This window comes from Rhinolophus ferrumequinum, chromosome 10 (assembly GCF_004115265.2).
Source record: "Rhinolophus ferrumequinum isolate MPI-CBG mRhiFer1 chromosome 10, mRhiFer1_v1.p, whole genome shotgun sequence".
NCBI lineage: Eukaryota > Metazoa > Chordata > Mammalia > Chiroptera > Rhinolophidae > Rhinolophus > Rhinolophus ferrumequinum.
Genome location: NC_046293.1, coordinates 24,654,058 through 24,725,856, shown reverse-complemented (window position 1 = coordinate 24,725,856; position 71,799 = coordinate 24,654,058). Strand labels below are relative to the sequence as shown.

Here is a 71,799-nt window from a genome sequence, read left to right as displayed (position 1 = left end):
AAATCTGGGGGCTGATGATAAATTGCTATTCAAGAAAAAAGAGCCATCCCACCAATTCTGTAAAAATCCTTATTCTCAGGCTATAGAGAGAAAACCCTCCTTAGTGGAGGGGAGATGAGGATGGCAGGGAAGAAAGCTACTCGAATGAAGGAAAGCTCTTGCTACTTAACCAGTGTTGACTCTGCAAGCAAGATGTGGTTTGTGTGTTACGTGCCATTGAGTCGGCTCTGACTCCTGGTAGCACTATGAATGAGTGATATCCACATATCCTGCTCTCAAGAGCCGCTCAGCTCCTTTAGACTCATGCTTGTGGCGTCTTTTATGGAACCAATCCATTTCATATTTGGTCTTCCTCTTTCCTGCTGCCTTCTATTTTCCCAGCATTACGTCTTTTCCAAAGGACACTGCCTTCTCATGATGTACCTGAAGTACGATAGCTTCAGTTTTGTCATTTTTGCCTCCCTCAGTGTTTCAGGCTTAATTTATTCTAGGACCCACTTGTTCATGTTTCTGGTCGTCAGGGTATCCACAAAGCTCTCCTCCAACACCATATTTCAAGTGAATCATTTTTTTTTTCCTATCAGCTATCATCACTGTCCAACTTTCACATCAAAATACCAATGGGAAAAAAGGAAGCATCTCCTTCAGAAATGATGTGGAGTGCCCAATGCCTATTTTTTATATCACCCATAAACTACAAATAGCTTGTACATTTTTAAGTGGTTGGGGAAAAATCAAAATAATAATAATTCATTACGTGTAAAGATTACATGAAATTCAAATTTTAGTGACCATAAGGAAAATTTTATTGGCACACAGCCATGATCATTCATTTACATATTGTCCATGGATGTTTTGCACTACAATGGCAGAGTTGTATAGTTATGACAGAGACTATATGGCCCACAAAGCCTAAAATATTTAGTATCTGCCCCTTTCAAGTTTGCCAATTCCTGAGTTAGACAGTAGGTGGAGCAAATGAAATCGGGTCATAAAGTTGTGAAAACGCATAGTATACTTTTATACTAGGCCCAAATCAGGGGAAGGAATGAAATGGGGCAGGGCAATAGTAGTAGTTGGTAAGAGAGAAAGAAAGGAACACATTTGGGTGAGATACAGACATCCTGAGGAGTAAAAATCTCTAAGTGTTTCTTGTTAGGGAATGCAAAAAAGTGGGTTTACCAAGATGGAGATGCAAAATGACAGAGGCTAGAAAATACGAATTTGTTCTCCAAATTTCTCTCACTCCATGTAACAGGGAATGGGAGAAAACCTTACCAGTGTTGAGACCCTCTCAAACTGATTCCCTAGATTCATGGAGGGCTGATAGGTTCACCTGGTTGTTTTTACTTATCTAGAAACACAGTGTAGATATTATAACACCTTAATCCCTAGCGGCCACCTTCAAGATATTGCTGCTCTCCAAATTATTAGGGAGAGGAAAATTGAAGACTGGATTAGAGAAGTGGCTAATGAAAGATGGGCTGATGGCTTCAAGTCCAGTCTCCCCATCTTCCTTAGCTCCATGGTTATTTTCTGTGACTCCGAAAAAGTGGCAGACACACTGCATTTTATATAAACACCAAAGATGATATAGACAGGAGGGCCGAAAGGATGGCTGAAGTATCCGGTAATGCACTGATAGCAGTCAGTTAGGCTGTTGCCAGAAATTTCCCCATGTTTTAACTTTCCCGTTTCCGGTTGGAGAAGTAGAAGTCTCAAAAGTTGGGAATGGAAATTGGAGCCATCCCCCGTCTATAAAACAAAGTGATGAATGAAGAAATGGGATGTAGAGAATAGCAGAGGGAAAAGAACCTTAGTGGAATTAGGTGTCTGAGTAAATCATTATAAACAGAATACCTTATTAAACACAGGTAATTAATTTGTTTATTCTACACTTACTGATTTCTATTACTGCTAGATGCTGTCATATTTTTAAATATACTATGGGAGATTGTTATAAAAAATAAAGTCAAACTCTACATAAGTTTTAAAAGCCCTGCATAATTTTATAATGTAAATGATTGTTCTAATTAATTTATTTGCAAAGTCAGATTTTAATGTGGCACAATAGGTGTGTTGTGGAGTAGAACATGCTTGAATTTTCTAATAATTGGCTTTCTACAATATGTTGAATACAGCTTTGAAAACACATATACTGAATATGTCTACTCAGGGTCTTAAAAAGTTTATACTAAGCGGTAAGAAGAGGCACTACCAAGTGTATAATTAAAATATAACACACAAATAGAATGTCATCATATATAAATCACCTTGTTTTAAAAGTGAGGCTCTTTTTTTTTTTTTTTTCACCATAGCATGAAAAGGGAAAGATAAACACTAACAGAGGAACTCATTTACATCTGAACAGTAAGGAAAATGAGGCAGAAAAGGAGTCTTTGATTTAGATCCCCCCACCTCCTTTCCTGGTTTCCACTAGTTTCTCCTTTTAGGCACCAATTTTGCCGCGGCAAGCAGCGTGCAAAACAACTCTCCAGGTGCCAGCAACTTACTTTTTCTCCATTTCCCTATACAAGTTTATTCTCGTCTTTAACGCCTCCATTACTAGGTTCTTACTGCTCTTCCATTCCCAGTCTTGCTGCCTCTTTTTCAGCCTCTTGATTAGTTCAACATTACCGCTTTTCTCAGTACCGGCTCTATCCATCCCTAACCGCGCTTTCTCCCTCTGTTTTTCGCACACAATCCTCTATCCAGTTTTCCACGTCACCTCTTTCAATGCTCTCCTGCACTCGACTCAGTCTTTTTCTTGTAGGCCCTCCCAACCCCTTTCCATTTTCATTCTTTTCTTTTGCATCAATCCCTCCGTGGCTACAACTGGTCCAAGGTAGAGACCGAGAGCAGATACGGAAGAAAAAAATTATGTGCACGTGAGAATGTGGGGCCGGGATTAAGTTGTGAGAATTCAGCCAGCCCTCTCAGCGTCTCCCCCCGGGATTCCTAGGTCGGGGCGGGGACAGGGTGTGAGCGCGCCGCGGACGCCGTGCGACCCAGCACGTCCTCAACAGTGACGGAAAGACATTGCTCAGGCTTCCAGCCCGCCGTCCGCCCCGCCTCCCCGCCTCCGCTGGGGCCAGATGCTGAGAAGAGCCTGCCGGAGCGCCCACCCAGTTGGCCAGAGAAAGTCGTTTAATTTCCAGGAATCCGAGACATCTCTACGGAGATGCAAAAAGTTATACTAGGGTTTTGCCTCAAGGGCATATGTTTTTGTTCTAGGCAACTTAATCCCCAAACATCCCTTTTAGCACCACTTAGCTGTGTCAGTCTGCAAGCACCACTTCTACCCAGACATCCAGGCCTGCCTCACCGCAGGTCTTGCCTTCTCCTCTTTTCTTCTCCCGTCTTCTCTTTTCTGTGTACGTTCCAATTTCACACTACCATATGACCTCGGATGTTTACAAAATCTTCCCCTTCTTTATGCTCCTGCAGCACCTGATTCTATTTTTTAAAGTCAATTTGTTTTTGTATAAAATACATACAATAAAATTCATACATTTTGTGTACAGGTCGATGACTTTTGACAGCTAGATACCCGGTGCAACCACCACCCCATAGATTTGCATCTTCTCAGAAAGTTCCCTCATTCTTCCCTCAATCAGTCAGCACCCTGATTCTTGCCGACTTTGTCATTTTTCTATCACACATTATAGTTTTAGTCCCATGCAGTCTCATGCAGTCTCAAGCACCCTGATTTCTTGCTGACTTTGTCTTTTTCAATCACACATTATAGTTTTAGTCTCATGCAGTCACCTTTTTCATATATTGGCAACTATTTACTAAGTACCTTCTATGAAATAGATGTTACAGAAATAAATAAGAAATTAGAGCCACTCAGTTTAAAAGGTAGGCACATAAATGTGACTCCTGTTTTCTGCTCTGCCTCCACCTATATATTTCTGATAATTCCACTTTAGTAGTCCCTCAGACTACTTGGTCAGCTGACTAATCTTTCCTGAGAAGTAAATGCTTTGTTTTCTTAAGGAAGCCTACGAGTGACAAAAACACAGTAGACTCAAAATAGCCAACGAGGAGAAAGCTGGGTAGGAAAATACTGAAACAGGGGGAATTGCCTGGAGGCCTGGGAGGGAGGCATGCCCTAATGAGTTTGGGAATGTCACAGGCATTGTTTCAAAAACAAGTAGATAAAAGTCTGAGAATGCAGCTGTAAAGGCTCCTGGGGCAGGGGACAGGATGTTGAGTCCCTGGAAAAGACTCATAAGAGAAAATTTCAGCATGAACCATTGAATTTAATGAGACGCATTAGAAAAGATGGCAAAGTAGGCAACTAAGGAGAAAATGTGAAGGCCCCCCTCCTTTAACGGTATGTTGTATGAGGGGAGGGTGAAAAATCTAAGAAAAGGAGGCATAAGAACACAAAGATGAAAAATCAGAAGAAAAGGAAGAGGGGAAAAAAAAAAAGCTTTGTTGCAATGTTGATGTAAACCTGGCCCTCTTCCTGAACCAGTGACACAGGGTTTCCATTTCCCCTTACATGTTGCTCAAGTCTAGAAACCTGAGCTATCTGACCACCAACAATGAAATGAGGAGATAATCTTTAGATTCACATTAGATGTTCAAATTACAAAACTGAGCCTCTTCAATAGTGCTGGGACTGTTAGAATCGAAACATTTTAAGAAAAAGAATTTGTCTTCTAGTGGTGTTAGAACTGAAGGGAGGTCTTTCTTCCTTTTATGTCTTTTTTCTTTTTCACTGAAGTATAATATATATATATATCCAGTAAAGCAAGTAAAAATGCACTAATGTTAAGTGTATACCTGGATGAACAGTTACAGCTGTATTCACTTGTATAACCACTACGCAGGTTAAGATGTTGATTCTAGAACACTTCTAGCTCCCTAGAAGGTTTCCTTGTGCCTATTCCAGTCTATGTATACCCTCCCTCCCCAGAGGTAATCACTATACTGACTTCTATCACCATCAATTAATTTTATTGTTCTTGAGCTATATATATATAGAATCATATAGTATGTACTCTTGTGCTATGATTTTTTTCATTCAACATAGTGTCTATGAGTATTCTGTCATGTGTATCAGTAGTTCATTCCTTGTTATTAGCTGAGTAGTATTCTATTTATGGATGCATCAAAATTTATTTATCCATTGTCCTGTTGATGCTGACATTATTGTTTCCAGTTTTGAGCTATTATAAACATTTTTGTCATTTGCTATATGTATGAATTCTTTTCTCTTGAGTATACACTTAGGAATGGAATTGCTGGCTTGATTTTTTGGGGCAATAAATTCTAAATAAAAACAAGTGTCTTTGACTTAATACATGTATGGTATTTTAATAAAAATCTTGTATATGCATCGTTTCAATTGATCTTCAAACATTTTGTGACGTAAGTAGAGTAGGTCATTTTACAGGTATAGAAACTGAAATGGAGAATTTAAATGCCCAATTTAAAACCATAAAATTAATAAGTTGTGAATTAGGAGTAGGAACCACCCTTTCTGATTCCTAATCAAGTTCATTTTTCCATTTATATTCCTCTCAACTCACTGGCCTCCTGAGAATAGAGTGGTCACCCTCATGTCCAGTTTGCCTTGGACTGTCCTAGTTTTGGCACTAAAAGGCCCTGGGCAAACTGGGATGGTTGTTCACTCTACAGAACAAAGAAAGGAGTCAAGTGACTATCAAGGCTTCTCAATGGGCAGAGAAACACAAAATCTGTCTGATTTAGCTCATTCATGCTCTTCCATTCCCAAAGAAAAAGATATTTTTAATTAAAGAACAATGGAATGGCCACACATTTATGTACCACGTATGACAATGTATTCCTTGACTTTGGAAATCCTCTAGACTAGTGTTACTCAAACTGTGGTCTTGAACCAACAGCATCAGCATCTCCAGGGAGGCTGCTAGAAATAGAAATGCAAATTCATTTTCTGTTGGGCATTTTAAAGAAGCTGCAGTGGTAGCAGCTGCTCTTCCAAATTCTCTAGGCAGCCCAAGGACAATAAGAAGCAAGATGACGGTAAGTCAGCTAGGAAAGGCAGAGACCCAGTTAACAAATCTGGACGCAAGGCCAAAAAGAAGTGGTCCAAAGGCAAAGTTTAAGACAAGCTCAATAACCTAGTTTTGTCTGACAAAGCCACAAATGACAAACTCCGTAAGGAAGTTCCCAGCTATAAGTTTATAGTCCCAGCTCTTGTCTCCAAGAGACTGAAGATCCGCGGTTCCCTGGCCAGGACAGCCCTTCAGGAATTCCCCAGTAAAGAACTTATTAAACTGGTTTCAAAACACAGAGCTCAGGTAATTTACACCAGAAACACCAAGGGTACAAAGTCATAGCGCCTCCACCCTACCCCACAATCCCCAACCCCAGACAGACAGAATCAGAATCTCTAAGGGAGGAGCACAGGAATTTTTTAAAAAGCTCTTCAGGTTGGGGCTCATGGGAAGCAGTGGAAAAAGGAGCTCAAGTTTGAGAAGCACTGATCTTTAAAGCCAAATTCCTTTGCAGATACGTGTTTACCTATGGGTTTTAAAGACCTTGGGGGCAAAATGATTCCATTACCTCCCTGAGTAAACTTTCCCTAGGTAAAACAAATTCCATTGTTGGTAAAATCTTCTTTCTTGCTCATTGACTCTCTTGTCCTAAATAAGAGTGCACAATATTATTTCTAAGTTGATTTTTAAAATTCTTTTCTAAGGCCATTCCAAGTGTTTATTATCACTTAAATTATGGTGTCCAGAACAAATCCTAGTGAAATACTCTAGCACGTCAAAAGACAGCTCCTGTGATTCCAATGTGAATATTCATGAGTCTTTAAGAAAATCACTTTTCAAGGTACAATACCTCAGAAACCATACATGTATAAGAATTATGAAGCCTAGAAACATAACAAAAAAAGTTAATCTGGATTACAAGAAAGAAAAACAGACGACAGATTGGCATAAAACATAAGGGATTTGCTGAATGAGTTTTGCTAGCAAGGGCTGGATTTGGGCCCAATTAGTGTTTCCTTAGGGTTTTGTGTAACTTGGCTGGCAACTTCCTATGTAGTTTGTCCATTCTCTGTTCCAGAACTCAATCCCAAAGGTTGCTCTCCAACTCTAATCCAGCTTTTCACTGACCATCTATTCTAGGCTCTCTCTTCCTTCTGCTTCCCCTCATTCTTCCCCAGAGAGGTGTTGCCATGGGGATGAAATCATACTAAACCAGCTGGTAAAGAAAAGCAGTGACAGAAACAGAATGGGAGAGAGTGCAGAGAGAAAAATAAAAGACTAAAGCAAAAGGAAAAGGCACAGATATATGAGACTTGAGACAGTCAAAAGAGAAACTGTGCAAGTGATAAATGCCATAAACAACTTATAGAAATGGGTGGAGACATACTGCCTACAGGAATAGAGTAGAGGTAATAAGGCAACAGATACAAACAAACCCAGGGATTTGAAATATATGTAGAGAAGCTGGAGGGGAGAGACACAGTCAGGTATTGAACCAGATCATACAGGATTCTGGAGAAAGCAGCTGCAGAGAGAAACCTTGCTAAGAACAGTGTTTATCCTCCTATGCCTCCTGAGTCATTCCTATTTCCAAGGAAAAGACCAGTGGGAGTTTAAAAAGAGGATACCATTATTTCAGCATTGTTTTCCACTTCCTTTTCTTGCCTATGAACTTCTGAAGTATAAGAAAAGGAACCTCTCAAAGACAACCAAAGGAACCTGCCTTAGATATAACCCTTTTAACCTCTAGACTCTCTTTCCATCTCTTCAATATTCATATTTTAAAATTTCTACAATTCCTTCTTTCTTGCTCCTTTTGCTTTCCATTTTCACCATCTTAATATTAATACTTCCTTCTGTCTACCCCATTCTCTTTTCCAATATCTGCCTTTACTTAGTCATACTTGTCCCCACATCCTAGCCAGAAACTTTGTTTCTTACAACTCCATTCTCTATTTTTGCCCATTCGCTGCATTCTTACTTAAATCTCTCAATCTTTGGAAAAGATAACCTCTAATAAAAGCAATAAAAAAACAACAGTTTTCTAAATGCAGGAAGATTTTAATGAGTTGTTTTTTTAAAGGCAATGTTGAGAACACTTAAAATACATCTAGAGAGGCTACAAAATCCATAGCACTTTGTAGAACCCAAAGTGCCTGCTCTTGAGTTGATTATAAAGTGCTGAGGGAAGCCAAAGAATAAAGAGATTTTATTCATGTGGAAACAATCCAGAAAGGCTTCATGAAGTTAGAATTTGGAATGGATCTTGAAAGATGGGTAGGAAGAAAAATAGGCAGAGATTAGAGAAGGGCATTTGAGAACGAGGAGTGGCCTGGTCAAAGGTGTGGTGGTAGGAAGTTTGTGCACAAGGTTGAGGGATAGTGCTTTGTCCAATTTAGATGAAAAGTAGGGTACTCACAGGAATCTAGTAAGAGCTAATGCTGGAAAAGCAAATTTGGGCCATATTGCAGAGTCTTTGAACACCAGATCTGCTATTTGAAGATGGGGAATAAAACAAAACCTTATTGCACTTTTTTCTTTTTTACAGCACCAATATACCACCTGTACTCCAGAGATGCCAAATGCATCACTTTTTACCTTACATGCTTTGCCCTAATGAAAATGTTCTTGTTCTGTGCTTTTTCTAAAGTTCCCTTTCCACAGCTTCCCTTAGCCCCAACCCTGAACCCCAATCTCCATTGCTTCATTTCACTATTCTGCACATTGTTTCCAGAACGTCAGAAGGCTTTCTGATAGAAAATAGTGTACCTACCAACTGGGTACACTGTTGGAAAGTATTTTCTGCAAACAATCTTCTCACACTTCTATGTTTAGAACAAAGGCATGGCTAAAAGTTAGAAAACTCAGGTATCACCTCAGCGTACGGTGCTGACTTGCTGGGCTACATACACACTATGCTAACAATTAAGTCACTAAACATGTCTCAGTTCTTTAATTCTAAAAGGTGGTCTTATGACTGAAGGAGAAAGACCCTAGCTGTTTTAGTCTCTGCAATCTCTAGGGATACCCCTACTCCAGTCAAATACTCTGCCTATACAAATACTTAGTGATTCATGCACGTAAAGCAATCATTACTCCATGGAAACAAGGTGATAAATTATATAAATATTTGCCTACCAATTAGGTATTCACTTATAATTCCTCTTTCAAATACACACTTGAAATTTGCAATTTTTTAGAATCTTTCTCTGGTTCATTTATCCACCTAATACATAAATAATTATTTGAATGAGTGACTGAATCTCTAACTCTGAACATAAAGGTTTTGGGGAAGGATTATTTTTGCCACTAGATTCTGTGTAACTATTTGGAATGTGAAAAATCAGAAGCATCTGACAAGACCTACCTAGTTGTTTCTGGGTATGGTTGAGGAAAGAATTTGCTTTTCCCCTTTTACTTTAATCCCCATCAGAATTTGCTTCTTTCAGGTACTCTGAGAATGAAGCTATTTACTCCTGTCTCATTATTTCCTCTTTGATCTTGACAGCTGCAGTCAATACCAAGAAGAGAAACAGCCCCAGGTAAAGACTCACAGGTTCCCACCGTGGAGAACGTGCAGTCAACAACATTCTTCTTTGTCCCCCACACCTCCACCTCTAAGTACAACCAGTGACAGGGCGGTGACTTCTGCCTCCACCTATCTCACTAATAACAAGCTAGAGAACGTTATTAGGATAGCCACATCCCAAAATAGCTGCATGCTATTCCCTGAGGCACCTGCAAGATAAGAACAGTGTCTAGTCAAGTTGTATTGTATTTATCTACTATTAAGAGATGACAGAAGAAGAGCAGCATTATTCCTCTTCTCAAGGAAGACGAACTTTCAGTGGAAAGAATGAACGAAGTCTGGGGAAGGGAAACTAAAGGCCAGACAGGACAATGAGATCAGTGAGAGTATATATATATATGTTTTAAATTTTAGTGACAGTATAATTTTGCTTTCAGTAAAAGCATATGAAAATAATGTCCAAATTTGATCGCTGAATATTGTTAATATTCTAAAAATTATGGCGATGAGGAGAGGTGACAGAAAATTAGAGCCATTATAACATTTTCGTATTGAAAAAATTAGTGCTTCATAATTGTCCCATTAACTTCTAGAATGATTATTAACAGATGGTTGGCATGCTATAAAAGGAGAGGGAAGTGATTAGTTGGAAGCAGAATTAATTCACTAAGTTTAAATCATGTCAATCTTTTCATATAAGCTTATACTAACTGTCTTCAATAAGAGTAGTAAACAAAATCATGGAGATACCATGCCCCAGGGTTTCTAATCCAGGTACTATTGAGATTTTGGGACAGATTATTCTTTCTTATTGGGGCTTGTCCTGTACACTGCAGGATGTTTAACAGCATCCCTGGGCTCTACCCACCGATGCCAGCAGCATTCTCTTTGCCACAAGTCACGGCAACCAAATATGTCTGCAGAAAAAGCCAAATGTCCCTGGGGAGCAAAATCACTGCTGGTTGAGAGCCATTGCCGTAGACTGAAAATCTCTAATGAGATCCTTGTGTAAAAGACTGAAATACCTCACCCATCTGGAACACAACTATTTGAAAAAGTCACGTATTTTGAATATACATTAGAAAAACAAAGTAAGGAAAAAAGATTTTCTCGCTAGAGTTCAAAGCTCCTTTGGCCCCTCTCTGAAAGCATATACTCTCGCTCTCTTTTTAAATTAGTATAAAATATTCCAAACATAGAAAGCAAAATGTTTATATCTGACACAGAGAATAAGTTGGTTAATTTGACTTCCAAATCAACAACAGATTAGATAAAAATTATAAGAGATGTATGCCACGGGCAAGCACATTAACACACTAGTGACAGCAAGAAAAAAACAACAACAAACGAATTATAAAAAGTGAATATATTTCTGAAAGAATAATAAATCAGAGGGATAATAGGCCTACATTTAGGATGTGTTACTCAGGTCACTTTGGTCCTTGGCATCCAGGATGATGAAGTATCTGGCAACAAGGGCATGAAAGGCAGCTGGGGAAATAGAGGTATTTAGCTTATCGAAGAAAAGACATTGGAGAACATGATAACTTTTTTCAAATATTTAATGTGCTTCCAAAAATATGTATTTTTCAGTAACCCAGATGGAAATGGGCATCACATTTATATTTGCAAACATTTCAATGTAATGGAAAAGAACTTCCTGGTAATTAGATATATCCAAAATATAATGGGCTGCCTTGTAAGGTAAAAAGTTTCTTACTGCTGACTTATCTCCTGATTTCCAGAGTCATATATCTATAGCCTGTGTGATAGCTCCACTTGAGTGGCCAAAAAACATCTCAAACTAAGCACAGCCAAAATAGACGTACCAATTTCTCTTTCAAACCCTCAAATCTTTTCCTTCCTTAGTCTTCACCCTCTCAATAAACATTATGACTATTCACCCTTTTGCAAAAGCCAAAATGCTAGAAGCTGTTTAGGTAGGATTTCTCTCTTTCCCACATCTTCCGCATCTAATCCAAAAGCAGGTCCTGTTAGCTTTACCTTCAAAATACACCCAGATTCCTTCCACTCTCCCGTTTCCACTGCACCACTAAATTAGGTTTCCAGACTCAATTCCACCATGTGCTGGGGTAGGGGGGGGGGTAAAGGAGGGAGGAACTCCCCCACACCAACAAACAATTCTCAGCTCCCAGGCTATTGGAGAATTCAACTCAATCCTGACACTATCTACCAGAGATAGCATCAGATTCCATAGGTTAAGGGTTCAGTCCTACAAGACTGCCCCACCTCAACATACTTCAGATGCCAAATGCAAGCCCAGGTTACTTGTGCTTCTGATCAATTGGCCACAGATTAGAGGTTCCAACCACCACCTCTATCTCAGAGAGTCAATCACAAATCCAGGTTGTCACCTGTACTACTAAATGACTAGCTATAAATCAGAGGTTCCCACAAGCCCCTCCTTGGGTTTCATTTGCTAGAATGGTTTAAAGAATTCAGAGAAACATGTTACTTACTAGATCACTGGTTTATTGTAAAAGAATATAACTTGGGAATAGCTAGATGGAGGAGATGCATAGAGCAAAGCATGTGGGAAGGGGCCCGGAACTTCTACTCTCTCCACATGTGCCATTCTCTCTCAGAACCCCATACTTAGGTGTTTTCAAAAAGTCCCCTTATTAGCATAACAAAAGACATCTTGTTTTCACTCCAAGAATTCAGGAAGCTGTGAGTCAGGAATTGTGGATGAAGACCAAATACTTATGAGAGGTAAGGGCTGTGAGTCCACAGAGTCCACACTGTTCCCAGTTTTCTGAATCTTTTCTGGCCTCTGAGGTAAGGGCTGTGCACCCCCATTCTACAAATGAGGAAACTGAGGATAGGAAGCTACGGAACCGGAGCAAGTTTTCATATATTTGAAGGAAAGGGCTGGAAGTCAAGGGTCTTCTCCAGAATCCCCCAAAGGGCTTATCCCTCCTGGGCCCCTCCAATCCCACTTTCCCCATCAGCGACCCCAAGCAGCCAAGTGAGGGGCTTAGGGGTCCATGGCAGTACACGCCTGGGCTCCATGACACTGGCCCCAAGGTGCCAGAGTGCTATTTTTTTTTTGATGTTGAGTTGTATAAGTTCTTTATATATTTTGGATATTAATCCCATATCAGAGCATTTGCAAATATCTTCACCCATTCAGTAGGCTGACTTTTCATTTTGTTGATGGTTTCCTTTGCAGTGCAAAAGCTTTTTAGTTTGATGTAGTGCCATTTGTTTATTTTTGCTTTTGTTGCCTTTGCCTTGGGAGACATATCCAAAAAAAAATATTGTTAAGACTGACATCAAAGATTAATGCTTATTTTATTCTAAGAGTTTAATGGTATCTGGTCTTACCTGTAAGTCTTTAAACCATTTCAAGTTTATTTTTGTATGTGGTGTAAGAAAATGGTCCAGTTTCATTTTTTTGCAAGTAGCTGTCTAGTTTTCCCAATACCATTTATTGAAGAGATTGTTTTTATTCAATTGTATATTCTTGACTCATTTGTTGTAGATTAATTGATCATATAAGTGTGGGTTTATTTCTGGCCTTTCTAATCTGTTCCATTGATCTATGTGTCTGTTTTTCGTGACAGTACCATACTGTTTTGATTACTATAGCTTTGCAGTATAGTTTGAAATCCAGGAGTGTAAAACCTTCAACTCTGTTCTTCTTTTCTAGATTTCTTTGGCTATTTGTGGTCTTTTGTGGTTCCATATAAATTTTAGGATTATTTTTTTCTAGTTCTGTGAAAAATGTCATTGGTATTTTGATAGGGATTACATTAAATTTCTACATTGCTTTGGGTAGTACGGGTATTTCAATGATATTAACTCTTCCAATTCATAAGCATGGTATATTTCTCCATTTATTTGTGTCTTGTTCAATTTCTTTCATCAGTGTCTTATAGTTTTCAGAGTACATGTCTTTCATCTCTTTGGGTAAATTTATTCCTAGGTATTTTATTCTTTTTGATGCAATTGGAAATGGGATTTTCTTAATTTCTCTTTCTGATAGTTTGTCATTAGTGTATAGAAATACAACAGATTTCTGATTATTAATTTTGCATCCTGCAACCTTGCTGAATTCATTTGTTACTTCTAATAGTTTTGTTTTTTTTTGGTGGAATCTTTAGGGTTTTCTATATACAGAATCATGTCATCTGCAAATAGTGAAAGTTTTACTTCTTTTCCAATGTGGATGCCTTTTATCTCTTTTTCTTGTCTGATTTCTGTGGCTAGGACTTCCAATACTATGTTGAATAAAAGTAGTGAGTGGGCATCCTTGTCTTGCTCCTGATCTTAAAAAGCTTTCAGTTTTTCACCACTGAGTGGCACATTGGCTGTGGGTTTGTCATAAATGGCCTTTATAACGTTGAGGTATATTCCCTCTATACCTACCGTTGACAGATTTTATCAGATATGGATGTTGAATTTATCAAATGCTTTTTCTGCATCTATTGAGATGATCATGATTTTTATCTTTTATTTTGTTTATATGGTATACACACATTGATTCGTGAATATTGATGTGTCCTTGCATCCCTGGAGTAAATATGACTGGAATTCTTATTTATTTTATTAAACTAATGGCCACATCCTTGTGAGAAGATATATGCACAGGAAAAGATATGGATGGAGCATTATACCAAACGGTTAACTCTAGTGAGTGGGATTATAGAGAACTTTCACTTTATCTGATATATATTTTTCTGGAACAAACTTTAAAAAAAAAAGAATAGCATGTTTTGTTTTATAGTAAAAAATATTTTAAAAAACAGATCTGATTGTAACACTGTTGTGCTCAAAACTCTTCAATGATTTTCTGCCTACAGAATAAAATTCATATTGATTAATGAAACAGTCAAGGCATTACACAATTTACCTTAATTTCCATTCTCATCATTCACTTCTATCTAATCTGGTCACACAGACGACCTCTATTTTTATTGGGATTTCCTCTATTTGAAATGTGGTTATTTATCTTTTCTGTGTGTTGCCATACCTTCAAGGACCAGCTCAAATATCTCTGCACTTACCTTCTTTCCAGTCCTCAGAAACAACTATGTTCTCCTGAGTGCTTATACGGTAACTTTTTTTTTTTTTTTTTTTACAATTCTATTATAGGAGGACTAACCATAATTTTGTTATGTGTTATTGTTGAGCACAAACATTAATTCCTTTAGTTTCCGTTTGTTTTATTTCCAGCACTCAGTACAGGGCCTAGAATTGTAAAGTTTTCAGTTATATAGGGGAGAATGATAATAGGCAATGTCACTAGAGTATTAGTCTTATGAGAGACAGAAGCATAGGAGACTTATGAGACTCATAAATTCCAGTGTGGATACCACATAACATTGTGCAGATTGCGTCTGCACACCCCAGATTAACATTCATATCAGAGTTTATGTGAATGGTGCTCCCTGGTAACCTGGTCGTGCACAACTTCCTGTTATGCATAAGTTGGGGGTTAGGGAGGGACTTGGGGGAAAGATGCAAAAGTCAGGCAGGAGGAAGGGGTGTAGTAATGTCCGGGAAGCCTTCCTCTGTGAGAAAGTAAGTTGAGAAAGAACTGAAGGCTTCATAGTAGTCGCCCTGACAAAGTAGGAGGGAGGGAGAGAATCGGAGAAAATAGTCTTCAAGGTTGTGTGAGAAAGGGCTTGATCTTGCAAAATATTCCGCATGGCTAAAGTGTACAGGTGAGAAGAAGCCAGGAAGTAAGCAGGGATTATATCATAAATGGCTTAAAATGCCACGTTAAGGAGTTTGAACTTTATTCTGAGTACAACAGAAAACAAGTAGGTTCAGTATATTAATAAGAGAAGTCGATTGGAATTTTAGAAAGATTACTGACTGTACTAAAACTAGGCAGGGGCTTTATACTAATAGGTGGTGATGACTTGAAGTGAGGTAATGGCAACGGGCTCAGAATGTCTGGTATCAAAAAGACTTAAAAAATACACCTAATGCAAGTTTTCAAGTAAATTTCCTTGAGAGGCAGATGTTATGATTTCTAGTTTGATTTTGTTTTTCCTAAACTACGGATGGGAAAAACAAGACATAGCAATAGTTGTGACAAAGCAGGAAAAATAATACAGAACCTAACTTTGGAGAACTCACTCAATAAACATTTATTTACCAAATATATAGTATAAGGCCCTCTTGGCACAATTCTCTGTATATCCACAGAGAGATATCATGCTGGTGTGGGTTAAAGCTACTGCTAAGTTTCTAGATATGTGCTATTTGATCATGGATAAGTGACTTTCCGTAAGCTGGTGGCCCTCCTGGTAAGAAAGTCATTTAGAAATATTTCAGCTAATCTGTTTCTCTAGAACAGAAGCAAGGTTATATATTCATTGGAAGATCAGGTGCTAACTAACTTGGCATTTGCTCCTCTTTAGCATTCTTGACCTTGGATTCTATTGATTAGGAGAATAACCTTATGTTTATCCACTGCAAGAAGACTGTGTGGGTTGACCTTTTCCTCTCTTTCTTCCATATTGGAATGAACTATTCTTCCTCAGGCTTGTCACAATGTTAACTTAAGGGACTTTCCCTATGTCTGGGGATGGTTTATTGCCATCTCTAATTGTTCCGTATCACTTTCCTCACCTGCTTGGCTTTTATTGTCACCACTTTGGAGCCATAAATAACACTTTATAACCTAAGAACAAAAGATATATGGAATGTCAGGTACTCAGAAAAGGAGAGGTTTTCTGGGAGGCAGCATAGGCAAGAAAAGGGGAAAGGTGAGGGAGTTTCACCCCCCTACCCCGACTCTACCCTTGCAGTGGTTACAGGAATCCTCATTTACATTGCCTGGGGACATCCGTTCTTGGTTAAGATTCAGTTAGATTCTGGAAACTCTAAAAATAAGATACTCTCTAAGGCCCCTTATGGTTTTAAAATTTTATAATTTTTGTTGTAAGATTTCACCAACGTATCTATTCACAAGGTTGATTTGTAAAGAAAACTAAGTAATTCTTGGAGCATATCCTGCCTTGAGTAAGGGGGTACTGTTTGCAATGTTTGAGACATACTTATACCAAAAACCTATTTTATCTGGCAACCCTAAAAAGAGAGAGCTAAAGTTCTGTCTCATCTCATCAGTTGTTAGGAGTGTTAAATCAGATAAAGTGGAGAAGTACCTAATACAATATCAATAAATAAAAGTTCTTTTTGCCTTCTTCCTAGGTTAAGGAATATGATGTTGATAATTTTCAATTATCCATATGTAGATTGTCCATAAAAACGTTAAATCTGTCACTCAACACACTTCTGGTTCATTTTTCCCTGCTGTCCACGTCTTAGCTACAGAAATGAAAAAAGACTTAGTATTGGAAGAAACATAATTAGAAAAGAAATCTAGTGGATACTGAAATAGTCATAAATTTTTGTGGTTTAGTCCTACAGTAGCTTCCATTAGCACAAAGAACTGGCTTTATCGTAGGTAGCTTCAGATTTTAGAAAGAATGTATTATATAAAGTAAAAGGCCTATTATAAAATGTATGACTTTGAGTGAGTTGTGCTTCAAGGTTCAGATCCGTGCAAAGTTGAGTCGTAGAGTTACTGGGAAGATTAAATAATACATGTTCAAGTTCTTTGGAAATTATGAAGTATTAAGTTTTTACTGCACTGAGACCCACACAACATAGAAAGTTAGGATTCCTTGAACCAGAGGTCATGCAATAGCTCACCCTACAGGCAGATTTTCTTCAAAGGCATTTCTCTTATGTGTAGCTTGGAAAATCAATGTGTGTCATTGCTCAGTAAAATGACTTTATCACTTCCTGGGGTAACCCCTAAACTCCCAATCTGGACATTAGGCAACCTATATTTACATCCTCTTAAGATAGTTATGTCAATTTCAGCTCCATTTTGTTTTCTGAAAACTGGTGCCTCTTGTTCCCCAAATGGCTACATCAGCAATGTTGGGAACAGAAATCTAGATAGGTCATGTAATACATTGACAGCTTCATATTCTCCTTCATCAGGCTGTGATGCCTTCCTTACCCTAAATATTTACCATTGTCCCATCCAATCCACAAATGTTCCTCCTTAATGCACCAATCTAATAACATGAAGTAGATTTTTCAAACAATTATATTAGCCATACCATTTTCCACACAATTTTACGTTTTTAGTGTAAAATCTGACATGCAAAATTTGACAACTTTGGCCACATGTTTTTTAATCTAATAGCCTACAAACAGTTTTTTAAGATCCTCTACCAACATCCCCACCAGAGTGAGCAGTACAGTTGTTACAGTTGATGAACCTACATTGACACATCATTATCACCCAAAGTCCATAGTTTACATTAGGGTTCACTCCTGTTGTTGTACATTTTATGGGTTTGGACAAACATAATGACTTGTATCTAACATTACAGTGTCATTCACGGCACTTAAAATCCTCTATACTCTACCTAGTCAGCCCTGCTGCTCCTTCCACTCATTTTTAATGAAGGAATTTTTCAGATCTTAAACTTTTCATGTGTTTTCTTTCCTAAAATTGTTTTCGTAAAGGTTGTGCCTGGTTTGCTCCTTTTTCTTTCCCACCTTTCTTTTTACTACTATCTCCTACTTCACAAAAGAAAAGCTAATCTCTAACCCACTTTACATTTTTCCTATGGTTCAATAGCCACAATTTGAGAGTGCATAGCTCTGGAGGGAGAGTGCTGTGACAGCATATGGCACTGACGCACAATAGTAAAGGGGCGGGGCCATATTTTATCCCGTGTTACTCAAAGTGTGCTCATCCATAGATGAGTTGCACCTCCTGGGAGCCTGTTAGACGTGCAAATTTTCAGCTCCACCCCATACCTGCTGAGTCACAATCTCTGTAGGGTGGGACCAAGAAATCTTTATTAACAAGCTTCCAACTGACTTTTAAGTGTATCAAAGTTTTGGAAGCATTAACTGGCAAAGAAATCAAAAAGCAAAGTTCCATAGCATCTGCATATCTTAGAATTCAGAAGTAAGATGGTTGGCACAGGGACATATATTAACATTTTTATTTGAAATAAAAACGGAAGTCAGACTTTTTCTGACAGAAAGGAAGTCTGACTAGTTTATTGGTTTGATGAACAATGGCTTTGTCATTTCATTTATATTTCCACAAATTGAAAGAGTTCTGTCTGAATTAAAAGGTTTTTACAATACAATACAATACAATACAATAAAATAAAATAAAATAAAATAAAATAAAATAAAATAAAATAAAATAAAAAAGTCTACAAGAGCTTTGTGTGTGGTTGTGAAGTTTAGGGGGCAAGTGTAGGCTGAAACCTAGTTGTGCAGTCTCTTGGGTTAAGTAGAGGCTGAAATACAGCCTGCAATCCACTAGTCAGGCCCTGCTCCTCAGCTAGGAGGGGCACCATTTTTTTTGCACAAGCGTACTTGAAGGGAAGCAGAGTTTGCTAGCTCAAAATATGCTTTTGGGGGATATTGATTATTTTAAGCTAGCTATTTTTAAGAAACAAAAGACTCAGAGAAAAACCTTTGACTTTCCCCCTAACTGCCTAAAATAATTTAGGGTCTCTTCCTTTCTCTGTAGTTCTTTCTTTCGGCTTTTCCTTAATAACCCATCAGACCCCCATTCTGACAGCTTCCTTTCCCTTTCCCTTCTTCCTTGTCTTTTGCCTAAATGTTCTCTTCTCTTGAGGACTTTGCTACTTTATTGCTAGGACCATGACAACACTTTCAGGCCTAATGAGATACACCAATCCACAGGTCACTTGCCTCACCTCAGCTATAGCTGTGGTTGTTTCATTTCCAGTTGCCACAAACCAATACCAGGAAGGGTGCCTCAAAGATATAGACTGCCACCTGGTGGCCTACTGTGAAAGAGATCTGGCAACGTCAACAGGCCTGAAGGTGGATTTGCAAAAGCATTAGATGTGGGCGGAACCAACAGTGTTAACTGCCTTTTCTTTGGTGATAGCTTTTTCTCTGACTGAAAATTTCTTCCCAAATCTACTTCTCTCGAAATTCTGTTTATCTTTCAGAGTCTAGCATAAATGCCACTTTTTCCATGATCCCCTTTCTGATCTTCCAATTTAAGAGTATCTTGCTTCTTTAAAAGTACCAATGAATAGGTTCAATATTTCATTTGTACCTCTTATGAAGCTTCTTATTGCCTTTTCCAAACTATTTCTCTCCTCTAGTCCCTCAAAAACTCAGCTCCTTTGAAGTACTTGGCATCAGGATACTACAATCATCTACTGATCTCCTAGGGCACTTCCCCTCATTCTCTGGAAATTAAAAAACCTGATTCATTCTCTTGGTTACACCACTCCTACTGTTATCATTGGTGACTCATCATCCATGGAAATAATTTGTCCCACACGCGGGCCTCTGTTTCGTGTCCATTTATTTCAAATCATTTTGTTTTCCTCAGTCACTTATTCCTATGGTGACACCCTCGCTCTGGTCATTAATAATAAATGCACTCCTTCCAAAACCTGTATTTCTTGCATCTCACACTGATCATCACCTCCTTTCTAACAATTTGATAGAAGCAGGATCTCTAAACTATTAATTTTGTAGGATTTCTAAACTATTAATACCAATTTTTCACTGCCCATCACTCTCCTTCAACTTTCCACATCACCCAACTTAATTTTTTTTTTAAGATTTTCATTGGGGAAGGGGAACAGGACTTTATTGGGAAACAGTGTGTACTTCCAGGACTTTTTCCAAGTCAAGTTGTTATCCTTTCAATCTTAGTTGTGGAGGGCGCAGCTCAGCTCCAGGTCCAGTCGCCGTTGTTAGTTGCAGGGGGCACAGCCCACCATCGCTTGTGAGAGTTGAACCAGCAACCTTGTTGTAGAGAGGTCGCACTCCAACCAACTGAGCTATCTGGGAGCTCAGTGGCAGCTCAGATCAAGGTGCCGTGTTCAATCTTAGTTGCAGGGGGCGCTGCCCACCATCCCTTGCGGGACTCACGGGGTTGAACCGGCAACCTTGTGGTTGAGAGTCCACTGGCCCATGTGGGAATCGAACCAGCAGCTTTCGGAGTTAGGAACATAGAGCTCCAACTGCCTGAGCCACAGGGCTGGCCCCTCTTTTCACTTTCTTGCTAGTGTCTTTTGAAACAAAAATTTTTAATCTTAAATCCAACATACCTATTTTGTCATTTGTTGCTCACACTTTTGGTGTCATATCTAAGAAACCACTGCCGCATTTGATATCACAAATGTTTACATCTATGTTTTCTTCTAAGAGTTTTATGGTTTTAGCTCTTACATTTAGGTCTTCTATCTATTTTGAGTTAATTTTTCTATATGGTGTGAGGTAGGGGTCTATCTTCACTCTTTTGCATATGGCTATCCAGTTGTCTCTGCACCATTTATTGAAAAGACTGTTCTTTTGCATTGTCTTGGCATCCTTGTTGAAAATCAGTTGAGCATAGACACATGGTGTTTATTTCTAGACTCTCAATTCTATTCCATTGATCTGTATGTCTAACTTTGTCAATATGTGGTTTGTAAATATTTTTTTTGCAGCCTGTCTTTTGCAGAGTAAAAGTTTTTAATTTTGGTAAAGACCAATTTATTTATTTTTCTTTTCTTTCTTTCTTTTTTGTTCTTATTTTTCTTTTTGTGATTTTGATTTGAAGCCTCTGCGCCTCTTTTTGTATTAGGTTGGTGCAAAAGTAATTGCGGTTTAAAAAGTTAAAAATAATTGCAAAAACCGCAATTACTTTTGCACCAACCTAATAAATAAAGTTTCACTGTAGCACAACTATGCCCATTTTTGTTTATAATGTCTGTGGCTACTTTAACTTATAAAAGCTGACTTGAATAGTTGAACAGAGACCACATGGTCCACAAAGCTTAAATTATTTATTATCTGGCTCTTTACAGAAGAGTTTGTTAACCACTTGCGCTAATTTGATGAGCCTTTATACTCCAGGGCCTTTACATATACTGTTCCCTCTGTCTGAGACACTTTTTATTCAGATCATCTTCTTATGGCTGGCTTCTTATTGTCATTCAGCTTAGAGAGGCCTTCCCTGACCACATTATTTAGAATATTCAAACCTCCCCCAAATTCTACAATCAATGTGTTTACCTTGCTTTATTTTTCTTCATAGAAATTATTACATCCTTCACTAGAATATAAGCTCCATGAGGGCATTCCCTGGACCAATAGTGCCTGTCATCTAATAGTACTCAAGAAATATTTGAATATATAAATGCATCATAGAGAACTATCTTTCCAGATAAAATAATTCTACTTATTACCCCATAAGTTATTTTGTTAGAGGAACAATACTTGAATAAAAGAACAATATGTCTGATCCCCATCATGATTTGTGTAAGTGATGTTTATGTTTATGTGTTATTTATCTTTATGGTATTCTCTAACATATCAAGCTGAGGTGTGACATAGGGCTAAAGAGCAAGGATTTTTGAAAGTCTTTAGATTTGTTTTCTAACTCTGTATTCCTTTCTGATCTCTTAAATCTGAACTGAAATCCAATGGGTGGATAATAATGCAGGTTATCTTTTTCACACTATAATCAAATTCTTTCGATCCCTTGAATTTTGAAGTTCTTGATGTGTGTACTAGGGGAACAATGTAGAACAGAGGAAAGGAGAGTTTTGGTATAAAAATATTGGTCATAGGTCAGCTCTAGCATTCACTAGTCGTGTGACCTTAATAACTTAAAATCTTAAAACTTCAATTTCAGATAATAATATCTGCTTCACAAACCAATATATGTAAATAATAATAAATTCTCAGTTATTTAACATCTTCTATGTGCCAATGTGAGGTAACAGAAAATAGATATATTAGTCTCTGCCCAGTTCCTGGCTGAGAGCTCCTAAAACCCTTGTAAATTCCTAAGTGATGAGAGCACTAGGAGCATCTTTTGTTACCATGAGGTGACTCTGGGTGGGTTCCTGGATGGCTCCTAGAGGGGCCTGGTCACCAGAAAGGCCAAGCAATGATCAGAAGCTTGGAATTTTCGACCCTGCCACCCATCCTCCACATGATCATGCCTACATAAGGAAGCTTACATAATATCCCAATAGTATGGGGTCAGAGAGCTTCCAGTCCAGTGAATACATCCACACTGGGACAGCGACATACCTCAGCTCCATGGGGACAGAAGCTCCTGCTCCTGGGACCCTTCCAGACCTTGCCTTATTTATCTCTTCATCTGTATCCTTTATCATATCCTTTAATATACTAGTAAACATACATGTTTCCCTTAGTTCTGTGAGCTGCTCTCACAAATTAAGGAGGCGGGTCATTGGAGCCTCCAATCTTTAGCCAGTTGTTCAGGAAGAAACGGAGGTGATAACATGGGCTTGTGACTGGCCTCTGATGTGTGTGTGTGGGTGAGTGTGTGTGTGTGTGTGTGTGTGTGGTGGGAGGAAGAAGTCTTGTGGGGCTGAGCATTTCACCTATGAGAGCTGATGCTATCTCTAGATAGGTAGCGTCAGAATTGAATTAAACTCTAAAACACCCAGCTGGTGTCACAGGAAATTGCTTGGTGTGGAGAAAACCTCCATACAATTGGTGACCAGTAGTGAAGTGTTTTGTGTGAGTAGTAAAAGAGATTCACAGGATAGAAAAAAGTAGAGAAGCACTGGGTTTTTCCTACATAGGGAGGGAAAAAACAGCTTTTTCCTTTACACCAAATACCTTGCTGAGTGCTTAGAATATATTATCTAATTCAATTGTCACAATAATCAGCAAAGATAAATGTCATCCAAAGAGCTAATTATAGTGCCTGGCTAACAAGTATGAAATAGGACAAACTTTCACAGACGTTTGTACATGGCTGTGTCAAAATGGCCTTGTCAAAAGTAAATTCACTGCTTTTAATGCCAGTAAAAACAGTAACAACCATCTTAACTTACACTTAAACTTGATTCCCACCAAAAGTAAGGGGACTCTGTCCTTTAATTTCTGTGTTATTCAGATTTTCGCAGGGTTTTAAAATAAAACAATAACAATGATATCTGATATCTTAATAATGATCAGGTTGGCATAATTAGGAAACCCACTAATTACAGAAGTAGAATATCCTATAATTTTTGAAATGGAAAACAACTCTAGTCTTAAGTTGTCAAATCTAATTATTAACTTAAATAAATATGCAGCAGCGGGAGCTTGGTGGGGAGCTGGCGTGGGCAGGAAGCGCAGCGGCTTTGGTCTTGACTGGTAGAGGAATGAACACATTTTAATAAAGGATCACTCTGACTAATTTCTGTTTCGTATCTTGCTCTTTCAGTGGTTCCCCTAAACGCCTTTTCAAAATAGTCTTAACAATTGTCATGTAAAGGTATCATCTTTAAAACTGTGACTTTTTAGATTTTCCAAAAGATGGAACTTTTGCAAAACGTGCTAGCTAAGGAAGAGCAATTGTACCATCTGCTCTTCCTCCAGCTCTGCTTCCCTTAGTAAGGACCGTCAAAAGGTGCAGGAAAAAATCTGTCAGTCTGAGAAGACAGCCATTCAAGATACCAGTGAATTCCCACAGAACAAGCTTATTTAAAGTCTTGCTAGATGTGATCATGTGTAGGCAAACCCCTGACTTCTGGCAACATGTGATTCAGCCACCAGATGATGCCTACCCTACCCCTATCCCATTCCAAGGCTCACACATTAGTTAATACCTTTCTGTGGATCTTTCGCACAATGCTTTGCAAGTTGTATGACTCAGTTATACTCCAGTGTTTGCTCTGTAAGAACAGTTCTTTTTCCCCCCTTTCTTCCAGAACAGTTCTTATTATTGTGCACATTCATGTATTACTCAATATTACTCTTCACATCTATACGCCAAGGAGATTCCCTGAAAAGCAGTTGTGTATGATTTTACTGAGGCCTGTTTCCAATTATAATGCTGAACATGGATATTTTGTCATTCTTATTATTCTTCATAATATTAAAGCACAAAATACCACAAATAGCAAGTACTAATTCATTGTGAATAGAATGTGGGGATGTACATAGTCTATTGGTTGTAATAGTTTCTCCCACCATCATTTATGTATGTATGTAACACATTATCAAGACAACAAAAGTTGAGGAAGATGATAGGTATTGTGATTAACACAACTATGACAAAAACAATTTGATACCGATCTGACATACATTCTTAATACTCACATCCTGTTTGTTGCTCTCCATCTCTCTGCAATACTAAGAATTGACTCTCCCTTCAATTCCTCTTCAAGGTACTGCTTCCTGTAAATTGTAATTGGCTAGTTATTTATGTGCTCTATCTACTTAAGCTCCTTAAGAGGTTGTGACTTAGCCTCCTAACCAATGGGCACACCAATAAATACTCGTGAAAGAAGGTGAAACCTCATATAACTCTAATGATGTCTTAGATTAATGCATTTCTGGGGTCCTCAACAAAGCTCTTTCCATTTCTTTAGTAGCCAGTGTAAAGAATTCTATCAAGTTACGGGTTCTGGGGAAAGAAAAGGAAAAGAGCTGAATATGTTGAAAACAGAACCTCTATATTTTGATTCATTGCTCTATCACCAACTAACACAGTCTCCCCATCAGCAAAATGAGCAGGGATTGGATTAGGTGATCATGCCATTATAAAATTCTGTGACTTAATGTGGCTTATTTTGCCATATAAAATTTAAAACATTTGAAATAACCCACCGCCTCATAGCTTTACCTTAGCCTAAATGCCTTCAGTGGAATGGGAACTCATGATTCTGCTTAACCAGTTATCAAGTCTGAGTCTGTTTCCTCCTCTACCAGCTCTCCTGACTTGGTTGGACAGTTCTGAGGATTAGCTGAGATGCTGTATGTTGAAGCACTAGTATTATTTCCCAAGTTTCCTTGGTGGAGAATTAGAACAGATCATTCCTCTGAATATCCCACAGCCTCCTTAATACTTTGTCCTTTGCATTTCTCTCTACAACGTTCCTATTCCCAGTTTCATCTCTCTTCTTTCGTTTGTCTGCTTTTTGTCTTCTAGGTCATCCTCTTTGGGGAAAACAAAAAAACTCCACAACTCTTTCAACTCAAATAAATATACTTTTCTTAAAAAGTGATATGCTACTTACTTATTTGTAAAATTAACTGATCTGAACTATTCTTGAAAACCAAGTTAAATTCTAAATTTAGCCAATGTATTAAACTGGGACAAAATTAGTAATATTTTGCCAAGGGCACTTGGGCTTACTCCCCTTCTCTCATACTGCAGGAATAAAGCACCAAATGAATTCAACACTGACCGATAACTTTCTAAGAAAATCGCAATTTTCATCTTGCAAAAACCTTTACAAAGCTAATTTCATCCGCATAATACTTAAATTTCTGGTACACATCTTTCAAGGCCAAAAGTTTCCTCTTCTTTAGTCCAGTTTCCTCTGCCTGGATCACTCTTCTATATGACTCCCTCACTTCCTTTTGACCAGGTCTCTGGTCAAAATACACTTCCTCAGAAAGGACTTCTCAGACTCACCCCTTCTCCTTTCCCGGATTTAATATACCGGTCTCTTCCCCATTCCCTACTACATATGTATTTCTTTCATAAGATATATCACTGTCTGGCATTTTATGATATATCTATGCATTTTCTTGTCTGTCCCTTTCTTAGAATATAAGCTCTAGGGAGGCAGGGACATTGTCTACCTCGTTCACTGTGGGATCCACAGCACCTAGAGCATGGCTTGGGACACAGTAGGTGCTCAGGAAGTAACAAATATTCTCCCCAATACCCTGATGCTACTTGTTAATTTCTCCAGAGCCACAGGACTCCTCCCTTAGCTCCACCCAACTCTGAGTCACCACACCTCTACCTGAGCCCAGCTCGGATGCTCTTCCTCCCACCTGCCGGCCACAGGGACAGCGCTGCGCACCCACCACCCGGACCTGGCAACTGCGGTTGGTCCCTGAGGCTCCGCTCAACCGCCCATCTCCGGGGCCACCCACACCTTTCTGATGGTTCCCGGCCGCCGCCCCCGGGAGTGACAGTGACCGCGCCACTGCGCATCCGCCTGCCGCTGAGCAGCCGTTAAGATCCCCGCGCTGCTCTGAAAAGCCAAGGATTCTGTTTGGAATGATCCGTTGACGTAGTAGGAAAACGTGACTCGATTTATCCGGCTCCCTCCGTAAGCAAGACGCATGCGCCGCGGGCGGTATGAGCGAGGGTGCGGCTCGCAAGTAGCGGCCCCCGGAGGGTCCGCCGGACTTCTCACTTTCACACCCAAATGACCTGGCCCTGCCGCAGCCGGTTGTCCCACCCAGGGCCCCCTCAGGCGTCTTCCCGCGAAGAGACTGGAGAACCCAGTTCCGGGAACCAGTTCTGGGCCCCATCATCCTTAACATCGCCCTTAAGAGGATGCTGTCATCTCTACTTTAAGAGATACCCATTCCCCCACACAGCCCTTCGCCCCCCATCCCCTCTCCCTTCCAGCCTCCCTGCCCTGAGATCCCGAGATAGTGCCTCCAGATATCACAGCATGGCGAGCCAGAGTCAGGGCTGAGAGGCCAAAGGCAATGTCTGGTGGTCCTTTCGAACCCAGTATCTCTTTTATGATGAAAAAAACCCAATGCCTTTCCATCCACCTCCTGGAAAGGACTCTTTAAGGTGTTGGGGTTAAGAGGACTCTTTAAGGTGTCCTCTGCTGCCTCCTTGGTGCTGTCCAGATGAGGGAAGGGTCCCAAGAGACAGAACACAAAGGTATTTTGGAGGGATTGTTCTCCCTTGAACCTAATTATTGGGAACCTCACCATGATAGCATGGCTTTTAGTAAAAAGTTGAGTCAATAGTGACAGGGTTTTAAAAAAGGTCTACATTGCACTTCCCAAAAGAGACTATTCCAGGGCAGCCCGGTGGCTCAGGCGGTTAGAGCTCCATGTTCCTAACTCCAAAGGCTGCAGGTTCGATTCCCACATGGGCCAGTAGGCTCTCAACCACAAGGTTGCCAGTTTGATTCCTCGAGTCCCGCAAGGGATGGTGGGCTTCGCCCCCTACAACTAAGATTGAACAAGGCACCTTGAGCAGAGCTGCCTCCCAGATGGCTCAGTTGGTTGTAGCGCATCCTCTCAACCACAAGGTTGCCGGTTTCGACTCCCACAAGGGATGGTGGGCTGCGCCCCCCTGCAACTAGCAACGGCAACTAGAGCTGAGCTGCGCCCTCCACAACTAAGACTGAAAGGACAACAACTTGAAGCTGAACAGCACCTTCCACAACTAAGATTGAAAGGACAACAACTTGACTTGGAAAAAAGTCCTGGAAGTACACACTGTTCCCCAATAAAGTCCTGTTCCCCTTCCCCAATAAAATCTTTAAAAACAAACAAACAAAAAAGGTGACCAGTGACCAATACACACATGAAAAGGTGTGCAACTTGTCATCAGGGAACTCCACATTAAAATGAGATTCCACTGCACACCCACCAGAATGGTTCAAACACAAGATGAGGAAAAGAAAGAGAATGCCAAACAGGGGAGGGAATGGGGAACATCCCACACTCTCCCACACTGTTAATGGGAGTGTAAACTGATAAATTGGTGCAATCACTTTGGAAAACTACTTAGCAATATTTATTAAAACAGAACATATGCCTACCTTATGACCTAACAATTCCACTCCAAGGTATATACTCAACAGAAATGCACACATATGTTCATCAAAAAAATAGGTACTGGAATATTCATCTCAGCAATATACATAATAGCATCAAACTGGAAACAATCCAAATGTTCATTAAGAGAAGAATGGATAAATACATTATGGTATATTCACACAATGGAATACTGTACAACAACATGGTGAATATAGTACAGTGACATGCAACTATATGGATGAATTTCACAAAATTGAGTGAAAGGGACCAGGTATAAAAGAGACGATACTGAATTATTCCATTTCTATAAAGGTCAAAAACAGGCAAAACTTATCTGTGATGTCATAAATCTAGATTGTGGTTACTCTTTGGGCTGTTGTGACTGGAAAGGAACATGGAGCTTCTATGGTATGTTCTGTGAATTGGTCTGGGTGCTGTTAACTTCGTAAAAACAATCATCCAACTGAACATTTTCCATACGTGTTTTACTTTAAGATTTTAAGGGGAAAAAAAGCCTGAAGTATTAATTTGTTCAAGTTCTCTACTATTCAACATAACATTCATTTTATAATCACAATACACAACTCATTAGTAGGCACTATGGAGTCCTGGAAGGATAGTTCTGCTTCCAGGAGTTCACAATTTAGGAGGTAGCACAAACATAAAAGTGATTTCTTGGGAATCGTCTTTGATACTATGCTAACTGCTGGGAAGTCCAAAATAGTTACTTTGGAAGAACGTTGGAGTAAAGAATATGCATCTGGGCAGAGTTTCTGAGTTAGAAGGGATCTTAAGATCCGCATAATTACTTGTGGGCAGGGGCTAGGGTGATCAACTGTCTTAATTTCCCAGGACTGAGGGGCTTCTTTTTATGCTAAATCCAAGATAGTCCTAGGCAACCTAGAATGGGCGGTCACTCTAGCAGGAGCTGCACCTGATTCAATCTTTGAACTTGTTGAATTATCTAACACAATGTCTGGCACACAGAAGATGCTCAATAAGCTCAATGAATATTTGTTGAAATGAAATTGGGGAAACGACAATAGAAGGGCACCTACTCAAGTGATGCCAGTTGTTTTTAGGAGGGGCAGAAAATTGTGATAAATGTGGGTTAGGACCAGGTTGAGGAGGGTCTTTTATGAAATGAAAGTTATGGTAGACAGTAGTAATGTCTTTATCTGACAATATAAAAAGTTCTCTGCTCTCCCCTTATGTCCCTATTGGTTTATAAAATGAAAAAGTCTGAAATAGACTTTTGCTTCATTCTTGTGCTGCTTCTGGCTGAGAGTCCATTCATTCTACTTATTACCAAGAAAAATTTTCAAATGTAGTACGTATACACTTGTGATGGATATGGCTGACCCACATTCTATATCCTTTTTATGTGCCTTCCTGTACTGCAGAGGCTGGAAACCCAAAAATTATATTTCCCAGACTTTTCTTGCAGCTAGGATTATTTATAAATTTTGATCTATCAATAATTTGCACACTCAAGAAACTTGAAAAATAGAAGTGAGGCAGGGGCCACCTCCTGGCTGCTTTGGTTGTGGCTGGCCAGCATGGTCATGGGATGTTGAGTTTTTCTGCAGCAGTCTTCCAGCATCCCTTCACATGGCCACTGAAGGATGTTGAGGTGGTGACAGCAACAGTAGCTTCCGGATTCCTGGATCACAACTAGGGCACTGTGTTCTTGAACTCAACAGTTTCAGCAATAGTCTTCATTCCTCCCCTTTATGAAACTTCCCTGGTGGGAGAGTTTTAGTAGTCTCATTCTTGGAGCCATTTCTGAGATCAGCAATGACCATGCTCCTCCAGTCCTTCCCATGATTTTTTTTTTTAAAGCATCCATGTCTCTGTATTAAGGTGTTTTCTGTTTAAAACAAAGTGGTTTCTGTTTATTGCAATCAACCCTGACAGGATACCTGACTGGGCAATAGTAAGTACATTGTCCCTTCTATGCCTCTACCAGCCCCTCCTATACCTCTGCCCTGCCTTCTCCTCTTCTTTCCATAAATGCAAAATGCAGTATGATCTGGTACTTTCATCTCTGGTTTTCTGAGGCCTTGTAGCTGTTCCTTGGGGTTCTAGAGAGGAAAGAAATGCTTGATTGCTGTTTCACAAGAGGGTGTTAGGGGAGGGGAGAGAGCAGCTGGGCTCCAAGAAAATTCTTTTAAGGTCTAAGAATCTAGTATCTGACTCAGTGTCTCATAAGTTTTGCAGCTTCTTTTATGCATTTGAGATTAAGGATGAAACTAAGGAACATTACATGGTAGGAGAAAGTAAGGCGGGATTGGATTACAGGATAGTTAACAAGATTATGTGGTCTCTTGAGGGTGGTTATAACTTATTTCAAAGGTGTATTAACCTCGATGCACACATGCTGGAGGGTTGGGATCTGTGATTAGGAACAATGACAGTTTTTTTTTTTTCCTTCCTTAGATTTGGAGCTGGGGTTTAACTTCCCTCAGAGACAATTTCTGCTTTGGCTTATTGGGCATCATCAAAGGGAAAGTGACTGCTATCTGTGCATGAATTATTAACCTAAAAATCATTTTGTATGTTTCCACATAATTCATGTAACAGTAGGAATGTGGATGAAAAATGGGGTTCTGTGGAAAATAACTTCACAGGGTAATTTCATCATAAATTGCTAAGTGGGCGGTCATGGTGGGTAGTCATGCACCCCGCATATAACTTCTTTAATAAAAGGTTTCTTTCTGCCTAGGTTAATACACCTTTGAAATGCCTCTTTTCAGACCCATCCTTCTAAAGCAGGACCACCCTCAAGAGATCTTAACTTATAATCGGATCCCTGCCTTGCTTTCTCCCACACTCATGATAATCTTCCTTACATTCCCTCCCTAATTTCAAATGCATAAAAGAAACTGCCGACTGTTATTCTCTGGAGTATTTGATATCTTACTCCCAGGCATATGGCATCAGTTTGGCTCAAATAAACTTATAAAAATTCTCTACATGTTTGGACATTTTTTACATTGACAGGAACAAAATGCACTTCTCTCTCATGAACACAATCCTTAAAAATTTTCTCAACAGCTCTGTCTCTCCCCACCTCTGCCCTTTGGCATAAGCAACATATACCTTATTATGCAGAATTATTTGTAGCCTACTAATAATTTTCCCATGGTACTTTCATTATTGCAAATATAGCTGCCTCATATTCCTCCCCTTATTTCTAAACAATTGTCAAAATGATACTGAAGAGCAAGGATGATATATTCTCTTGTAAAGGATCTGGCTTAGAAGATCATAAAAAGATGGGATCGCTTCGGGTAAACACAAGACATCTGTTACTGAATCTTGACCCATCGCTCTTGCAGGGTCCTGTAGTGGGGATAGTTATTATGCTAATGGGAAGTTCTTTCACTGTTCACTCAGTTTCAGAGCACAACTTTTATACCATGTTAAAGCATTAATGAAGTCTAGCTATAAGACAAAATCTAGATTTGGAAAACAAGTGTACACCTATGCTGGGAAAAAAGTGATTCCATAATTTATAGTATAGATGGTATTTCTCAACACTCAAATAGTACGTCCTTCCTACCTTTTAATCTCAGATTGAAGGTTAAACACGCTATTTTCCATTCATTGCTTGTAGAGGACATCTTTTCATCTAATCCCAACTGTCTTTTCAATCTTTCTAGGTAGGCAAGTTGAGGGGAAATCCGTTTTCAAATTTTAAAGGCCTTGGGTTTTCAAATTTTAAAGAGAAAATGGTAGCATTTTCACAGGTAGGCAGCTTCCCAGGTATATCTACAGCACAATTTCTGGCTGGATTAACCCAGGTGGTGAGTGTGAAACATTTCTCCAGGATCATAAAATTGGCACAGATACCTTTAAAAACATATTCTAAAGGTCTGGCATCTTTAAAATTTGTCCAGTGTATTTTATAAAAGTCTTCTCATTCTGGTTTGGTTCAGATCACCTACTATGTACCCCACACTGCCAGGCACCAGATATACCATGAATAAAATACACTGTTAAGCCATATTTAGGCCAGGAGCAGAAACCTTATCTTAAAAGCCATCGTGTCTTGATCCTGTTATGCTTTATATCCTACAAGCCTGTGATCAGCGGGTCTGGGTGGTTCTGACGGCAATCTGGGGCCAGGGTGTGGAGCTGGAGGGCTAGGTCATGCCCTGAAACCCTTTGTCAACAAAAACCCCCTGAAACATTGAAGAGGGAACAGCCTGGTTTACCCCCTCCTATAAAACTCCATAGCCCTCTTTGCTTGGGGAAGTTATGGTCTTTTCTAGCCTGACTTCCCACAGTTCAAACACGCCAAATAAATTCTAATAGACCAATTTTGGTCTCCCGCAACTCCTTCCTCTGGCCTTGCCTAACACACTTTCTATCAAAGGAAGTTTTTGTATGTGATTAATGCCCGTCCTTCAGACAAATTTTTACAGTTCCTTTACCTCACCCACCCTCTCCAGTTATTTTACGAGGTTTCTTTAGGAACCCACCTGCTTGGATCCTGTGATCCAGGGTCGTCATCCTTAGCTTTCCATCAGAGGGCCTCAGTTTCCCTAACCTTTCCTAAAGGCAGGGTTAAACCCCGTGCTTTCCCTCTCCTCCGTCTCATTCATTCTTTTAGGTAACAAGTAACTAGAAGTCTGGGACCAAAGGCTCATAAGAATTTATCATGTATATTCCAGAAAGCAGGGTATACGCAGACTTCTTTGAGTAAACAGGAAACTATCAATCCCATGCAGGAAATGACCTTGTTTGAGGGCAACGAAGGTGCCGCCGGTTTTCCTTTTTCCTTCAGTTTCCTTCTAAACTCATTTCCGGGTTTCAATCAATTTGGTCCTCACTACAATAAGAGTCCAGCTGGCTTTTCCAAGTCCCACCCTAGATAACGTCCCTCCCTTGTTTTACATCGCTGCAAAGCTCAACCAATCAGTAGTTGGGGTAGGAGGTACCAAAATAATCTTCACTTCCTCCCCAAATAGCCACTCCCCACTCTTGCGTCATTCTGATAGATTACTGAGGTAGCCAATCAACAAGCAACCTTGGGCCCAGCCTACCTTAAACCCAATCAATTAAAATGAAGAAGGGGAATTGGGGCGGAGAATGAAAAACTTGCCCCTCTTTTGGAAATGGTTTGAAGAGGTGCGTCCGCACCTCGTGAACTTAGATTTTTCGACTAGCGATCATAGCTTACTATACATCTTAAATGCCCCAGTTCTGTCCCTCTTCGACCCCACCCCAAGATGAGCCCCACCCCTCACACCCTTCCCCTCCCCCAATTCAGTGGAACACATCCCTATCCTGAATCCTCCGGAAAAGAACCAAACCCCATTGCCACGGGCTTTACACGCTCCTCCCCGACTCCGTAGAGTAAGGAAAGGGAGAGACCCTACAGCCCCTGGCGACAGTCTTTCCATTCAGTGCGTCTCTCCCTTCCCCACGTTCCCGAGTAGAAGCTGACACGGGAGTGGGAGGAGCTGAGTGCTGGCTCTACTAGGGGAGCGGCTAAAGCTTCTTAAGGTGGAACGGAACGGTGAAGTGGCTGGGCCTCAAAACAACCAGGGTGTGACGTCCTCCTGCCTCTCAATCTCGCTTCCCACAGTTTCTCATCTCTGTTCCCTCGCCTTAGTTCTAGTCTTATTTGTTATGAAGAATAAACAGGTTAGATAGAGGATATAAAGTTAAATTAATAAAACAAAATAATAAACAAGTAAAGGAAATACAAACCACAGAGAACTTTTCCTTTATCATTTAATTTCTTCTGCTGTGTTCTACTTTTTTCCCCGAGATTGCTTTCTAAAGTAGCTAGCTAGAATTTCTCTGATGTGCAAATGTAAGCTCAAATTTTGTCTGATAAATCTAAGTGAATCGTTTTGTATACTGTTTATTCTCTCCCCAGTGAATCTGACTACAGTCAAGGAAGCGAGGACCTTGCGTGTAGTGGCTGGAGGTATCTTTTATCCTTTTACCACCGGTCCCTATAGCTGAAAGAGTGGAGGTGGCCTTGGCAGTGTTGGCTCTGGCTCTGTGTTCTCATTTGTAAAATGGGGATAATAATACTTACCTCCTAGGTTTAGTGTGAGTACCAAAACACATAGTGTAAATGAAAATACGGTGTGATCTGAAAGGTGTAAATAAACATTAGATGATATAAATACAAATCATATAATAATAAACATTTACATTGTTCTTGCTATGTTCCCGCACTTTTTGAACAGTATTTTAAAAAACTTTATTTTGTAAAACTTCAGACATACAAAAGTAGAGAGAATAGTATTATATTTTGTAAAATGTTGAAATAAGCAACACTTGGCCAAGCTTTCATCATCTATGCCTTTCTCCCCCATCACTTGATTAATTTGAAATAAATTTCTGGCATTTCATGACTGACTACGCCTGAACGCAACTTTAAAATATAAAGATTCTTAAATAATCACACAATTCCATTAGCACATCTAAAATATAACAATATTCTGTGATATCACAAAAATCAGGACTGAAATTTCACCAATTGCTTCATATTTGTTCCAGCTGCTTTGTTCAAGTCAGGATTCCCCCCCCCAACTGTCTACATATTGCATTTGATGGATATGTCTCTTGATCTGTATATATTACATTTGCTTTATGTGTGTTTTAAGCCTCTTTTAATCTCTAGGTTCCCCTTTTCTGGTGCACTTATCTAAATGCATCACATGCATGAAGTCACACAAACCCTCCACAACACTATGAAGTAGGTACTATTATTATCCTCATTTTACTAATGAGATGTTGAGTAACAAAGCAGTTAAATGACTTAAATTCTCAGTTATTGAATGCCAAAACTGGGATTTGGATACATGAATCTTATGCACTATACTATGTTTCATATAATACACTGGTCTTTAAAAAATGCTAACAAAATGTATATTGTGGCATATTCACCAATATTATGAAGAAGCATTTTGCTCAAGGTCGGCTGACACTCATGTAGAATTATATAATATGTTCTGTTATAGAGAAGGGTGGATCCTTACATTTTGATTCCTTGCATGTTTCAGTGACTATATTTTTGTTCTGCTTCATTTCACCCTCCTTAATAGAAAGTAAAGGGAGAATGAATGCTAGTGGTTCCCCGTCTTAGGGCAAAACCAAAACCAAACCAACCTTATAGTTTTTTTTTTTAATTTAAAAAATTACATGAGCAAAAACCATACAAACACTAATTACAGATATAGTAGAAAATGAGGTATAAATTAAAATAATCTTGAGGCTCACATCTTTGGTGTCTATCCATCTATATATGTATATACACAAATACATACATATACATATACATATTTTAAAGAGCAACTGTGTGATCGTATTATACAAACTTTTAAAACATTATTTTCTCACTGGAATATATTCAGATAAATGAAAAATAATTGGTTCTTTAAAATAACACGTGCCTATCGCAAAATATCTAAACGGTGAAGAAGATAGAAAAAGAAAAGCGAACTCCTCACTAATTCTACTTTCCAAAGTTAAATACAATTACTACTCTTTTAAAAGCCAAGTAGTATTCTACTATATAGATATACCATAGTTTATTTAACAGTTACCCTATTATGGACATTTGTTTCTAAATTTTTACAGTTGCAAATAATGCTGCAGCAAATATCTTGTATATATCAAATAAGTTTTTGAGGTTTTTATTTTTCTAAATTTCCAGAAAAAGAGATTCTAATCCTTCCCTAGCTTTCCCATTTTTTTTAGTACTTCCACCTCTCTACTCTTGCCCCCCAAATTCCATATACATACATAGAAAATGTCAAAAAGCGTTGAGAAAAGAAGCAAAACATCTAAACGTATACTAGCAAGAAACATTTGATGCCGAATTATCTGTGCGTGTGGGAGGAATATGTTGATGTTTCAAAGAAGGGGGAAAATACAGCTTTAAAACCTGATATTGGAAGGGTAGGGAGAAAGAAAACGCTTGACTGGGATTCACTTCTTTTCAGTTTAAGGATGACTTTATCCCCCTTTTTTTTTTTTATTAGTTTCAAATGTACAATACAATGTAATAGACATTTATCATTTATATCCCTCACACAGTGATAACCCCCCTAAGGATGACTTTTGATTCTGACAGCTAAGGACAATGGCACAGAAGTGAAGAGCTGGGTCTTTAGGGTCGTTTGGATTTGTTAGTTTAAGTCCTGACTTTGCTACTTACTAATCATGTTATTTAGACATAGTCAATATCTCTAAGTTATAATTTTCTCATTTATGAAATAGGTATAATAGTGCCTTATTGGACTTCCAGAAGAATTAAATGTAGTAATACATGCAGAGTGCTTAGCTCAATGCCTGGCATATTGTAAATATAATGTAATTTTATGTATGTATAATTTAAGTAAAATATAATATCATATTTAGCCAGAAGACAAAATACTTTATCTAAATGTGAAATGTAGTCAAGCTGTAATCTCGAATATGCAGACTTTTTTTGAGCAATTCAAATATTTAACGCATAGTATTTTTGCTGTCATATTATTTTATGTGATAGAAAATACAGGAGAGTGAGAAAAGTTGAATAGGCCAGAGGATGCAATATAAAAGTTTGCAGAGGAATAATGTGACTCCAAGAGGAAAAGTATAGGTGGAGTCCGCTCCCTGGTGGCATTTTCTGTCTTGGGTGGGGACTATTCTGTAAGGGGCAGAGAATGAGAACATTCTACACTCTGTGACCAGAATAAGATATGTTATAGGGTCATCAAGCGAAATGAACGAGTCTTATTTTGTATCCTATACAGTTAAAAAGCATTTTCACATAAACTATTTTCTTTGCAACACCCGTTAGTAGACACGGCGAGTATCAAGGTCTTTCTTCTCTTTGCTGACCAAGATTCTAACAAGGGCCTTGCACAACTTTACAAAGCTAGATTTTATGTTTAGTTCAGAGTTATCTCCGTTACACACTCACTTGTCTCTTTATACATTCATTTATTCAACAGTATTGATTGAATTCAAGGATGATATGAGGGTAACTTCACCCCAACCCTCATAACCCTTTATAAACTATCTCAGGGGAAAGAGAAGCCCACCAAAAATATTTCTGTGAAAAAAGGAGATATTTATCTGTACACAGACTACAACAGAATGAAAAAAGAGGTGAGCGAACCAGGATTAGTGTTAACTTGGAATTGATAGTTCGTGTACAGTGTGAACGAGACAATCTCCGGATACAGAGCAGTGGGTCGTCTTGGGTGGATGGCAAGCTGCATGGAGGGAAGTGGACAGGTAGCGGCTGGAGAGCAGCGAGCGGCGCCGCGCGTTTCCCGGGAGCCAGAGTACCTCGGCGCGGCTTTCCTGGCGCAGCGCCCCCGGGCGGCGCAGCCCGCCGCTCGGCGCCTCCCGCTCCTCCTTAACCCGCGCAGGGAGGCTGCGGCGGCGGCGGCCGGGCGGGCGGGGGAGGGGGAGGGGCGCGGAGCGCGGCGCGGAGGCCGGGGAGGAGCCGGGGCCTGCAGCGGAGCCGAGCCGAGCCCGAGCCGAGCCCTGACACTGTCCGTCCGCCTTCTGGCTCCTCGGGAGCCCGGACTGGCCGGAGCCCGAGAGGTGGCAGTGCGGGGAGCCCCACGCGCGAAGGGAGCGGACTGGACGGGACCGGACTAGAGGAGGCGCTGCCGCCACAGTAGCCACTGACGGGAGTCCGGAGCCGCGGCCTCTCGGACCCGGTTGCCCAGGCCGGCCCAGGGAGAGCGGGGAGTACGAAAACCCCACCCTCTGGGGCACCCCAGGAGCGGAGGCAGGAGCGGGGACGGGAGCCGCCTCGCCCTGTGGAAGAGAAGACCCTTACCATCCGGGCGAGGGAAAGAAGAGACCCTTATAGGGGACGAGTCTCTCCTTCCTGGAGACAAGAAAAATCCCCACACTGGCCCGGGAATAGATCTCTAGAAGTAGAAGGGGGCGATCCTTACTAAAGGAAGCAGAGTGAGACCGCCCCGGCGTGCCTCCACCCCTCCAAACACACTCTCAACACTTCGGGACTTTTGAGGCAAAGAGAAAGGGGGTATGCCTATGGAGTAGGCACTCTCCATCCTCTCCAGTAATCACGGGAGAGGAGTCTTACATTCAGAAGCAGAGGACACTCCAGGGAAAGAAGAGGAATCGGCTTTCAGCTTTTCGGGAGAGGGGAAGAACTCCCCCCTCAACTTCCTTGTACCTAGACAGTGGAACAGGGCAGAACCCCTGCGCTTAGATCTCCGTCGGGCAGAAAGAGCTCTCCGCTCCCGAAAGATCCACTTTGGGGGGGAGGGGGACTCCCCCAAGGGGGAGGAGACAGCTCCTGGTTGGGAGAGGCTCCTCCCCTCCTCCCCAGGGTATCAGGCGGAGTGTGGGGGGTGTGCCACCTTCCCCAGGTAGGACCTCCTTCTCCGCCTCCCCCCGCTCCACCTCCCTCTGCTCCTCATCCTCAGGGGACCCAGTTCCCCTCCCCAGCTTGGGAGGCTCAGCCAAGTACAGCAAGAGCCACTGAGGATGAGACTCTTCATCTGCCTTTGAAGAGGGGAATCCCTCCAACCCCTAACTGCAGTACCAGGGGGTTCCCTCCGTTTGCTGGGGGATCCTTGGAGACAGGTTAGTGCATTCTCTCATCTTCTCTCTGTCATCTTTAGGTACTAGTGGGTGTAGGGGAATGAGATGGTGGCTCTTGGGTTCATTACTGGGGAAAGTAGAGTGATAACTCAGAGAATCTCTGGGAAATGTATTCTGAGGAAGCTGCTGGATTGGAACCCACATCTTGCTGAAGAGGCTCTGAGGTTTTTTAGTGTTTGGGACTAATAGGATGGGATTCATCTGAGGTCCCTAGGGAAGTGTATGTTGCCATGCTCACAGCAAAGGGATATCAGAGAATGCCTGCGTTTTCAGAACTCCATTCATACTGTATAGCAATGATTGACATATCCCAACCAGACTCCCATACCACCCTCCATCCTTGGGCCCTCTCACTCCGAGAGTGGGCCCTCACTAAAGTCATGATGGCATTTCATGGCCTGGCCTTGTTTAGGGCTTCCATTGGTATTATATTTTCTTATCTGCAACCCTAGGTCGGCTCCACCAGAGCTGCTCTCTCCAACCCACTGTGATTGCTGCTCTCTTGACAAAAAAAGCAGTCTGTCCCCACTCCCCATAGCTCAGATACCGAGAGGCCTCCTTTCGTGATATTCCCATGTCTGGCTGGAAGCATGTCTCTACCAATAGAATCCAAAGGGATATGGGAGTCCCACATGTCCCGAGACAAGAAGTAAGGGCATAGGGGAATGCCAACTCCTGGGTTGAAGTTCTTCCTTAATGCTGACCCAGTACCACTGCCCCAGTTCCCTACCCGCCTCCTGTCCTTTGCTGATAGTTCCTTAAAATAAAATAAAATAACATAAAATAAAATAAAATAAAGTAAAATAAAATATCAGATCCTGCATAGGAAGAGAGGAGTGAGGAGTGTTCTGCTCAGTCTCCTTCCAGTCTTCCATCTAAATAAGGTGGCCACCAGGGAGATTTGACCTCTGAGGAGTTTCCTTTCATAAAAGCACCTAATAATCATCTCCCTTCCTGTTTCTTGTTCAGTTCTGGGTCTCTGGAACTTTGTATTTAAGTTTTCCTTCATAAGATAGGAGTCCAGAATCTTCAGAAAATGCAGGGGAAAAGTGCCAGGAAATCCTTCTCTCTGAGTCTGGGCTATGTGTTTGGTAGAGCTCTGCCTTTCAACCTGGCATCACTAACTGGGTGCCTGCCTCCCTGCTCTGCCATTAGGAAATATCTTCTGTGAGGGGTATTACATCCCACAGCAAAGCCAAGTAAGAGGCTTCATCTTGCTTGGGATTTTATGTTTTCTCCTCTCCTGTCTGGGCCATGGATGGACTACTTAAGTCCCTAAGTATATCCACTTGGTCCTGGAAGCTACCTGTTAGTAGTGGTATAGGAGTTTAGGAGACAGGGCGGGAACCCAGGTTTGTATGGATGTTTCTTAATTTAGATGAATGTGGCTCTGTATCTGTGTTTCGAGTAGGTATGTAGCTCGAGACAGGTTCATGTGTGCTTTTCAGACTAAGCCTCCAATTACCTAGAGTTACGTGTTTCTGGCAGGACTCTAAAAGCAGGTGCCCCTGTGCAAGGACCTGGGGAGGGTGCTGGTTAGGATACCCAGCTGGGAGGAAAGGTGGCCTCCCCTGGCCAGTGGGAGCCCTCATGAATGGCTCTGTAAAAGTCATCCCAAGCAGCAGGACAGCCCAGTCTCAGGTTGGGACCCCCTCTTCTAGGACTAATAAGAGAGCTTCTTTCTGATATCTTTGATCTCAAAAGCATGAGGATCCTTGGCTCTTAACCCTAGAACTCCCTCCCCAACTTTTTGAAGAGCTGGCTTTGGTGTAACAGCGGTCTGTTTCTTACAAAGTACTTCACCAGCTGCTGGAATGCAACTTGTTGAATGGCTCAGAGTGAAGAGCATCACACCTGCAGGTGTACCACCACCACACAGCTTCCCTGCTTGCTCTGAGGTTCCCTAATTCTCCTTGCCCTTGTGGAATCATTTAGAAGCACATGGCTATGGGGCTGAATGAACTGTGATTTAGAGATACTTAGGTGATATTCCCCCGTTCCTTCATCTTTGGAGTTTACTTTGGAGTTTACTTGGTCCTGGCATTGGTCAGCAATGGGGTGATATGATCCCCAAAAAGAAAGACTTGAGATTCTGACATCCCGAAAACTATTGCAAAGTCAGTATTGCAAGGTAAACCATTGCAGGCTTTCTGCTTCCAGTCTAACCTATATGATCGGTGAGTTTTCTAATTTTTAATTTCAAATATTTTCTTTTATCCCCATTCAAAAATAATCATAGCTACACTTTCTAAGTGCTTTAAAAATATTAACTGAAGGTAATCTAAACAACAACCCTATGTAGGTACAGTTATCATCTCTATTTTGTAGATGAAGAAACTATAACACACAGAGGTTAAGTAACTTGCCTGAGGTTGCACAGCCAGTAGGTAGTAGAGTGAGGACTGAAACTGAGGCAGCCTGAAATGTGGTTAACTTCGCCACTGCTCTATTGATTTTTTTTTTGTTTTAAGATTTTATTGGGGAAGGGGAACAGTGTGTACTTCCAGGACTTTTTTTCCAAGTCATTGTCCTTTCAATCTTAGTTGTGGAGGGTGCCGTTCAGCTTCAAGTTGTGGTCCTTTCAGTCTTAGTTGTGGAGGGCGCAGCTCAGCTCCAGGTCCAGTTGCTGTTGCTAGTTGCACGGGGCGCAGCCCACCATCCCTTGCGGGAGTCGAACCGTCAACCTTCTGGCAGCCTTGTGGTTGAGAGGATGCACTCCAACCAACTGAGCCATCCGGGAACTCAGCGGCAGCTCAGCTCAAGGTGCCGTGTTCCATCTTAGTTGCAGGGGACGGAGCCCACCATCCTTTGTGGGACTCAAGGAGTTGAACTGGCAACCTTGTGGTTGAGAGCCCACTGGCCCATGTGGGAATCGAACCAGCAGCCTTCGGAGTTAGGAGCATGGAGCTCCAACAGCCTGAACCACCGGGCCGCCCTGCTCTATTGATTTTGGCATTATATACAAAGCAGGAAGTTATCACTCCTTAATACCTGACCTTGGTACCATATAGAGAACAATTACTGGCCCTTCAGATAAAATGGGAAGAAAACTGGCTATAATTTTGGCTCTAACACATCTCATCCAGGATCAGTTTTACACTCCAACAGAATGTTTTTTTGTTTTTCTCTGCCTTTCTCCCAGTACTACAGTCTTCATTAGATGTCCTGTGGATGTGATGGAGCCTGTCCTTTGGCTGCCTTTCCCAGTTTCTATGGGTATTTCCTTTCAGTCTTCCAGCACGCAGAGAAGAATGTGGCCTGACTCAGGTTCTGCCCAAGCCCAGTGGCACGAGGCCCACCTGGAGAGGTCTGGGTAACTAGGTTGGTTAGACTGAGAAATGGAAGTATCTCTTATTTGCCTTTCTAATAATAGCCTGAACATTAGCCTCATGCCATTATTTTGGGGAGCATGGAATGTGTGGCCGCCACAAGCTCATTACACTTCATTCACTTCCCTGCAGGGATGAAGCTTTGGCAGTGTTTATGACTTCATCCCTTTTATTGAAGGGGGAAACTGAGGCATCAAGACTTCAGGGAGCAAGGGGTGGCTAGGGACACTTAGTGTATCAGCGTCAAGGTTGGGAATAGAATGGAGGAACCTCAATCTCTGAGGTTCTTCGCACTGGGCTACCCTTGAAGAATGGGGAAGTGACGGGCGTGAGGAAGTGGGATGGGTTAAAGAAGAATGGTGCTGAAAGATCAGAAGGATCTTTTGCTGCAATCTTCTTGTAGCTGGTAAGACGAATATATTTTGAGTGCTGGGGCGGTATCTGGAGGGCTGACTGGGAGGGTGCTGGAGAAAGGTTAAATTTAACCTCAGTGTCCTAACCTGGTGCTGTGGTAAGGATAGGGAAGGACAGAACAACTAGCAAAAGGCTGAGAGTGCTTCCCTTTCGGGAAGTCACAGTTGGCATGTGCCAAATGGGTTCCCTAAGCCCTCTCACTACTTGAAATCCACTCTCACGCCCCTGTCCAATGTTGGGTGAGTTTCTAATGAAATATCCACTAAAGGCTTCTGTGTTCTTTTTTTTTTTTTTTTTTTTTTAAGATTTTATTGGGGAAGGGGAACAGGACTTTATTGGGGAACAGTGTGTACTTCCAGGACCTCCCTTCAAGTCAAGTTGCTGTCCTTTCAATTCTAGCTGTGGAGGGTGCCCTTCGGCCTCAAGCCGTTGTCCCCTCAGTCCCAGTTGTGGAGGGCGCAGCTCAGCTCCAGGTCCAGTTGCCTGTTGCCAGCTACAGGGGACAGGGGGCACAGCCCACCATCCCCTGCAGGACTCGGAGCCATGGGGAGGCAGCCCAGCCCAAGGTGCCGTGTTCAATCCCAGTTGCAGGGGGCGGAGCCCACCATCCCTGCAGGACTGGAGGAATAGAACTGGCAACCCTGTGGTCGAGAGCCCACTGGCCCATGTGGGAACCGAACCGGCAGCCCTCAGGAGTTAGGAGCACGGAGCTCTAACCGCCTGAGCCACCCGGTCGGCCCGGCTTCTGTGTTCTTAAGCTGAGCTTTCCTAGAGAATCTTTAGCAGGATATTATAGGAAATAGGGTAAAACTTCTTTACAGTCTTCCCCTTGTGGGGAGGGCCCAGGAGAACCCTGGTCATTGAAAACCTGCTTGTTGTCATGTTATTGTCCAACTGGGGTAACCCAACTATGGGACCTGGTTACTGCCCAAAGTGCCTGCTTTACCCCAGAGGCTGTGGTGTTTTGATTTAGTACAATGCTAGGAGGTCTGAGGTTTCCTGGAATGATTAAATGCCCCTATTAGTTTCTAAGCTTCCATGGTGGTGGGATGAAAAGGAGGGTGGTGAGGAGAGAAGAAGATAAGGATAAAGGGGAAACCCCTTCCTGAAGCTATTTATAAACATGGATTTTTTTTTCCCCCTTCTTCTATTAAGCAGTTCTTGGGTTGCAGTTGGGTCTCTGATGGCCCAGGCCCCTGAGGCACTAAAGGTGTTTCCTTCAGCCCTATTGAGTGGGCGTGTTGCTGGTGAGGAGCAGGGCAGGGTACTTGTGTGTACCTGCAAAGATTGCATGGGTGGGGACCTTGAGGGAGAGGGCAATGAGCATGAATGCTGACCCTTAGGAGAAAGGGATAAGCGTCAAGGGGAGAAGTCACTTACTAGAAGAGTGACTGATAGCCTGAAAGATGTGTTGGAGTCAGGAGAGGGGTAGGCAGCCATAGCTAGGATGAGCTTTGAAAGGCAAAGTGTGTGGATTTGTGTATAGTTGTATGTATATGCTTGTGCATAGTAATAGTATCTGGGTGTGGATTTAGAGATTACATAGGTGATATGTTTAGGTTCAGGATTCTGAACTCTGAGGCATGCTAGAGAAATGCCCTGTGGAGGGACTGTCCACAGGGATAGGAGGAAGAAAGACTAGTTGGAATCTGGAGGCTGTGCAGGCACAAACCTGTTAGGCAGCAAATGCTTAGGGGGTTGCTGGCATCAGCTCTAGGGGAGTGCCAAATGGCTACCAAGGGGTTCCTGCCAGTCTTTCTAGACCCAGCAATACAAATGTCACCCATCGTTCTTCTCCTTCCCCCACCGAGACCTCACTCCAGCTATAGCTCTCTGCCAGTAAGAGTGCCCAGGCTGTGTGGGTGGAAGCAGGGCGTGCAAACATCAGGCGTGGGCGGTTTGGCAGCACCAGGAGTTTGCATGGAGGTGCAGCGAGCTTGCGTGCGTGCATGGCTGGGAAGGAAGGAGAGAGGAGGAGGGCGGGAGAAGGGGAGCCAGCTCCTAGCCCCAGAGTTGCTATTTTTAGCCAGGCTATCTGATTGTTACCGGTGCGCACTCAGCTGGGTGTCTCCCTGGCTCAGTGAAGCCCAGCAGGCTCAGAGGTGGGAGGTCCTTGTTGATGACTTCTTCCTGGTGTAGGTGTCTGTGGGCGGGAGCTTGCAAAAGGGTAGCTTTCAAGGTGTGAGGGCAGCTGTACTCAAGATCTGTTACCTCTGTGTGTGACTTTGTGCTCTGTTGGTAATGTGTACTGTATAGCTAATTGTGATCTCTGTGTTTGTGGGGTACTGTTTATGTGTTTGTCTCACATCTGTTCTTTGGTGGTTGTCAATGATTGGGATATATCTAATATGCTTCACATGCACGTGTGTGCCAAAAAGGGCAAGTTCTCAAATATATCAAATATGGAATATCTTTAAAAGTGCCAAATATCTTTAAAAGAGCCAAATATCTTTAAAAGTGTGTTTCATTAGTGTGTATTTCTGTTTACTTAGACTTCTTTTTAACATGTTCACTTGTTTTTCTGTAGATGTATGTAAATTATCATGTGTCACATAATTGGAGAATAGACTGACTGATTTTGTCTGCTAAGTGTTTTTTAAAAATTATTTTTAGTTTTAAAATGTTATGTTGTAGAGCTTTAAGTAAGGAGAACAGAGAGAATAGCTGAGTTTGGTGGGTGGTTTGATCTCTCTTTTAGTCCTGCATGAAGGTGGAGGCCTCTTGGCTATATTCCACATTAAGATGTAGAATAAGTATCAGTCTATCATCTGGTAGATGATTGGTGATACCATGTTTTCCCGAAAATAAGACCTAGCAGGACCATCAGCTCTAATGCGTCTTTTGGAGCAAAAATTAATATAAGACCCAGTCTTATTTTAATATAAGACCAGGTATAATATAATATAATATAATATAATATAATATAATATAATATAATATAATAGCAGGTATAGTATAATACAATATAATATAATACAATATAATACCTGGTCTTATATAATATAATATAATATCCGGTGTTATTTAATTTTTGCTCCAAAAGACGCACTAGATCTTATGGTCTGGCTAGGTCTTATTTTTGGGGAAACACGGTATATGCGTTTCCGGGTTCTGGGAATACCTAGTTGAAGGCTGTCCCATGAGTGGAATCTTCTATGGGAATTATAGCTGGAAGAAACTCTACTACCTATTAAGAACTAGGATTTTGGTATTATTTGCTGCCAGTAACCAGAGGTAACTCTCATCTATTCTGTTTTCTTCTCCCCTTTGTCCTCTTCTCTGCAGAACCCAGAAGAACTATGGCTTCTGACCTAGAGAGTAGCCTCACCTCCATAGACTGGCTCCCCCAGCTGACCCTCCGAGCTACCATTGAAAAGCTGGGGAGTGCTTCCCAGGCTGGGCCGCCAGGGGGCAGCCGCAAGTGTCCCCCAGGCTCACCCACAGATCCTAATGCCACCCTGAGCAAAGATGAGGCAGCAGTCCACCAGGATGGCAAACCAAGATACAGCTATGCCACCCTCATCACCTATGCCATCAATTCCTCTCCAGCCAAGAAGATGACCCTCAGTGAGATTTACCGTTGGATTTGTGATAACTTCCCCTATTACAAGAATGCTGGCATTGGTTGGAAGGTGCGATGGTTTCTATAATCAGGGATTATTTTCAGCCTCTGACAACCTTTTTCTCTACTTTTGTTTCTTTCCATAGCCTTGTCCAGTTCACTCTTAACCTGTCTCAGAGATGTGGTAAATGCTTTCATAAGGTATATCAGGGAAAAAGCTCCAGAGATCCCGAGCCTCTAAGTAGAGTTATGTGGATGGTAGGATGCTGTTGCTGATTATCTCCTTTTGTCTTCTGATTTCTTAAAAAGGAGAGTCATTTATTTCACAAATACTTGTTGCCACTCTGCTATGTTCAAGTCACTATGCAAGGCATGACATTGTTCCTTCCTACCTGGTGGTAGGAATCTCATCAGATTTCCAAAACTTCATTGCACATAGTCATCATCTTTTTAAAATATTGTTTACCAAGAAAAAAATAATTAGGTCTTTCACCAACAGCATCACAAGCAAGTAATGAGAGGATAAGTTGTTTGGCTAGAGATAGGAAGAAGGGGACTCCTATTTTAAGCAAAGGAGGAAGACTGATATTCTCAAATCTTTTGGAGCAGCAATTCATTTGCTAATTGCTGAGTAGAATGGGGATTTAATGTAGTTCTGTCACTCTGTGAGTCATCAGTTGACATACAAACCAGATGATGAGCTGGAGACTGTTGAAATCATTCAGTTTTTTCCTTTATAAATGTGTCGCTGCAAGCTACCACAACACCCAGCACATTTATACAACAATATTTCTTTCCTCCAAATGTGATCGTGCTATGAGCTGTTGACAAACATGAACTGTGCCTTTGTTTCACTCGTAATTTATATGTGTTATCATTTGTATAAACAGTTTTAAAATAGTGTGCCTTTACTACAGATAGAATGATATAGGAACTGGGCAGATGTTATTTTGAGGAATTTATGTACCTGCCTGTTAGTTGGGTGGAAAGATTGAAAATCAGCTTTCCAGAAGCACTTAGTAGTCAAATTTATAGCCATTACTGCTCATCAATATAATTTCTGCATTTTTCTTATCTCATTTATTTTGCTATGTGATATGCAATCTCCTCCATTCGTAGAGTTGAGAGGTGATAAGTTTACCCTGGTATTTGAACTTTATTGTGTATTATGTCCTATTGTGTTCTTCTGTGTCCTATTGGAAAATTTTCTGCGTTGTACAATGCTCAAACCTAACTTGTTTCTGTGCTTCCCCAGAATTCAATTCGGCATAACCTTTCTCTCAACAAATGTTTCCGGAAGGTGCCCAGACCTCGGGATGACCCTGGGAAGGTGAGATACTGCTGTAAGCATTGAAGGGAGGAGCAGGAAGGGGAGAGAAGTAGTTGACAGCCTAGAGTCTTGTGGTGGTTTTAATTACCCAGAAGAGGAAATCATGTTAATTAGAGAAGCAGCTTTATTTTTTCCTCAGAGGAAGAGCTTGGTAATCAAGCTTATGGGCTCCCACTAGAATGAATGACTAAGGAAGATTGTGAAATCTTTTTTTTTTTTAACAGAAATATTTTTGATAAAGTTGACTTTGTTGCCCATTTTTGTGTGTGTCACTCTTTCTAGATGTAAAAGGTGGACCTAATAACATTTGTAGGAATGTTTCTATAAAAAATCCCATGATTTTTATCTTCAGAGGAAAGAAGGGCTAGATCATTTTCTTCATTTGACAAATGTGGATGCTAAAGGCCAAGAGAGTCTCGCCTCAGATCACATGGAAGGGAAGGGTTGTGTTTGGCATTTCCAGCACTTTGAACTAGATACCATTGTTCTGCCCCTCCAGAACAATCGGAGCCTGTGTTTGCACCCCAAGAGGTATCTCTGAACATACTCTCAGCATTTAGGATAAATTTACTCCTCACAAATTGCCAGTACCCTCAGGATTCTGTGTGAATCCCCAGTCGTTTCTCTTAATGTAACTTATTTTATGTGAAAATCCTCCCAAATGTCTGCTTTTCCAAAGGTGGGAATGTCCATATATAATGATTTTGTTCTCTGTGGTGGTGGTTCTCCTAGGGCTCATACTGGACAATTGACACCTGTCCTGACATCTCCCGAAAGAGAAGACACCCTCCAGATGATGATGTAAGTCCCCACCTCATGGAGAGATGCCGTTTCTGAGCCAGCTACTCCTTCTACATTCTTTTGTGTGTTTTTAGTCCTTTCTTATATTTGGGGCAAAGGACGAATACCAGCAGAGGTGAAAACATGGGTCTTGGGAGGAAGTTTAGCTTCTGCTTATGGATTTCTATTCTTTCACAACCCTCAGCTATCCCAAGACTCACCAGAACAGGAGGCAAGCAAGAGCCCCCGGGGAGGCGTTCCAGGGAGTGGAGAAGCCTCACTGCCTCCTGAGGGGAATCCTCAGATGTCACTTCAGAGCCCCACATCTATCACCAGCTACAGCCAGGTAGGAAGTAGAGGTGGCAGGGGGCAGAGGGGCGGCAGATAGATGGATGGATGGATGGATGGATGGATGGATGGATGGATGGTAGAAGAGATGCATACATCTGTCGGTTCAAAATAATGTATTGAATATCTGTGATATAGTAGTCAGATAAAATGGGAAAGAAGGAGAAAGCAAAAGAGGGAAGCTGAGACAGAGAGTGGGTGAGGGAGAGAGATAGATAATAGAACTTTGAGAAATATCAGGTAAAAGAAGAGAGGAAAGGGAGCCAAAAAGGTTATGAGAAGGCAGTGTAGGACGTGGATGTAACATAGGAAAAGGGCAAGAGCCTACATCAAGAGAAGAATGAATTAGAAAAGGAGATAATGATACTTTTTCATCAAAAAGTTGGGAGGGGATGAAGACAGACAAGAGAGCTTGGTGACCATTAAAGGGTTGTATTGTCTCTCACTTAGGACGTGGATCAAGTCTTTCTGACCTCTTTTTGCAGGGCACAGGATCTGTGGATGGCGGAGCAGTGGCCGCAGGGGCTCCAGGCCGAGAAAGCACTGAGGGTCCCCCTCCCTTGTATAACACCAACCATGACTTCAAATTCTCCTACTCAGAGATCAATTTTCAGGATCTGAGCTGGTCCTTCCGCAACCTCTACAAATCCATGCTGGAGAAGTCCTCTTCCTCCTCCCAGCACGGTGAGACTACAGTTGGGATAGGAGTGTGGTCGTCTGTATTTTGAACAGGTGGTGACAGTCTCTTCTCGCCCTTCTTATTTTTAAGACAAGGAGAGATTGATCACTGGTCAGGGGAAGCATGTCATGCACCAAAACTGCTTGGAGTTGAGCTCTTCTGGCTTAGTTATGAAGGACAGTTGTTTCAAGAGGTGGGCTGGGTTATTAGTTTCAGAAAGTGAGTTGGAGGAATGCCCCTGCTAGAACAAGGGCAGTGATTTTATGGTTGCGTGCAAGTTATGTAGATATTGGCCACTAGGGGGCAGCAATCATCTTTTTCCCCTAAGAATCCCTGCGTTTCATTGTGAGAACAACTTAATTTTATTTTTTAGCATATTCATACGTTAGTTTTTATTAGGAGAAATTTCAAACAGATGAAAAAATAGTGTTATAAACCCTTATGTTTTCATAGTCCATTTTTAACAGTATCAATATTTTGTTAAGCTTGTTCATTTATACCCAGCTTTTTTTTTAAATTGGAGTAATTTGATACAGTTCTCCGACATGCCATTCTACCTGTACATACTATTTCAATATGCATCCTTGATGATAAAATCTTTTTTTAGTTACCCATTTCCATGACCACACCTAACACAATAACGAGCTTTCCTAATATCAGTTTATATCTTGTCCATAGTCAATTTCTCAAATTATCATGTGAGTGATTTAAAGTCCTTATTGGGAGGCTCTTTGAGAGAGCACTGGTTCGGCCCTCTGTAATTCCTGTTTTTTGTTTTGTTTTTAAAGAAATTAGCGGTGAGGGTGAATTTAAGACTTCGGGTGAGTCATCAGACCTTCTTGTTCTGTACTGAGGCAGGAGATGAATGGAATGATTAAAAGTGGTTAGGAATCATTTCGGGGAAATTTTATATTAATTTTCATGAATTTCTTCTTTTATATCCCAGGGGATTCATATCTAGAGTTGTGTTCCAAGATTGTAGCATTTGCTTGAGAAATGAATCCAACTCAGGTGATTGGTTGAGTTAGAACTGGGGAAAATGGAGGGACTCTCAGAAACAAAGTAAGAAATTAGATTGAGCAAGGACAGCTAAGTGTTCACTCAAGTTTAATGGTGGCTGAAAGCCCCTAGCCTCAATTTCCAGTTCTTCCCTGCTCAGTCTGTTTGAGAAATTCATCCATCCCAACTCCACTTTTCACTGAAGCTCCATCTGTTGGTAGTGAATACAAGAAGGTGGTAAGAGTAGAAGGGTGTAGAGACAATAAGGAAGAGGAGAAAATAGATGCCCAATGGCTTTGTTTTATTTGTAATTTACTTTTAAACTTTACCTGACATCTGGTTTCTTTGGAAACTGTGATTACAGGCCCACACCAAGTCCCTGTAAAATAGCATAAAAAGGTACATGCTGACCTTTTTGGCTAAAATTTCAGTGGTCACAACACTGTCAAGGCCCTCCCCCTGTATTCTTTACCATCCAGGAGGCCAGGAGATCCGTGCTGTCCCAGAACACCCTTACTCTTTGAAGTCTGTGGTTTCTGTCTGAGGCCGCCCACCTCAACCCAGTGGAAATCCTGTTGAGTGAAAAATGCATTGCCCAAGTCACTTGCCTGCTTCCTCCCACCCTGCAGGCTTTTCGTCTCTCCTGGGGGACATGCCGCCCTCTAACAACTACTACATGTACCAGCAGCAGCAGCCGCCACCGCCACAGCAGCCGCCGGCCCCGCCACAGCCCCAGCAGTCACAGCCACAGCAGCAGCAGGCACCAGCCCAGGGCCCCTCAGCTGTAGGGGGTGCTCCTCCATTGCACACTCCAAGCCCAGATGGTTGTACCCCACCAGGGGGCAAGCAAACTGGGGCTGAAGGCTATGGGCCTCCCTCTGTGATGGCCATGCACCCACCCCCTCTGCAGCATGGAGGCTACCACCCTCATCAGCACCATCCCCACTCCCACCCTGCCCAGCAGCCGCCACCACCACAGCCACAGGCACCAGGCCAGGCTCCTATCAACAGCACTGGTTTTGGTGAGTAAGGAGGGTGCAGGGAGATCCAGAGGAGGGTGAACGACCTCCTTGTTCGGACTCTGGCATGGAGGTGCAGTTGATTAGGAAGTTAATAGTGAGTCTTTTAGCCTGACTCCTCCATGAGAGCGCATGTGAGCTAACAGAATTTGCTATTTCAAGCTCCATATCATAGAATTTTTGGAGAAATAATTGGGATTGTTTTACATATTCTCCTACTTATGAGCTGGGCTGTCAATACCTAAAGCATAGATAAGCTTTACTAGTCTGAAATCTCCAGGGAGAGAGATTCCAAAATTATCTCGTTAATGCTGTTGATGACCTGTGTAAATGCAAGAATCTTGCACGTAGTCAGTCTACTCTCAGTTGGCTGCCATTTTACACTGGACTCTATTTTATTCCCCACTTTGCCCTCCTCTTTCCAGCCTTTCCTCCTGATTGGTGCTCCAGTATCGACTCCTTAAAGGAAAGCTTCAAGATGGTGAATCGGCTCAACTGGTCTAGCATTGAGCAGTCACAGTTCTCAGGTTCGTAATCAAAGGATGATGACTGGAAGGAAGAGGGATATATTGTAAGTGGACAAACCCAATACAAACCAGAACCAGAAGGGGATGGTTAAGTGAAGTTTGAGGATTGAGGATTTCATTGTTTCCCCTCCATATTTTATAAGGTGGATAATATTGATATTATTTGCAAATAAATTGTAATTAATGTTGTCTTAACTCAGAATATGACAGTGGTTTATCTTAGCCAGTTATGTCTCTGGGAGAGGGAAGAATCTCAGAATTCAGAAACCCTGGACCACTATTTTATAGTTTTGTCACCGTGTACTAGCAGTGCGACCATGGCTAATTCACTCAGTCACTTTGAAATTTTGTTTTATTCATCAGTAAGATGGAAATTATAATAAGAATTTAGTAGCAAACAAATAGAATGGGAGTTTGATAATGTAGCGCTGTAACATGTCAGTTATTATTGGTAACGCATATAATCAGTGGTGTTGATTTATGATGTGGTCGGAACAGTGAAATGGGATAGACTTGGTAGGGACTCCGGGGCCTCTGCATGGTTAGCATTTCTTGTTTCTCTGTTTGTAGAACTGATGGAGAGTCTGAGACAGGCAGAGCAGAAGAACTGGAGCCTCGACCAGCATCACATTGCCAATCTGTGCGACTCCCTTAATCACTTCCTTACTCAGACTGGTCATGTGCCCCCTCAAGGGGGCTCCCATCGGCCACCAGCCCCTGCCCGTATTGCTGACTCCTGTGCTCTCACCAGTGGCAAACAAGAGCCAGCCCTGAATCAAGGTACTGAAGAAAGCAAGTGGCCATGGAGGTGGAGACTCTGATGAAAAGGGAAGGGGAGGAGAAGGGCACAGGAGAACTGAGAAAAATCATCCAATGGGCAATGATCCAAACTGAGCAGTAGGACTAGTTTGTTCGCTATGTTGACTGAACACCTGTTGCATTGATAGTGTCTATACTGAAAAATGCCAAAGAAATACACCGTGTGATTCCTTTTTAGACCTTGATTTTGGAGGTTGGGATTCCATAAGAAAATGGAGGAGAAAGTCTCCATTCCAAATTTGTGTCTTGGTAACTCCTAACTGGATCATATCAGGTGGAGTTGGTATTCTCTGCTGTTACATGATCTTCAAACCAGTGACACGAGAGAGGTTCAGTGATCCTGTTTCTACATTTGTCACCCTTCTAATAGCTATGATCTTTCACATAGTACATTGTATGTAATGTATGTATGTAAGGACATTGTAGTATCTGGTCCTTTTTACCCTAAGTGGTGAGGACTGATAACTTCTGCGGGAGCTACAGAACAGAGCAGGGAAAGGGGAAGAAATTCAGGGTAGGAAGAGCACTGTTTTTCCCCTCTGTATTGCACCCTGCTTCATTGAGTATAATGATCCTACTCAAGTTACTCTTGTCTTGTTTGGCAGTGAACTCTTACGGGCACCCACAAGCCCCCCACCTCTACCCTGGCCCATCCCCAATGTACTCAATTTCCACCCAGGACTCAGCAGGATACAATCGCCCAGGTAAGAGCCAGGAAGCTTGTTTCACCACAAACCAAGCACTTTCTACCCTGACAAGTTGTTTCGCTTTCCTCTTGCTCTGAGCCTGCATCTGTGCCTTTTTGTCTGCACCTACTGCCCGGGATGAGCCTTCATGATTTCCAAGGCTGGACGGTGGGCTACCTGCTAGGGAGGTGTAGGTCGTGGGAGACGAAAGACCGATTATGTTAAAATTAGCTGGTACCTGCAATAATGAAAGGAATTAAAAGCATGAATGTAAACAAAAGATGGATATGTAGAACATTCCATATGTCTAACTTTGGAATCTAGATGAGGTATATACTCAGGCAAATAAAAGAAACTTCGTATACAGACATACCTGCTTTGTGTCCTGGTCTGCTTGCTTGTCACCTGCCCTCTACTTTCAGGGGTCTGGGATTGAATTACCTCTGATGTTAAGAGTGGCAGAAGAGACTCTAAATGACCATAAATAGTATAAAATGAACAGATCCTTCATCTTTAAATACCTTTTAGAAAAATCACTAATATCATCCTGCCAGAACATAAGTATTTTTAATTTTTTGGGTGACATCTGACTTTGTCCATGTACTCCTAATCCATACGATACACAAATTTTTGTACTGCTATTTCATATAATACTACATTTTGTATGTTTTCTGTCATTACATAGTCTTCACAAGTATAAGTGTTAATGGATGCATACTGTTATATTGCCATGGGACCTAGTTCACTCTAATTTATTTCCTGGGGCCTCACTAATGTGGTGGCCAGCTACAAAAATAACTCTGGGCTGATAAGGACGATAGTTTTCCCAGACGATCCTCAAGGTAGTATTTGGGGTGGGGCACTGTTCATCTAACTGATAGAATAGCTTCCCATCCACTCTTCTTTTAATCTCTTTCTCTCTTCCTGACAGGACACCATATGGTCCCTCGGCCACCGGTTCCACCTCCCGGTGCCAGTGAGGAGATCCCTGATGACTTCGACTGGGATTTGATCACTTAGTGCATCATGGAGTGTGGCTGGCAGCCAGGGCTGGGTGGCGAAGCTGCCAGTGGGGAGAGAGCGACTTCATCACTTAGTGCATCATGGAGTGTGGCTGGCAGCCAGGGCTGGGTGGCGAAGCTGCCAGTGGGGAGACAGCAGCCCCAGCCCATTCCTTCCCCCCTTGCCTGTATATAGATATATATCTTCTTTTTTTTTTTTCTTTCTCTGTCAGAGAAGCCACTGCAAGATGCTGCCGAAAATAACCCCTCTTTCCTGCCTCGTTCTTCCTCTTCCTTCTTGTTTTTTCCCTGAATCATTTTCTTCTTCTTCTTCTTCTTCTATTATTATTATTAGTGGTTATATGCTGCCTCCAGTCTCCTGTCCCTACACTATTGACCATGTCCACCCCTGGCTAATTTAAAATCATCTGGCGAGAAGGTGAGGCCATGATAGCTACTGAGAAAGGTTTCAAACTCTTATTTACCTGTCTCTCTGAGAAGGTCAGTGCTAAACCCACCTTTTGGCCCTAAATTGTTCTGTGTTCTTATCAATTCAGTTCAGAACTGGAGCGGCCACATTATCAAGTAGAAGGGATCTCAAACACTGCTTGGCAGCCATGACTTTGCAGGTTTTACTCAATGGTGCTAATTTTGTCCTCTGAGCTCTTCCTTGTCCCTTTATATCTTTAACCCTTACTTCTGCCGATCCTCATTCCCCATCAAGGGTAAGAGTGATGGTGGTGGTGCCGGAGGGTGACAATAAAATCCTAGTGAAATAAGAGGCCCGAGTTGAGTTGAATACTGCAGAGGGGCGATGGAATGAAATTGGGTATGTAATACTATGTCAAATAAACATCCACTGACTTATTCCTAGCCCATTCTCTATGGTGGGTCTGAAGATAGTGGGTCTGAACCAGAACTCTGCTGCTATGGTAGGGATGAGGACAACTGTTCAGCATAGTGTCAACTTTTTGGAGATGTTTTCAATTTAACCATTTTGCCTTTTTAAACATAATTTTCTCTGATTTGCATTTACAAATTATCCTTCAATCCCCTTTTCCCATTCAGCAAATATTTTGGCTCAACTCTTCTACCCGCCTTATTTTCTTCCCCCATTTTCTGGCATTCTCAAGATAGACAAATAACCCATTATCACTCTTACTTTCATCATGTCCTAGAACAGGGTGGGAATCTCTTTCCCACCTACCAGCAGAACGAAACCTAATTGGTGATAAGAGGTTGGGGAAAGGAAAAGAGCTGGCATAGATACGGGTAGGGAATATTTCAGTTATTTAACTATGTAAGTAAATGCTTCTCTTGGAATCAGATCATTGGGGCTGAAGCTTTAGCAATAGGGTATTAAGGGGTGAAGGAAATTGGTAGTGTGGAGTATATAATCTAGAGGGAAGAATTCAATGAGGGCCAAGGGAGACCCCCAGAAAAAGGTATAGGGATGACTTATCTCATTTAAGGAGTGGCCATGATTTATTGCTGCAAAGTCCTTAGTGTATATTTAATGTTAATTGTTGAATTTTAGATATGGGAGGGAAGAACAATATTATTTCTGTTGCTATTTTACTAAATGTTTACTTTCTGAAAGCTATAGGACAAAATGTGTGGAATGGACAAGGCCACTCTGATTTCTGCTTTTAATATTCTTTTATTTACTGATGATTTCCAAGAGGTTTAGCTTTCCACTCTCCTGCTTTTTCTCCTCATCCACCCCTTCCTTTCTTTGTAAGGGGCTTATGTATGAAAGTTTGTTGAAGAAGTCCAGTGAGGCTAAAGTAAAGGGGCAAGAAAGGGCGGTTGATTAAAGAGCACTTTATTTCTTTGAAGTTCTTTGTAAGAGATAGGGGTATGAGTGGCTTGAATCCCCCATTGTGTTGGAGGGCAGTAGTGGGGTTGAAATATGACATAATATTTCCCATTGGGGAAAGGAGAATTTCTCTTAGAGGGTGGCAAAATGCCTTTGCCCAGTGTTCCTATTTTATGCATCTCTTCCTTATTCCTTCCAGTCAAGGTGCCTCCTGCATACAACCTCCCATCTGTTCTTCCTAAGATGCCCCCTTTACACATTGTCACTCCCCTTTTCTAACCCTTTTTCTACTCAGATCCAGACAGGGTTTTCAAAGGTAGACTAAATCATACATGTAAATGTCCCTTGTTTATAATTAATCTGTATCTTAAAAAAAACTAGTCTCATTGAGAACTCTGGTGGGCAGCCAGAGTAACTGAAATTGGGGACTAAGGTTGGAGATGGGTCATCAGGCCTCCTTGGGAATTTAGTTCTCCTCCGCTAAACTCTGCCTTGTTCAGTGGCACAAACTTGACCCTCTTTGGGCCTCAGCCCCGTGTCGTCCCCCTCCCCCGACCCCCCGTGAAATGGAATACTACTTTTTCTTGCTGGTTCAGCATCGCTGGACTTGAAGTATAGTCGTTGTTGTACTGGGTGATGTGTGCAAACTGCAGGCGATCACTGCCTGCAAGAGGAAATAGGGAGAAAGGGGAGGAGAGGGGTAGAGGAACAATTACTTGGTATAGATCCACCCATCCCTGCCTTCCTCTCTTCAACCCCTATGTTTCTGGTTTGGTGAGTCCTTCATACCACCCATAATGCTTTGCATTGGTGCAGGCTGAGAAGGGGGGTATGGTCTCAGAAGTTGTTGTTTTTTGCATGCTTTCTTAATAAAAACAAAAAAGAATATTTATGGTTTTATTAGTGCTGGCCTCAAATTTCTTTTTGCCGGGGTAGGAAGGGAGAAATGTGAAGCATTTGTTTTCATTTAGTATTTTGCAGCTTCCATACCTCACACAGGGTTTGATTAGTTGACTGAAATTATTTGTAAGATTGATGGGAGACAAGAATTTGAAGCATTCCCCTTTTCAAATGCTATTAAAAATAGTGAAATATCGTTGCGAGAGGCAGTCACCCTTTGGAGCTTGGTGTGTGGACAAGGCCACCTTGCTTGCATTCTGGGCTATTTTAAAGATTAAAGATACTACAATTTGGGAAAGAGATGGGTTTCCATCTGGGACTTCCTGTGAGTACTTATAGGTACTTGCCATAGTTTTTCATCAGAAATGAGGGAATTCCAACTGAAGGAATTTTTTCAGAATACATTTCAAGGCAAATGGTACTCTCAGAAGGAGTCCAAAAATGTCAACTATTGAATCTTTGTAACTATGCCAAGTTCATTCATCCTAATATTCTATACACTAACCCCAGGAGTTTGGCACTTATACCCAAGGTCTTGTGAGATCTGTTGGGATTTCCAGAAACCTAGCTAAGTATCATTATAGCAGATCTAAACTACCCACTATGAAACTTTTTTGCTGCATATTTAGAGACGATGATATATTCTGTCAATTAAAAGGATCCATGAATCTCTCAGCCTTGCAAGGAACCACAAAAAACAAAGCATTTATTTGCATCAAATATATAAGTGGATTAAATTGGAAGTTAACATTGCAAATTTACAACATAAGACATTATTACCTTACAAGTGAAAGAATTCTTAGTTATTTGAAATTGACTGTATAGTACTTTTTAACAGTTTTGTAGTTCAGACCCTCACGTCAGTCACTGCAAGTTTAAAACTTCTCATTTTCTGTTTTTAGTTAAATCATTGTATTCAGCTTAGATGAAGCTATGTTGTAGTACAAGCAAACCTGAAATTTTAGAGGTTTAACACAAAGGTTTATATACAGAGAACATGAGAAGGTGACAGGGAGTTGAACAATGCTTTTATAAAATGAAAGGATAGAAGGAAAGCTATATATGTGGTTGGAATGGGTAGAAAAAGTGGAAGAAAATGAGTGGTCATTAACTAATTATAATGGTTAATGAATATTGGGAAGCTGAATAAACAAAAATATGAATGGATAAAATTCATCTTTCAAAACAAGTCATTTTATCATGTCTACAAAAAATATCAGCATAAGCACATGACTTTGAAATAACAGTAACTATCAGAAGAAACATCTAAAATTGTATGGGTTATCTCTCAGAAAATAGGAGGGAGTGGTTGGGCAGAATGGGGCAGGAGACTTCTTATACTTCATCCTAAATCTTGAGTTATCTTTAAACTATGGGCATGTATTACTTCGGTAAAGATAAAGATGAATTTTAAAAACTTAAAGATGTATCTGCTAATTTCAGTGTGAAAGATACACACTTAGAGTCATGTTTTACTAAGTTGGATAGTGTTCCTGGAGGGTACTCAGTCATTTTTCAGTGATTTGAAACTTTTGAAATTCGTGGTTAGGAGAGGTACAAAGTCTAATGTGGAGGAAGAGAGAGGCAGGGAAGGAATGAGAGAATTAAGGAGTTTAAGACAAGAAGTGGAAAGTAGATGGCTCTATCAATAGGCAGAATAAACATATAGACAAGAGAACTCCCCAAACGGCAGCTTACAATACCAGTTCGTGAGTAAGTTTTTAGATGCTCTAGTAGTCTGTCTTTACAAGAGATGCTTATTTAGTTGTACAAATGGAAACTTGGAATTCCTATGTCCTGTATCCACGAGTATTCCAAATGGGAAGCATCTGGCATGGTACTCTGCTCCAGAATCAGTCTCATCAATCCTTGTTTTCATAAACTTTTTCTTCTTGCACTTTCTTTTTATTTAAAACCCTCCCCAATACCACCAACAGCACAACAACAAAGCCATAGAATAAATGGTCATCTTTCACTCAGAACAAGAAGAAATGGTTTTAGAATGAATCTGGAAGGGAATTTAGATACACTCAACAGAAAATTTAATGATGGAAACATTTTATAATAGACTAGATTCTCATTTATCTCAGGTGGCTTAGTTTGGGATAGAAATAGACTAATGTTTACAATGACTCTCAAATTTAGCATTCATCAGAAATAAGAGCTTTTGGGGTGGCCCAGATGGTTCAGATGGTTAGAGCGCGAGCTCTGAACAATAGGGTTGCCGGTTTGATTCCCACATGGGCCAGTGAGCCGAACCCTCCACAACTAGATTGAAGACAACAAGCTGCCACTGAGCTGCTGGAGGGCCGGCTGGGTGGCTCAGTTGGTTAGAGCTCGAGCTCTCAAGAACAAAGTTGCCTGTTCAATTCCTGCATGGGATGGTGGGCTGTGGCCCCCTGCAACTAATATTAAAAAATGGTGACTGGACTTGAAGCTGAGCTATGCCCTCCACAACTAGATTGAAGGACAACGACTTGAGTTGGAGCTAATGGGCTCTGGAAAAACACACTTCCCCAATATTCATATATATATATATATATATATATATATATATATATATATGAATATTATATATATATAAAGAAAAAAGAAATAGAGCTTTTAACAACTCTAGGGCAGGGCATGTTACACTGGGTGAATACCTAAGAAGTTCTGCTTGGTTCAATGCTCCATATTCTCACACAGCTCTGCTACTGTTTGTTTCTGAAAAGACTTTGTTTGACGTACAGCTGGTGGAATGTTTGAGGTCCTCACTGAAAGCTGCCTCCAGAATGCCCTGCATGGACCGCCTTGCTTTCTTCCTAAAACCTTTCCCCATGAAGGCATAGAGGAAGGGATTGAAGCAACTATTGGCAGATGCTAGAGCAAGGGCCACATGGTCCCAGGAGAGCATAGCTTCCCCAAAGGTAGTTTCTGGGTCAACAAACAATAAGAGGACTCCAAAAATGTGGTATGGCGCCCAGCAGACAAGGAACACAACCATCACCACTATGGCCACTCGGAGGGTTTTGCTCCTAGACTTGGTGAAGCGGCTTCGTCGCATTCTGAAGATAATGAGGCTATAACAGGCCACCATGACAATAAATGGCAATAGGAAACCCACCACTAACCTAGTGATGGTCATTGTCACCAAGGGTGTTGAAACTTGATTGTCATATGCAAACTGGCCTAAATTATCATCCAGGAAATCTTGTGATAGTTCAGTCATATATAAGGAATTGCTAGAGGAACTAGAGAAAAGCTCTAAATCAGTAGAGACGACAGCGTCAGAGTTATCTAGTGGGTTAGTTTTGTGACCTTCAGTGGGAAACCCACTTGGGATTGTAGGTAAGACCTCATCATCAGGTTTAAATAAATTATAATATGGATGTTGACTAGGTAATCTAGCTGAATCCCCAGGGAGTGAATCTCCAGAAGGTCTTTGAAATGTTTGAGAATGAAGAACATTTGTTTGTAAAGAGAAATAATCTAACCTATCATCCATTTCTCCAGGCAGCTGAACAGTGGAGTTGTCAAGAGACCCGTTTTCCAGTAGACCAAAGGTGAAGTCTGAATAATCGAACGAACTGTCGAGACCAAAATTGTAGCCACACATATTATGGTCATCTATGGTGTATGTTTCCCGGTATATGAACACAGGTACACACATTATAAAAGCCATCACCCAGATACATCCACAGATAGCGAAAGCTCTTCTAACAGTGCGGTGATTCTGGCACCAGATTGGCTTGAGTACCAAAAGACAGCGGTCAAGACTAATGGCAGTCAGCAGGAAGACACTGGCAAACATGTTGAGGACAATGATGGAGGGAATGAGCTTGCATAGGAGCCAACCATAAGGCCAGTGTCCTTGGAGAGCCAAGTGAACCATGGAGAAGGGCAAGGAGAGGCAACAGAGAAAGTCCGCCAGTGTGAGATGGAGAAACCAAACTGTGTTCACTGTCCACTGCATCTTTAGGCCAGCCACCCACAGCACCAACACATTGCCTGGCAATCCCAGTAAGAAAGTGAGGCTGAGAATGATCATGGAGAGAATTACTTGGGGTTCATTCCAGGGCTGTGAGGGTAAGTCAGTTGAATTGGTCTCAGCGGAGAAAGACTCCATTGCTAAACTTCTGCAAAAAGATGAACAAAAATGTTTAAACAAACATTGTCTTTTTAAAAACTGAGTATTATTAGACTTCTAACCTTCCCACCTAAAGATACATTAATAGAACCAAAAAGGTTCTCACACTGTTTTAGTTTTTATTCCTTGACTTCACATTGGATCACACAAAAACATTCTCTGATAGACCATTTAAAATGTACTGTGTCAATTTAAGTATGTATCAAAATAATAACCTCATTTAGAAGTCCGTATCAACATAAATTTCTTTTTCTTGAGCTTTTAAGCTCTCATTCTCCACGGGTTTCTTTCCTTACCTAATGTCCCCTATTAGAAAACAAACAAATGACACTGATGGACAAACAATAACTTCTAGATCAGAGGTTCCCAACTTGAGATCCATAAAAGGGCTTTGGGAAGCTTCATCACCACCTCAAATGATATGGATAATTTTAACTTTACATGTTTTCATTTCTTTGAGGGCAGAAGGTCCATCCATTTCCTCCACCAGATTTTCAAAGGACTCACCATCACCGAATAAGGTGCCCTAGACTGACTTATGTCTTTTAGATACAACCTCAGCTTTTCCTTTTGCTATCCAATTTCTAAAGAGTTGTTTACCCTCTTGTTATTGATTTCCTTGCAAAACTGAAACTGAAAATTTCTGGAGATTGCACAATAATGTAAATGTATTTAACACTACCGAACTGTACACTTAAAAATGGTTGATGATAAATTTTCCGACAATTAAAAATTTTTTAAAAAACCAATATGCACGGTATGATCTAATTTTGTTAAAATTTGCTTACCAAAAAATATACATACATATATACATGTGTATGTATACACACATATAAAATGATTCAGAAGTTTCTAAATTAAGGTGTTAAAGTAGTAATTAATGACTGATGGTATATAAAATTTTTATTTTCTTATTTTTGCTTGTCTATATTTTCCAATTTTTTATGGATATTTTCTGCTTCTGTATAATAAAACTATCATTTCCACTATAGTCATAAAAAACAAATAAACAAGAAAGAAATGATGATTGCCACAAGGTTGCCAGTTCGACTCCCACAAGGGATGGTGGGCTGCGCCCCCTGCAACTAACAACCGCAACTGGACCTGGAGCTGAGCTGCGCCCTCTGCAACTAAGATTGGAAGGACAACAACTTGACTTGGAAAAAAGTCCTGGAAGTACACACTATTCCCCAATAAAATCCTGCTCCCCTTTCCCCCACACAAAAAAATAAATAAAATACAATAAAATAAAGTACAAGTTCACACAATTAAGTTCACAAACTTGTTGCAATGATGTTACTAACCTTTTTTGATATCAGAGGGATGATTCATTATAAATTTGTACCAACTGGACAGTTAACCAAGTTTGCTATTTGGAAGTGCTGAAAAGGCTCCATGAAAAAGTTAGAGGACCTGAACTTTTCACCAACAATTCATGACTCTTGCGTCACGACAATGCACAGCTCAACGGCACTGTCTGTAAGGGAGTTTTTAACCAGTAAACAAATAGCTGTACTAGAACACCCTCCCTGTTCACTTGATCTGGCCCCCAATGACTTCTTTCTTTACCAGAAGATAAAGGAAATATTGAAAGGAAAACATTTTGATGACGTTCAACATTTTGTTTTATCAAAACATTTTTTTTTCTTTTTGTGTGTGTGGTTTGACCTCTTTTCATATTATGCAATGACACATTTTATCTTGTAGTTGATATGGTGGCAGTTTTATTTATCACACTGGCCTTAAATTTAATGATGATAAAAATGAATCTTGTTACTAAATGCTCGTTCCACAGAATTTAGCACAATGCCTTATATGACATAAAGATTAAATATTACTTATATGTATGGAGACTCATTTTGGGGGTTTACGCTTCCTATTAGACAACAACTCCTCACTTCCTTTTCTCCCAGCCCCTGGCAATCACCATTCTACTTTCTGTTTCTATGCCATTGACTATGATAAAAGTAGAATCATACAGCATTCATCTTTTTGTGACTGGCTTATAACACTCAGCATAATGTCCTCAAGGTTCATTCATGTTGCAGCATGTGTCAGAATTTCTGTCCTTATTAAGGCTGCATAATATTCCATTATGTGGATAGACCTCATTTGTTATCTCTTCGTCTGTGGATGGACATTTGAGTTGCTTCTACCTTTTAGCTTTTGTGAATAATGCTGCTATGAATGTGGGTTTAAATGCATATTGTTTTATAAACTGCTTTCTTTTTTCAGTTACCAGTCTCTACATTATACAGCAAGATTGTACCTTAAGGAATACTCGATCTTTATTCAATTTTTTCCAACTGTCCCAAAACTATCTTTTATATCTAATTTGCCCACAATTATATCCAATCTAGGATCACACTTACATCAGGATGTTATGTTTCTTAAGTCTCTTAAGTTAGTCTAGTTTCTCTTTTTCAAGGATATTGGCTTGTTTTGGGGTCTCTTGTTCTCACCACTCACTTCTTAACACTGCACAATTTGTCTTCTGCCCCCATTGCTCCACTAAAATTACCTCTAAATAATAAATTCAAGCATCCTTTTCTCTGTTGCCATCTTCCACAATATAATACATGTCATGTGATACACTGACTCCTTAACATTCTCTTCTCTTAGCCTGTGATGTTACCTTCCCCTAATTCTGAAGACTCCTACAAATGTACTCTATTTCATAGCTTTATGAACAACTCACTATTTCAAGTTAATGCCATTTTCTGTTCTATGGCTAATGAATGCTGTTTGCTTCTATCTGCAATTATGTCCTTCACCTTAACTTCCCCTTTCCTCCATTTCTAATCTCTCCCTGTTAAAATCCTAGCTCTTCTTCAAGATCAAGTTCAAATATTATATTTTCCTTGAAACTTCCTCTAATAATCCCAACCAGAAATTAGTTCTTCAGCTTCGAATTTTTTTCTTTTTCAACTAAATTTTTTCCCCCGTTTCCCCCTCTTCCGCCTCCCCCCACCCCCACTCCAGTTCAAGCCGATTATTTCTGTTTGGTTGTGTAGGACAGAGCTTCCTGGCCCTGGCCCATGCTCTCCCTGGCCCTTGTGCTCCCTCCCCCCCCCCCCCCCCCACAGCTGAGGCAGCCAGTCGCTGGTCGGTGGTTGGCTGCTCACAGCAGGCAGCTCACTGCAATTCTCGCTGGCTGCCAGCCGCTCACGCTGGCTGCTGGCTATTCACACTGGCCACCGGCCACTCATGGCAGCACACGATAGCCCACGGCAGCCCACGGCAGCACACGGCAGCCCACAGCTGCTCTAACTTCCGTTTTGTTTTCTACTTCCCAATTCTTACTGGCTGTAACAGCATTTTATGTTTCCTTTTATAAAGGCCCCAAAGTATTTTTGTGACTAGAAAATAGTTCTGCTGAGTTAACCAAATGTTGTTGTAGGGTCTTAATTAGCAGTAGTTAAAATAACTAAGTCAGCAAAATAATAAAAAGAAGTGATTGTCATCTTTCCTGTTGCCTCGCATACTCAAATATTCAAGTCCTGTCAGTGTCCCTTCCTTCCCTGTTTTGCACGGCAACACCCCTGATCCACTGTTCTATTCCAACACACATATACATGCATAGATCCATAAAATGTTCAGAAAAGGATAGTCATAGGCTCTTAGGGCCAAAAGGAAACGTAGCAATCACTTCTCCTTGTCTCTACTTTTCATTTTGCAGTTTTGACACTGATACTCAGAAAATTAGGTGACTTTTACTATACAACTAAGAGGGTTCTCAGATTTTAGGTCCCATGTGTGTCAGACCAATTCCTTTTTACCACAAAGAATCACGTAACTTAGAAGCCTTTGGTATTGCTAACAAGGGTATCAAGAGCTGCACAAATTGAAGTATTAAAGACTGACAGAAGCCACATTCCAATGTAAAGAAATTGGGTCATCCGGTATGAGTTATTTTAAATATCACATATTATCTGTTTTGAAATGAAAGTATATATAAATCAGAATCTTAAAGTCTTTCAGAACAAGATCACTTTTCACATTTATCCTAGGGTTTTGATTGAAAAATTCCTCTACATTTAAGATTAGTAGAGAATTTTCTTTTATTTTAGTTTTTAATACTGAATTGACTGGCAGTAACTAATAAGATAAATAAAATCCTGAAACTAAAATTCAACTATGGTAGGGAAAGAAAAGTGGATTCCAGAATCAAATACTAATGATAGGATGACAGAGTAAGTAGCAAGAAGGAATAAGTAAAAGAATATAAAAAAAAAGAGAGGTTGGTGCCTGGATGGCTCAGTTGGTTAGAGCGCAAGCTCTTAACAACAAGGTTGCTGGTTCAATTCCCACATGGGATGGTGGGCTGCGCCCTCCACAACTAGATTGAAGGACAACGACTTGACTTGGAGCTGATGGGTCCTGGAAAAACACACTGTTACCCAATATTCCTCAATAAAAAATTTTAAAAAAAGAAAGAAAAAGAGAGGGAAATACAATGAGAAAAAAATATATATACAAAGAAAAAATAGACAATTGGGGAAAACTGGAATCAAAGGTCAGATGGAGAAACAGTCAATTTAAGAGAGGAGGGGAAATGACATAAAAAAATCACTATTAGTTCTAGAACGAAAATATGAAGAGCAAAGATAATCAAATGTGGAATGTTTAGAAAAAGAAAGGTGCACACGGGGAGAAAACAAAAGAAGTATAAGTTGGAGAAGGAATAAGGAGAAATAGAAGATAATGACCCTCCAACCATTACCTATAAGGAGCAAAACAAGTGAGGCACAAGTGACCAGCTGGATCCAGGATTCCTTACCAAAAACTTGAGACAGTAGCTGAAGGCTTCAGCATAGAGCTGGGGGCCTCCCCGAGTCCTGTCTGATCTTCACACTTAACCACAGTCAAGTGTGGTTGGAAAACTTATTTAGGAAATTTGCTGAGCTCTTCCTCCTTCCTCTCTCTCTCTTCATCTGTGTTGATAAATCGAACCTCACACTTTTGACTACTATTTGACTTCACAAGAAGAGTTTCAAAGTGAGTCACTTTACAGATAAGTAAAGGAAAAAAACAGAAGTTGGGAGGGTGTAATTCTCGGACATTTTCTGCAGGACGGAGCATGGTTAGAAAGAGTACTTCTGTACATAAGCTACGCACTTTATTGATTTTTGCTTTTGTTTTTGTTTTAGAAATACACCACAATCACCTATGGTATGTGTGGGTGGGGATGGGGTGTAGTTGGGAGGAATGACCTGCACAGCCCCATGGAATAAATCTCAAATAATATCACTTACATGCTTAATACAAGGTTGGACAATTAAGTTCACGAATTCATCCTAGAAAAAGTGCTACATACCTCAATCCTGAATATCATTGTGGTCACCCTCGAAGTACTCGCCTTAGGAGGCTACAAATGTACTCTATTTCATAGCTTTATGAACAACTCACTATTTCAAGTTAATGCCATTTTCTGTTCTATGGCTAATGAATGCTGTTTGCTTCTATCTGCAATTATGTCCTTCACCTTAACTTCCCCTTTCCTGCATTTCTAATCTCTCCCTGTTAAAATCCTAGCTCTTCTTCAAGATCAAGTTCAAAAATTATATTTTCCTTGAAACTTTCTCTAATAATCCCAACCAGAAATTAGTTCTTCAGCTTCAAATTTTTTTTTCTTTTTGTGTGTGTAGTTTGAACCTCTTTTCATATTATGCAATGACACATTTTATCTTGTAGTTGATATGGTGGCAGTTTTATTTATCACACTGGCCTTAAATTTAATGATGATAAAAATGTTTTTTATCAAAATGTTTTGATAAAACAAAATGTTGAACATCATCAAAATGTTTTCCTTTCAATATTTCCTTTATCTTCTGGTAAAGAAAGAAGTCATTGGGGGCCAGATCAAGTGAACAGGGAGGGTGTTCCAGTACAGTTATTTGTTTACTGGTTAAAAACTCCCTTACAGTCAGTGCCGTTGAGCTGTGCATTGTCGTGACGCAAGAGTCATGAATTGCTGGTGAAAAGTTCAGGTCCTCTAACTTTTTCATGCAGCCTTTTCAGCACTTCCAAATAGCAAACTTGGTTAACTGTCCAGTTGGTACAAATTTATAATGAATAATCCCTCTGGTATCAAAAAAGGTTAGTAACATCATGGCAACAAGTTTGTGAACTTAATTGTGTGAACTTGTACTTTATTTTATTGCATTTTATTTATTTTTTTTGTGTGGGGGGAAAGGGAGCAGGATTTTACTGGGGAATAGTGTGTACTTCCAGGACTTTTTTCCAAGTCAAGTTGTCCTTCCAATCTTAGTTGCAGAGGGCGCAGCTCAGCTCCAGGTCCAGTTGTGGTTGTTAGTTGCAGGGGGCGCAGCCCATCATCCCTTGTGGGAGTCGAACTGGCAACCTTGTGGTTGAGAGCCTGCGCTCCAACCAACTGAGCCATCTGGCACTGGCCCATGTGGGAATCGAACCAGCAGCCTTTGGTGTTAGGAGCATGGAGCTCCAACTGCCTGAGCTACCGGGCGGCCCAGACCTCATATTTTAAAAGTAAAAGAACAAAATCTACAGCAATAGGATAAACATTAAAACTATTAAAATAAAACAGAGAGAGAGAGCTTGAAAGGGGAATCATTTAGCTTTTGGTTCCTACAACTCCAGACAATTCTACAATAGAGATGATCTCCTACCGTGTTTCTCCGAAAATAAGACCTAGTAGGACCATCAGCTCTAATGTGTCTTTTGGAGCAAAAATTAACATAAGACCTGGTCTTATTTTACTATAATATAAGACCGGGTCTTATATAATATAATACCGGGTCTTGTATCAATTTTTGCTCCAAAAGACGCATTAGAGCTGATGGTCTAGCTACATCTTATTTTCGGGGAAACACGGTATAATAGAAATGGTGGGTGTGGCCATGGCAGCTGTTGGCAACTGTGGGCTCTAGCAGAATTACTGGTTCCAGTAACAGCCACGGGCCTGTGACTTCCTAGATTCCTGCTAAGCAGCAGCAAGAGCGCCCAGTCTCCAAGCCAAGTACACACTTATCCATTCTAGGTAACAGCCTTTTCCACTTTTGTCTTCCAATTTTAGGAAAGCAGCTTCTTGCAGTTATGTCATCTTCTCCCCATTTATTTCTCCAGTTCTTCCAATACTTTTTAAAACAAATCCTTGTATTAAATACCCTATATGAAGTACATACAATGGTTTCTGTTTCCTGGCTGGGCAATGACTAATTCAGAAAATATTCACTGTACCTATTCCATAGGACTGTTAAGAGTAAATGAATTAATACATGCAACATGCAAAGCATTTAAAACAGTGCTGGCATATAAGTACTCAGTAAATGTTAGCAATTATGTCAAAAAAACTAATGTGGCTTCCAGTTGTCTATAAGATTAAAACCAGTCTCCCATCTTGAACATGTATCAAATAACCTACAAAATATTCCCTTGCCAGTGTTAAGTCACATGCTTTTTGTCCAATCAAATCCTAACCATGGCTCTCAAGGATGTGGATTAGATATACCTTCTGCTCCGTTCCGTATAACTGCCTAATTAATTATGCACAGTGACAATAAAACCAAGTAGGAACACAAATTGAAGAACACAAAAGTTGCCCACAAATTAAAGAAATTCAGTTGAAAAGTATATATATATATTAAAAAAGTGGTTAATCCCATCATAATAACAAATATCTAATGCAGTCATGCTTGGCTCTTGAAGAAATCAACCTAATTTAGCAAGAAAAATAGGTCAAATCTGAGTGGTTTAAAGAAAATTTAACAAACTTTGCTTCTTCTATTTATTTGTTGGTTATTAATTTTCTATTATAGTATGCATCTAGGACTGCTAAAGAAGGGAGAGTGAAGGGGAAGTACACTGAGTTTCATTAACACATTTTGTGACTTTAGTTCCATGAAAATGAAAGTGGACAAGGCACAAGGCATCAATTTGTGTTTATCTAATCTAATGAGAAAACATAGGAACTTTAGGCGGCGGGGCATGGAATTCAGGACTATCAAGGGGTACATGGCTCTCATAAATTTTGTAGATCTAGATAAACTTTTGAGTAAATTTTGATTGATTTTCTTTTCTTTTTTTTAGGTTTGCTATCCTATTTGTGCATTATTTGGAAAATGTCTTCTTTAGTTTCTTTCTCCTTTGCCTTTCTTTACCGATTTCATTTCCACTAGAATGCATGCAAAAGAAGGTGATGTTACAAATATACTGGGTTAGAAAACCACTATTTCCCTCTCTGTAGGGAAAAACCCAGTTCTTCATATCCTGTGTGTCGCCTTTACTTTCACACAGCTGACACCACTTCTGACACTTTGGTCACCAAATGGGTGGGACCTGGCACTATCTCTAACTGCACATAGTAGCATATCCCACAGGTTACAGGCTCAGTCCTACAAGACTGTCCCCCACTTCAGATGCCAATCTCAACTAGTACGTCCCTAGGTGACCCCAACTTCTGCTGACTTGGCTACAAATCAGAGGTTTCCATGACTTTCTCCTCTTTGGATTTGATTATTTGCTAGAACAGCTCACATAACTCAGGGAAACACTTACATTTACCAGATTATTAAAGGAGATGATAAAGGATACAGGTGAACAGCCAGATGAAGAGGTATATAAGGTGAGGTCTGGAAGGGTCCTGAGTGCAGGAGCTTCTGTACCTTTGGAGTTGGGGTTGCATCACCCTCTGAGTGTGAATGTGTCCCCCTTCCCCGGTCCCCGGAAGCTCTCCAAACTTTTGAGGTTTTATGGAGACTTTATTAGGTAGTTGTGGTTGATCATTAACTCCATTTTTAGCCTCTTTTCCTTCTTAAGAGTATTAGGGGATGGAGGCTGAAAATTCCACGCATCTAATCATGGATTGGTCTTTCTGGTGACTAGTCCTCATCCAGGAGCTATCCAGGAGCCCAATCAGAATTGCCTCATTAGAATAAAAGACACTGGGCCTGCCGGGTGGCTCAGGTGGTTGGAGGACCGTGCTCCCAAAGCCAAGGTCCCTGGTTGGATTCCCACATGGGCCAGTGAGCTGCGCCCTCTAGAGCTAAGATTGTGAACAACAGCTCTCCCTGGAGCTGGGCTGCTGTGACCAGCCAGAGGTTGGCAAGAGCTGCCGTTGGCCGCTGAGTGCTGCCACAGGCTGCCGTGGGCTACTGTGTGCCGCCATGAGCAGCTGGTGGCCAGCATGAGTGGCTGGCAGCCAGTGGCCAACCAACGACTGGCGACTGACTGCCTCAGCTGGGGGAGCGCAAGTCTCATAATACCAGCACGGGCCAGGGCACGGTGTCCTACACAACTAGACTGAGAAACAACGGCTTGAACCAGAGTGGGGTGGGAAGGCGGAAGAAGGGGGGGGGCGAGAATAAAATACACTTTTGGGTCAAAAAAGGGACTATGCACTAAACCTGATAAGCTCACGGGAGGCCAGCATGACAGGCCCTACAAACTCAGAGACTGAAAGTAAGCACACAGGATGGTCTGAACATTAAAATTCCTAACTAAAAGCAGGTCATGGAGGGTAGTCATATTCTAGGCCTGTAGCTTCCTTGACAAAGGTCAATCTTTACCTTAAGTGAGCCTGTCTACTGCCTTTTGCATCTAAGATAACAGACCTTTGAAATATCAGTAATCTCCTTTTCCAGACCCGTCAGGGCACACCCACTGTAACAGAGCACAAGACCACAGAACCTCTCATTGTTATCTTGTTTCCTGATTATCATCTCCATGTGCTGTAAATGTTAATTATTAACTATCCTGTACCCACCAATGAAAAAGAAGTATGTCTCTCTTCATTATTCTTTTAATCCTATCCCAGAGATTTCACTGCCTTGATTTCTCCTGCCCCCTTAATCTACCACAAATAGATTTCATGTAACCCTCTTTATGTCTCTTCCTTTGATTCTAAAGTACAAAATAAGCTGCGAGATTGCCATTCTCCAGAGAATTTTCTCAATTCATTGAGATTTTGCTTCTTGGCAATTGTGGTCAGTTTGGCTCAAATAAACTCATAAAAATTCTCTACAGGTTTGGACATTTCTTACTTTCACACTTCTATCACCCAGGAAATTACAAGGCTTTCAGAAGCCCTGTATTAGGAACCGGAGTCAGAGACCAAATAGTATTAACAGAACAAAATATGCTCCTGGTGCTCTCATCAGTTAGGAATTTACAAGGTTTTGGGAGCCCTGAGTCAGAAACTGGGGGCAGAAACCATGATATATATTTCTTATAAATCACAATATTACACAAAATCATTTCAGATGAAATAAATGTTCTTTCTAAATCTCTTCAAATCGTTTTACATTGGTCACATTTATCAGCTATATAGGGGAAAATGGTGTTGAAATTGTAGCTCCATTCTAGTTATTATGTTCTCTGTTGTACAGCTTCTGAAATACTAATAATGAATGTGTCAATGTTTATATTTACCTAAACAAATGTGCTAATTCTGATTTCAAATGTAAGTTAGTATTAATAATAGTAATAAATTACACATTGAGGGCTTATCTACCAGACACTGTGCTAAATACTTCATTGACTAAATGTTATTTAACTCACAACACCCCAATGATGAGATAGGTACGAATATTAGTACCTTATTGTCAAAAAGGACGCTGATAATGCAAAGAGGCTAATAATTTACCCAAGTTCACACTACTATGTAAGGGACAAAATTAGCACCAGACAGTTGACCTCTGAAACTCTGTGTTTTTAGCCACTATGCTCCCAGTGAATGTTAATACAGTCAACTCTCTTGGTATTTGTGGTACTTTTGCTCTGTAAAGTCACCAA

The 71,799-nt window shown here is 40.9% G+C and overlaps 2 protein-coding genes and 1 long non-coding RNA gene across 6 annotated transcripts; 1 reads left to right on the top strand and 2 right to left on the bottom strand.

The window, feature by feature from the left end:
* Positions 1-29,294: 29,294 nt before the first annotated feature.
* Positions 29,295-32,964, bottom strand: LOC117028041 (uncharacterized). The gene is made up of 2 exons (XR_004424058.1): positions 32,568-32,964; positions 29,295-30,164 (listed from the first exon to the last, which is right to left on the bottom strand). It is a non-coding gene; the product is annotated as an uncharacterized LOC117028041 (long non-coding RNA).
* Positions 32,965-38,537: 5,573 nt separating this feature from the next.
* FOXJ2 (forkhead box J2) lies at positions 38,538-56,900 on the top strand. Of its 3 annotated transcripts, XM_033117267.1 has the most exons (12): positions 38,539-38,670; positions 41,831-41,904; positions 45,717-46,063; positions 47,249-47,323; positions 48,056-48,124; positions 48,309-48,449; positions 48,937-49,135; positions 50,759-51,151; positions 51,574-51,675; positions 52,246-52,455; positions 53,100-53,198; positions 54,112-56,900. In XM_033117267.1, exons 2-12 carry the CDS (start codon positions 41,865-41,867, stop codon positions 54,198-54,200), a joined length of 1,764 nt encoding a protein of 587 aa, XP_032973158.1. In that variant the 5' UTR covers positions 38,539-38,670; positions 41,831-41,864; the 3' UTR covers positions 54,201-56,900. The 3 variants fall into 3 exon arrangements, with proteins under 3 accessions (XP_032973159.1, XP_032973158.1, XP_032973161.1); XM_033117268.1 differs by lacking the exon at positions 41,831-41,904 and having other exon boundaries at positions 38,538-38,670; XM_033117270.1 differs by lacking the exon at positions 38,539-38,670 and having other exon boundaries at positions 41,874-42,009.
* Positions 56,901-59,407: 2,507 nt separating this feature from the next.
* C3AR1 (complement C3a receptor 1) lies at positions 59,408-65,955 on the bottom strand. 2 transcript variants are annotated; one of them, XM_033116230.1, is made up of 2 exons: positions 65,753-65,955; positions 59,408-61,018 (listed from the first exon to the last, which is right to left on the bottom strand). In XM_033116230.1, the coding sequence occupies exon 2, from the start codon at positions 61,006-61,008 to the stop codon at positions 59,581-59,583; it is 1,428 nt and encodes a 475-aa protein (XP_032972121.1). In that variant the 5' UTR covers positions 61,009-61,018; positions 65,753-65,955; the 3' UTR covers positions 59,408-59,580. The 2 variants fall into 2 exon arrangements, with proteins under 2 accessions (XP_032972121.1, XP_032972120.1); XM_033116229.1 differs by having other exon boundaries at positions 65,810-65,955.
* Between the last annotated feature and the right edge of the window lie 5,844 nt (positions 65,956-71,799).

What these genes read in the sequence shown, in the direction of transcription:
- FOXJ2 (XM_033117267.1), top strand. Translation starts at nt 41,865, where the DNA reads ATGGAGCCTGTCCTTTGGCTGCCTTTCCCAGTTTCTATGG. An exon ending in CTCTTCCTCCTCCCAGCACG is followed by an intron (nt 49,136 to 50,758) that starts GTGAGACTACAG and finishes CCCACCCTGCAG; the next exon opens with GCTTTTCGTCTCTCCTGGGG. An exon ending in TATCAACAGCACTGGTTTTG is followed by an intron (nt 51,152 to 51,573) that starts GTGAGTAAGGAG and finishes TCCTCTTTCCAG; the next exon opens with CCTTTCCTCCTGATTGGTGC.
- C3AR1 (XM_033116230.1), bottom strand. Translation starts at nt 61,008, where the DNA reads ATGGAGTCTTTCTCCGCTGAGACCAATTCAACTGACTTACCCTCACAG.